A 72,089-nucleotide genomic window follows, 5' to 3' on the forward strand; every position below is an offset into this window, starting at 1 on the left:
CTAGACATTAGCAATACATAAGAATCCTATAATAAAACATGCTATCATCTCTTTTTGAAAATGAGTAATGAGGCATGACAGTTTCTTTCTAAAGCAATAATCAAGAAAGAGAGCCCTGCATTTAATTCATTATGTGAACCCAATAGAAAGAGCAAAGGAAAAATAAATATTTTCACCCAGTGGAGTCAACCTCAAGCCTAAAATTATAGGTTCTTGCTACTTGCACTTAATTGCCATCACAAAGAAATGCACATTTCTGTGATCAGGTATCTCATGGGATACAAAAGCACGAATCTTTGACATTTTGGAAAGTAATAGAATTACGTTTAACTCAACCTGAACTGATTTGTATTCACAGTGAATTTTTTCTTTTTTTAAATATCAGAAATAGAGGCAAACCCAACCTCAGGAAATTTAAATGAAAGTCTTGTTTCTGGAGGGCAGTCTGTAATGAATGATAACAACTTAGGTCATGCCCTTTCCAAGTGTCCGCATTTATCATAAGTAATGAATATTCTTATTAGCATCAGGACTTGATTAATGTGAAGGTGACACATTAATACCCAAAATTTTAAACTTCAGTCTTTCTGGCCTGTTGTGAGTCAGTGTAGTTGGATCATGAGTTGTGGGCCCCCAAACTGGCCCCAGACTGGGCAGGAGAAAGGTCCCCTTACAAGGTCATGAATAGCCCAGGGAATGAAGCAAGGTACAGGGCTGCTGGAGTGGGGAGGGGAGGCTGACTCCTCCCACTGCTACCCAGGTCTGTGCCCCAGGGGAATTGTTTTTGCACCCTGGTGTCCTCTTCTGACTCCATCCTTGTTTTTAATGTCATCATTTCATTCATTTTTTCATCATTTATGAGCTCTATAAAAATTTAAAATGTTTCAAGCATGCAAAAAAGAAAAAATTCAGAAAATAACATACATGTGCCCACCACACAAGTTTCTTAAATATTATATTTTACCATGGCTGCTTCAGGCTTCCCAGGTGGCCCTAGTGGTAAAGAACCTACCTATTAATGCAGGATAGAGACCTGGGTTCAGTCCCTGGGATGCAGTCCATGCGGTTGCAAAGAGTCGGAAATGACTGAAGGGACTTATCGTGCACCATGGCTGGTCAGATTTTTTTCTGTTTAAAAGAAAGAAAATCTCATTATATGCTTGAAGAGGTATCTGGAGGGGAGTAGGGAGGCCCTTCCTCCCCACATTTCCTGAGATTATAGGTAAGCGTGAGAGGGTCGTATCCCCTGCTCAGTGTGTTATTGTTATTATTTCTGGGGCTTAGCCAGCACAAGTTCTTAACCACCCTCTGCCTCCTGATATCATTTGCTGACCGCTTGAGTATTAAAGGGCCTGAGCATCATTTCATGTATTTTTTGGCACTTCAGGCTCCCTCTTCTGGGTTGTGTGAGTGGGTGTGTTTAAATCATTGATTTGTAAGGATTTGTAAGGATAAAGATTTTATAAAGGATAAACATTTTTTTAAGGGTAAAATCTTTATCCTTACCAATCACCATCTATAATAAATAGGCATTGATCATTTGTCAGTGAAATAAGTTGCAATTATCTTTAGCTGTGGCTTACTTTCTAGCTATATTTATAGTCTCTTTTTCATAGAGACTTTTAAAGTTGTAATGTATTGGGTTGGTCAAAAAGTTCATTTTGGTCTTTGAGCTTTGGTCTTTGAACTTCAATCAGGTGAACTTATTAGTCAACTCAGTATTTAACTATATAGTCTTTCCTCTTCTGACTTATTGTCTCTTTTAATTACGTGCTAGTGAGGGAAATGCTGCAGAAGTGCTGGGTCCACGGTCTGGATCTTTCTGGCTGGGAGATGGTCACTGAGGTGCCAGGCTCCTCTGGACAGCACCACAGGCTGTCCCATGCCACCCTCAGAGCTCCAGGACAGGCAGAGATGGCAGGTGCCCAGCCGTCTAACCTCAGCTCAGAGCTCTTGAATGAGGGGCCTGCCCACCTGAGCAGCTTCGGACCACTCACCTCCTCCTCTGCACCCCTCCTCCTGTGTTCCCACTGCCCCCGGTTCCCCAGAAACCTAACAGGAGTTCAAAGCCACTGAATGACCCAAAATTGTAATCCCAGTCTGCTTCAGCACGCAGGGGTGGGCATGGATAAGGGACCAAACTTGTCTTTTGAGGGCTCCTGTAGTCCTCAGCCAGTAAAAGACAAGGTACACTTCACTTTTTGGAAGCAGTAAGGTAGAACCAAGTGTCCCGGGGAGAAAGCCTTTATAAAAAACAAGCCATGAATCTCTACTGATAATATGACTTTGCAAGGCAGTCCTAAGAAATGCATTTATGTAATCAGCAGACAACACCCAGTTGTGGATGTGACTGGTGATGGATGTAAAGTCCGATGCTGTAAAGAGCAATATTGCATAGGAACCTGCAATGTTAGGTCCATGAATCAAGGCAAATTGGAAGTGGTCAAACACACAAGAGTGAACGTTGACATTTTCAGGAATCAGTGAACTAAAATGGACTGGAATGGGTGAATTTAACTCAAATGGCCATTATATCTACTACTGTGGGCAAGAATCCCTTAGAAGAAATGGAGTAGCCCTCACAGTCAACAAAAGAGTCCAAAATGCAGTACTTGGATGCAATCTCAAAAATGACAGAATGATCTCTGTTCATTTCCAAGGCAAACTGTTCAATATCACAGTAATCCAAGTCTATGCCCCAACCAGTAATGCTGAAGAAGCTGAACAGTTGAACAGTCTTGTATGAAGATCTACAAGAACTTTTAGAACTAACACCCCCCAAAAAGATTCCTTTTCATTATAGGGGACTGGAATGCAAAAGTAGGAAGTCAAGAAATACCTGGGGTAACAGGCCAATTTGGACTTGGAGTACAGAATGAAGTAGGGCAAAGGCTATAAAGTTTTGCCAAGAGAACGCACTGGTCATAGCAAACACCCTCTTCCAACAACACAAGAGAAGACTCCACATATGGACATCATCAGATGATCATTACAGAAATTAGATTGATTATATTCTTTGCAGCCAAGGATGGAGAAGCTTTATACAGTCAACAAAAACAAGACTGGGAGCTGACTGTGGCTCAGATCATGAACTCCTTATTGCCAAATTCAGACTTAAATTGAAGAAACTGGGGGAAAAAACCACTGGACCATTCAGGTATGATCTAAATCAAATCCCTTATGATTATACAGTGGAAGTGACAAATAGATTCAAGGATTACATCTGATAGAGTGCCTGAAGAACTATGGATGGAAGTTTGTGACATTGTACAGGAGACAGGGAGCAAGACCATCCCCAAGAAAAAGAAATGCTAAAAGGCAAAATGGTTGTCTGAGGAGGCCTTACAAATAGCTGTGAAAAGAAGAGAAAGGAAAAGCAAAGGAGAAAAGGAAGGATATAAGCATCTGAATGCAGAGTTCCAAAGAATAGCAAGGAGCAATAAGAAAGCCTTCCTAAGTAATCAATACAAAGAAATAAAGGAAAACAACAGAATGGGAAAGAATAGAAAGCCCTTCAAAAAAATTAGAGATACCAAGGGAACATTTCATGCAAAGATGGTCACAATAAAGAACAGAAATGGTATGGACCTACCAGAAGCAGAAGATATTAAGAAGAGGTGGCAAGAATACACAGGACTATAAAACAAGATCTTCATGACCCAGATAACCACGATGGTGTGATCACTCACCTAGAGTCAGACACCTGGAATGCAAAGTCAAGTGGGCCTTAGGAAGCATCACTTCGAACAAAGCTAGTGGAGGTGATAGAATTCCAGTTGAGCTATTTCAAATCCTAAAAGGTGATGCTGTGAAGGTGCTGCACTCAGTATGTCAGCAAATCTGTAAACCTTAGCAGTGGCCACAGGACTGGAAAAGGTCAGTTTTCATTCCAATCCCAAAGAAAGGCAATGCCAAAGAATGCTCAAACTGCGACACAATTGCCCTCATCTCACACACTACTCAGGGAAGGCAATGCCACCCCACTCCAGTGTTCTTGCCTGGAGAATCCCAGGGATGGCGGGGCCTGCTGGGCTGCCATCTATGGGGTCGCAGAGAGTCAGACATGACTGAAGTGACTTAGCAGCAGCAGCAGCAGCACACGCTAGTAGGGTAATGCTCAAAATTCTCCGAGCCAGGCTTCAGCAATACATGAACCTTGAAATTCCAGATGTTCAAGCTGGTTTTAGAAAAGGCAGAGGAACCAAAGATCAAATTGCCAACATCTGCTGGATCATCGAAAAAGCAAGAGAGTTCCAGAAAAACATCTACTTCTGCTTTATTGACTATTCCATAAGCCTTTGACTGTATGGATCACAATAAACTGTGGAAAATTCTGAAAGAGATGGGAATACCAGACCACCTGACCTGCCTCTTGAGAAATTTGTATGCAAGTCAAGAAGCAACAGTTAGAACTGGACATGGAACAACAGACTGGTTCCAAATCAGGAAAGGAGTACTTCAGGGCTGTATATTGTCACCCTGCTTATTTAACTTATATGCAGAGTACATCATGTGAAATACTGGGCTGGATGAAGCACAGCTGGAATCAAGATTGCTGGGAGAAATATCAATAACCTCAGATATGCAGATAACACCACGCTTATGGCAGAAAATGAAGAGAAACTGAAGAGCCTCTGGATAAAAGTGAAAGAGGAGAGTGGAAAAGTTAGCTTAAAGCTCAACATTCAGAAAACTAAGATCATGGCATTTGGTCCCATCGCTTCATGGCAAATAGATGGGGAAACAGTGGAAACAGTGACAGACTATTTTTTGGGGACTCCAAAATCACTGCAGTTGGTAACTGCAGCCATGAAATTAAAAGACACTTACTCCTTGGAAGAAAAGTTATGATTAACCTAGATAGCATATTTAAAAGCAGAGATATTACTTTAGCAACAAAGGTCTGTCTAGTCAAGGCTATGGTTTTTTCTAGTAGTCATGTATGGGTGTGAGAGTTGGAGTATAAAGAAAACTGAGCACTGAAAAATTGATGCTTTTGAACTGTGGTGTTGGAGAAGACTGTTAAAGTCCCTTGGACTGCAAGGAGATCCAACCAGTGCATCCTAAAGTAAATCAATCCTGAATATTCATTGGAAGGACTGATGCTAAAGCTGAAGCTCCAAAACTTTGGCCACCTGATGCAAAGAACTGACTCATTGGAAAAGACCCTGATGCTGGGAAAGATTGAGGGCAGGAGGAGAAGGGGATGACAGAGGATGAAATGGTTGTGTGGCATCACTGACTCGATGGACTTGGGTTTGAGTAGACTCTGGGAGTTGGTGATGGACAGGGAGGCCTGGTGTGCTGCAGTCCATGAGATCACAAAGAATTGGACATGGCTGAGAGACTGAGCTGAGCTGAATCAGCAGATAGCTTTTCCCTTTATCCTGAGTGGCTCTGGGCTCAATTTTGTCTGCCCACTCCACAGAGAAACGATATCCTCAAATCAGTGTTCTGAGCTGGGGGTCCTGGGCCATCTCTCTGTCTTCTTAGGCATTCATGTAACCTTACCTGTAACATTCATGTAAGCCCATCAGAAAGCCCATTAAAAGCACTGATGGGCTTTCTCTCCTACACTTGCCCCATGGTGGATCTGTGCAAAGACAAAGATTTCATTTATCACCTGGCTTGTCCCCACAGGCCCAGTACAGGCCTGGGCTGGAGGTGTTGTAGCCACAGCCCTTCTCCCAGCTGACTTGTTTCTGGTCAGGCTCCCTGTTGGGTTTAAGAGGACAAGCAGCTCATCCCTGCTGGTAAATAAAATGTGGCCTGGTTCTAGTATCTGACTGGCCTTGGGCATGTGGGAGGCTCTTTGCTCTATGTCTGTGAATGACCCTGAATTTTTCCTAAACATGATTATGAGTTAGTCACACCCTGTGACTGACTTGCTTTTGTTTCAACAAGTGAAAGGAACCTAACTTTTGTTTACTTATTCATTTTTCAATTTTTATTATTACTTAGTGTTAGGGAGACTTCTGTAAATCAACTTAAAAAATGGATGCTGGTATCTGTTGCTGTTCAGTTGCTCGGTTGTGTTCATCTCTTTACAACCCTAAGCACGGCAGGCTTCCCTGTCCACCATCTCCTGGAATTTGCTCAAACTCATGTTCATTGAGTCAGTGATGCCATGCATCCATTTCATCCTCTGTCATCCCCTTCTCTTCCTGCCTTCAATCTTTCCAAGCAGCAGAGTCTTTCCCAGTGGGTCAACTCTTCGCATCAGGTAGCCACAGTATTGGAGCTTAGACGGGTTAAATAATGAATTTGGTGAAAGAAACGGAATCATGTGGAAATAAATAAATATAAAGAAAAGATAGAGTGGGAAGACTGATTGAGCTCCCATTAAACCAGAATTTACTCTTGAAACTTTCAGTTATCTTGTGGCTTCTTAAACAAGCTAATATTTACTGAGAGCATTGGGTAGGTCACTTACTTCCTATAAGACATCCCTTTGAGCCTTTCAACAGCCCTGTGAAGGAGGAGGTGTGCTTCCATTTTTAAAATAAACTTTTCACTTCAAAGCAGTTTTAGATTTATAGAAAAATTTCTAAGATAGTACAAAGACTTCCTATGTACCCCTAGACCCAGTTTTTCCTATTGTTAACACCTCACATTAGCGTAGTACATTTGTCACAATGAATGAATCAATATTGATACATTATTACTCAACCATTCTTTATTCAGATTTCTGTAGTTCTTTTTTTTTTCTCTCCCTTTTCTGTTCCAAGAAAGGCTCTAGGACACCACATTATGGTTGACTATCATATCTCCTTAGACTCTTCTTGTCTTTGATAGTTTCTCAGACTTTCCTTGTTTTTGACAACTTTAATAGGTTTGAGGAGTGCTGGTCATGTATTTGTAGAATATCCCTTGTGTGGGAACATGAATTTTTTTGGAAGTCCAATAGTGCAACAAGGCATGTTACAGGAAAAGTAGCTCAGAACCTCCGCCCCAGAAATTAATCCTTTTCCCTGTTGCTCCTGCTCATTCTTCCATCTTCGTACACGCTCTGCCTGGAAGATGCTGTCAGTGCCCCTCTGATGCCTCCAGCTTTGCCACTTTAGCACACACAGCCTGACTCCAACCTGCAGCCCCTGGGTTCCTTTGCCAGGGGAATTTCTCTTGCCCCGAGCTTGCTTTGTTACCCACAGAACAGGTGGAAAGTTCTGGAGAGTTAATGCCCTTGGGAGCAGCCTTGCCAGTGACTGATGGGCTTTTGGGTATCAATACCGCGACTCCGTACCCTTCTGGGTGGGGTAACCTCTGCTGTCTGAGTTTACACCTGCTCCCCATGTTCCCATGGGGGTTCCTGGGGCTCCCTGGTCCTGAGTGGGAGAGATGACATTGCACCTTTATTACCACCTTCTGATGGCCACCTGGCTTCCGGCACTGCATCGCAGTTAGTTGTGTGCAAACCTTGATTTCTTCTGAGGCCAGAAACTTGGGCAGGGACTGTGTTTCCCAACAGCGTCTGGTATGGTGCCGGTCATTTAAGTGCCACCTGAATGCTTGTTGAATGAAGGCTGGGCTGTATTATGAGGGTGAAGTGATTTCCTGGGCTGGTTTGTACCTGCTGGCTGATGATGCTAAACCAGTGTAGGCAAGTCCAAGCTTTTCTCTATAATTGTATTTTACTTAAGCTCCTTTGATTGCAAGCCACAGGAACCCACTTTGAATAACTTAAGAGAAAGGAATATATTGGAAGGCTGCTGTGATAGCTCACGGAACTGAAGGAGGAGCGGGAGCCCATCAGCTCCATGATGGAATGTTGACGACAACTGGGGTGATAGTGGCTGGCATTTACCGAGCATTCCCTATGTGCCAGGCTCTGGGCCAGAGCTGCATCTTAGTTAATTTTCACAGCAACCCCATGAGGTTGGTCTTATTATTATCACCTCCTCTTTGCCAGTGAGCTAGGCAGGCTGATTACAGAGCCTCTGTTCTTAACTCACAAAGATGCCTCAGCAGCAGGAGTTCGGGATCAGCTTCCTAGGTAGATCTTTTGAAACTCTGCTATGATGACTTCTAGTCTCTCTCTCCTAAGTTCAAGTGATTGGGGAAAACCATTAAATTGGTATAACTTTGACCAACTCTGAATAACAGTGGTAGAGTCCAGTGGCAGAAAATATGGCCCTTGGGGGCCCACCCTGCATATTGGGACCTGAGAAGGAAGGACAGAATCTGGAGACTAGCCTACACCCTTAAACATGTGTCTCTCACCTCTGTGTCTAGATTTCTAATGCACAAAGGATGGTTTCCAAAGTATGGTCACTGGGCCAGGTATACCAGCATCGTCTGGGAACTTGAGAGAAATTCATATTTATCTGCCCTATCCCAGACCTATTTCATCTGAAACTCTGGGGGCAGTGGGGATGGTTCTGATCCAGAGGTCTTAGTGCTTAGGATGTATTCGACTTTGCATTTTGTATCCCTGGATATTGAATATAGAGTCTCCCTTGAGTCATACTCAGAGGCTTTGCTTTAATGATGTGCTGTTTGGTTGCATTTGTCTGGCAGGAGGTCAGCTCTGCTGTTTGCTCTGCTCCTTCCCTTTCTCTCCTGGCAGGAGGCTGACAATATTTGCTCAATAAGAACAAAACTTAAACCAGAGCCCAATGGTCTGCTTAAATTCTACTAAGAAAACCACGTAGCCCAGAAAATTTTAAGTTACAAAGAATAGAAGCAAAGTACTTGAAGTTTGTCAAGCCCCGAAGGAATTTTTTCACTCATGTATCTGAAAACTCTTGGAATTATTCTCATTTCAGGTACAGCTGGATCAAGGTGCTCAAACGATGTCACAACTGACTCCCTCTTCCCTCTCCTCTCCCCCCAATCTCTTTTACTCTCTGATTCTGGTTTACTTTTGTGTGGTTTTTGTTTTTCAGACGATTCTCTCCACATGAAGATTCCCCAGCAGCTCCAGGCTTAAATGTACCCCCAGGTTGCAATCTTGAAGAGAGAGAAGTCATTATTCTGCTGTTATTCTCATTGAACTCCTCTCCAGAGATCTCCAGTTGGCCCTGTTTGGATTATAGGACTTTCCCCAAGCCCATCACTGTCTCCAGGAGCTATGCCTGCTGTGAGGAGGACGCGGGGCCTCCTGTCTGATGGCTCAGCACTGGAGGTAAGTGGGAGCCGGTGCCGTGTACCTAAATGTTCAAAACCTTTTCTGGTGAGGGTGATGGGAAGCTGTAATATGTGTCATTTTACTAATTTCTGTGGTGTACTAATTCCCACCTGGCCGATTGCAAGCTCTCAACATGTTGTCCCTGATACTGAACATCAGGCTCTGTATGCTTGGCACCAAACTGAATCTCAGAGACAGAGTTTGGATGAAGTAGAAAAGAACAGCTGTATTGCTTTGCTAGGCAAAGGGGTCCATAGCTGCCTAATGCTCTCAAAACGGTGTCCCAACCTGGAGGGGATTTGTGAGGAGTCTTATGGTCAAGGGGTGGGGTTGCTGATAAGGATCAGGGTGCATGCAGGGCCTGCCTTTCTTCAGTCTAGACAGCACCTGCCATCAGCTGGTCTCATGATGGGCTCCTGTGGTTCCTGAGATTATGGAATTGTGACCTTCTCTCTGGAATGGAGTGCTTCACCACGTAGTTAACATCTTCCATTTGGTGGGAGTTTTAGTTCTGCCCAAGAGCTCGAAGAGCTTGTGGTGTGTGTGCCTTGAGGGGGAACAAGGACTCTGCCTCGAGTCTGCGGTGCTGTTTCTTGACGTGTCCTCCCTTGTCTCCACATCCCCTTCCTTCGCTGATTAGCAGCTGTTTGAATCTGCCCTTCGGAACTCAGGAAAGGTCATGGAGGCTACATGAAGCCTGTTTCCTACAAACAAGAAATAGGGGACATAGAAAAACTGTTGTGTCCAGGAGCTCCACGGGGTCCTGCTCGGTTTCATCCCTAAGGTGGAGGCGGGAAGAAATATACCCCCTTCTAGAGCATTTTCTCTGGGCTGATACAATCCCAAGAGCATAGATGATTGTAAAGGAGAGTAAAATAATTAGAAAGTGATGAGGTTTTGGAAGTCACTGCCTTTTTTCTTTTGTAATTTAATTGTAAATTTATGTAACTTGGTTTTTAAAAAATACATTTATTTATATATTTTTGGCTGTGAAAGTGAAGTCACTCAGTCCTGTCTGACTCTTTGCAACCCCATGGACTGTAGCCTACCAGGTTCCTCTGTCGATGGGATTTTCCAGGCAAGAATACTGGAGTGGGTTGCCATTTCCTTCTCCAGGGGATCTTCCCGACCAAGGGATCAAACCCAGGTCTCCCGCATTGGAGGCAGATGCTTTACCATCTGAACCACCAGGGAAGTCTTTCTGGCGGTACTGGGTCTTTGTTGCTTCTCGGCTTTCTTCTAGCTGCAGAGAGCAGGACTGCTCTCTAGCTGCAATGCACAGGCTTCTCCTTGTGGTGGCTTCTCTTGCTGTGGACCAGGGGATTTGGGGTGCGCAGGCTTTGGTAGCTGCAGCTTGCAGGCTCTAGCGCACAGCCTCAATAACTGTGGTTCACGGGCTTAGCTGCTCTGCAGCCTGTGGGATCTTCCTGGATCAGAAATCGAACCCGTGTCTCCTGCATTGGCAGGCAGATTCTTTACCACTGAGCCACCAGGGAAGCCCCTAACTTGGCTTTTAAATAATGGCTATGTTTAGAATTTAGCTTACAAAATTCCTGAAAATGTTATAGTCCCCTCTCTCATCCAGGATAAGAGTTCTAAGTGTGTGCAGCTGGGGGGGCTTTAGGTGGCAGTAGGAAGCTGCTGCCTCAGTCCAGGCAAGACATGATGGAGGCCTCAACTTGAGCATGGCACTGGGGAGGGCAAGGAATTTGAGCCAGAGCACTGACCCAGTGCTCGAACTTTTAGCTGAAAGAGCAGAGGACAGTGATCTGTATGCTTGCGAAATGTAAATATCATTTGAGTATGAATGTACTCGGCATTCCAATAAATTTAGCATATTTCTTGGGAAAAGCTGCTTAACAATAAGAACTAAAGAAACTATTTTATACCAAAAGTCAGATCCACTCCAACCCCTACTCTGCTGCATAAAAATTTCATTGTACATTTGTGTACTGTAGGATTTGGAGGTGGGAAAAGAATGAAGCATTATTTTGCTGGGGATATTTTCAGTAGATAAAGTTGAGCGAGTTTGTGGCTTAAAGAAATCAATGCACACATAGTAGGTAGTATATCTTGGTAAATACAGGACCGCTGGGAGATGATTTATTGTCTACAAGATACCTGGTAAAGGTCAACATTTAGAAAGTAAATCCATTTCAGAGGCTGTAATCAAAGAAAACCCCCAGGGCAGCTTGCTTAAAAAAGAATATTAATGTAACAAAGCTATGTTGCTTTCCTCTTGAATTGGTTGAAGCCAACAGATCATTTCTTCTATGGAGATTGGGTCACCTTTTCATCTGGAGAACAAAGTGGTCAGACAGGGACTTACCTAAGGTATGAACTCAAAAAGGACACCCCATGTTTCTGCCAGAAGCAACACGGCTCCAGCTAAATAATGTTCTCATGATCTCTATTAAAGAGAAGTTGAAGGACGAAAGAATAATCTTTTGTGTCTTTGAGAAACTGTTGAAAGTCTTTCTAATGTCAGTCAAAAGCACTACAATGGACATCACTATCCACCACCAACAAATACCCTTCTGATGCACTCTAGAACTATCTTTATAAAGTGGAACCTTCCTGGGAATATGGAACTATATCAGCAACGACTAACAGATCAATGACTGAATTTTTAAAAAGCGGCTGGGCCATCTCTCTTTAGATCTTGTTTCTAACAAGTTAATAAATTAGTGTCAATTTTCTATTTTTAGATTTGGCTTTGGGGTCCCAGTAAATTCTGCTTCTAAAGCAACCTAGTCAGATATTAGTGCTAGTTTATGTTCATGATAACAACTTTCATTGGTTGTCACTGGCTGGGTACCAGGCGATGTGTTAGAGCTTTAGAAGTGTGTTGTCTGTGATGTACATGACATATTTCATCTATGAGGTCACTGCATCTCAGAGAAGCTAGGTAACTCCCCAAATAAAGAGGTGATGGCTTTGAACCTCTGTGCTTCACCCTTGAATTTGTCATCTTAATTACTACCTTATATTAATTGCCCTATAAAATATAGAATAATGCTAATCAACACATATGGTGTATTTTGTAGTTTGCAAAGTACTTTACCAAACATTGTCTAATTTGAGCATAATTCCATGAATGTGGTGATATAGAATTATTCTTAATCTCTGCAGGACTCATTTTAATTACTGACCTCCTTTATCCACAGAGAGAAAGTGAAATGATAGAGTTCCAGAGTGAAGGGCGTGTGCACAGCCATCACTCAGGGATGAGAGTGGCTTTGGCAGGTGGAGGGTGAGGTGGGGGCGGCTGTCTCTTTGTGTTTCCTCCTCATCTCTGTCAAGATGCTTGCCTTGTTTGGTATCACACCCAGATGTTAGTCTCCATCATTTGCTGGCTGATTGCTCAATTATTTTAACCAGTGTCCTGGGGTGTCAATTACTCTACCTCTCATCCAATTTTTCTAGGGCAGGGATAGTTTTTTCCCTATTTTATTAGGGTATAATTGCTTTCCAAGGTTGTTTTAGTTTCTGCTGTACAACAAGGTGAATCAGCTTTATGTATACATATATCCCCTCCCTCTTGGACCTTCATCCTCCTATCCCACCCATCTAGGTCATCACAGAGCTCCGAGCTGAGTTCCCTGTGCTATACAGCAGCTTCCCACTAGCTATCTGTTTTACACATGGAGGGCAGAGGCAGTTTTTGAGGCCAGTCTTTGGGGTTTATTTTGAACTCAGTAGGGCTCTTTGTGGAGAAGACAATGGCAACCCACTCCAGTACTCTTGCCTGGAAAATCCCATGGACGGAGGAGCCTCGTGGGCTGCAGGCCATGGGGTCGCTAAGAGTCGGACACGAATGAGCGACTTCACTTTCACTTTTCACTTTCATGCATTGGAGAAGGAAATGGCAGCCCACTCCAGTGTTCTTGCCTGGAGAATCCCAGGGACGGGGGAGCCTGGAGGGCTGCCGTCTATGGGGTCGCACAGAGTCAGACACGACTGAAGCGACTCAGCAGCAGCAGGGCTCTTTGTAACTCTTTTCCTGGTCCTTTCTGATGAGCTAGCTGGCCTGTGGTTTAGTTTGCTACAGTTGAATACAAGAGGCTACTAGTCTCTTCTCATTTTCTTATGATCAAAATCCCCATTGTTTCCAAGAGCACTCTTGGGCTTGAACTTTCCCACACTCCATTTCAAACAGGATCATTTCGTTTGGGGATTGCTTCTTCCCCCAGAAAACTCTGGGCACTGCTTCCACACTGGGGAGTGGGGGGGCAGTAACCACTGGTCTTCTCAGCTTGCCTCTTTCAATGTGTGAATTCAGCCTCTGCCCTCTGAGTGAGGAGGGGGCAGGGGCATTTGGGACCCCAGTATTCTTGGTTTGATGACCCCGGGTTAGAGCATCCATCCAATGAATGGGAGATGCACAGAAGAAAGGAGCCCTGATCTCTTGACTGAACTCACCAGGAATTTAGCCTCTTCCCAGGTGGCGCTAACGGTAAAGAACCCGCCTGCCAAAGCAGGAGACTTAAGAGACGTGGGTTCGATCCCTGGGTCAGGAAGATCTGGAGGAGGAGATAGCACCCCACTCCAGTGCTCTTGCCTGGAGAATCCCACAAACAGAGGAGCCTGGCGGGCTACAGTCCATGGAGACGCAAAGGGTTGGACATGACTGAAGCAACTTAACACACAGTCATTGGATTTGGAAGCATGAGAAACGCTGGCAGCCTGCTCCTCCTAGTGCCCTGTACCCCTTGCTTAGGAACTGAGGGGAGAGGAAGCTCTCTTCTTGGCCGCAGCTGCCCAGAGTGGATGAGGGGTGAGGGGGCTGAGCTGGGTGGGCAGGAGGGCGGGGGTTGCGACTCAGGTGCCACAGATTCTCAATGTCTTAGCAAGCTGTAGTAGATTTTCTCAGAATAAGTGTTTCATTGGCTACGTGCCTTTAGGACAGTTTTCAGAGACTTTAAATAGTTGTTTGTTTTCAAATAGATTTCACAAGTTAGGCTTGTTTCATTGAGAGGTGGGTCTGCAGAGCTCCTCACAGTGCTATCCCAGGAGGGCGCTCCCCTCTACTATTGCCGTGTTCCTTTTACAGATGAGACGTGTGAGGCACAGAGAGGTTAAGTGACTTGCCTGAGGTTGCACAGTAGATGGCAAAGCTGGGCTACAAAACCGTGCGGTCTGACTCCTAAGTCTGCACTGGGCTGAAAGGAAGGAAGTTTCTGCAGGAGATGACACGCCCATGTCTTCAGACAGAAGAGAGGGTCAGGAGAAATTCTTGAGAACTATAATAAAAACATTGATGCCCAGCCTGACACATTTGTGTGCTGAGGCCTGTGCCACTCACGCTGACTTTCTCTGATCAGCCTCAGGGCATCCTCAGGGGAGCGCACGCATGTCCCTTCCTGGCAGGCAGTGAAAATGGATTCTGCCTAAGCCAGTGTTCCTGTGCCTCTGCCTGATGACAGGCACCTCACAGGAATCTCAGGTGCTTCTCTTTAATTGACATCTTTGTCTCTGCAGTCAAGGATCTGGGCTGAACAGAAGGTGGTTTGGTAGAGATCTTTCAGGCAGGCCCTAACTGGCAGTCTCCTCCTGAGATGCCGCCCTCTCCAGCCACCAACCAGGGCCTGCCCTGGGCTTGTTTCATCATCAGAAATGTCCCGACCTGCGCCTTCCTCCCTCCTCCCGGTTCACAGCCTCCTCAGCAGTGAGCTTGCAGATCTGGGGCTGCAGTGTGATGTGCGTGGGCAGCATGTAATATGATGTGCGGTAGTGCCCTCCTGCAAACCCCAAATTCCCCAATGAAAGGCCAGTGCTGAGAATTCAAACCATAGTGCCTGCTGGAAAAGTCTTTTGGGGTGGGGGCAGGACTCTGCGGCCTCTGCCTGCCTCCCAGAGCATATGTTGCCTGCTTTATAGAGGCCTAGATGCCATCTCAGCAACATGTCCAAGGCTGAACTCTTGATCTTCAGCTCCAACCCTGTTCTTCCTACTGTCTCCCCTTCTTACTCTTAACACTGCTCTCTCCTTGCCACTTGCATCCAGTCCATCAACAAGTCCTCAGATCTGCTCCTTCTCTTCAGCTCCACTGCTGCCTTCATCACAGGCCACTACCATCTTGCATCTAGACCAGGGAACTTTTTGGCACCAGGGATTGATTTCATGGAAGACTATTTTCCCATGATCTGGGGTGATGGTTTTGGGATGATTCAAGCATATTACATTTACTGTGCGCTTTATTTCTAACACCGATCTGACAGGAGATACTGTTCTGCTGCCCGGAGGTTGATATAGACCACCCAGTAGCCACCTAAGTGATCCCCCCAAGTGTATTCTTGCCCTTCCCCTATCCATTCTCTACCCAGCCGCTGATCACTAAAACACATGGATCAGTTCATACCCTCCCTGCTTTCATGGCTTTCCAAAGCACATAGAACACAATCTCAACTTCTTATCATGTCTTGAAGGGCCTGTGGCATCCAGGCCCTGGCCACCCCTCCAGCCTGGGCTGGTCCAGCTCTTCCTTGCTTTCCCCATCTTGCTCTCTTCTGCCCACACTGGCCTTGTTTTAGTTTCTCTGCCAGGACCTTTGCGTGTATTGTTCCTTCTCAGCCACTGCTCTGTCCCTTCTCTCTCCCAGCCTCATTAATGCTCTCCTGCCAGGGGATCTTGAGTTTTAACACCAACTGCCTATTTTACTTTCTAATTAAAACTGCTTTGTGGCTGTAGTTAATAAGCTCAGTGTCCTTCTACCATTTATCTCCAGGGTCTGTACCCGAGCTGTCTGAGATGTTGCAAATGTCCAGCTGGTCAAGTCATCCACGGTAGGAGCCATGGAGCACACAGTGCTTTAGGGCCACTCTGATATGAGCTTGAAATGGCCCCTTAAGGAGCTTGAAATTGTTCCTTTACAGGTCCGAATATAGCACCAGCCTTTGACCTGTGCTTCCGGAAAGTCTTAAAGCGTCTAAAGTTTTCATCAACTACATCAGCACCTTTCTTGCAGCTGTGCTTTCAGGGCTGGTCTGAGGCCACCCATCATATTTTCAGGTTTCTATTCTCATACTCTTTAATTTTTCCATGAGGATTTCTAGAGACTTTAATGATCAAATATATTATACTTGTGGGGAAATTGGTTATCTTCTCCATGATGTGAAAAGACAGAGCTGATTGCTTATTGAGCTGTTTGCCACGTGGATCAGCTGTATCAGCAACAGCCCGTATTGGCAGGTGGGGGACAGAGTCTGGGAAGAACTCTGTCTCAAGTATTCCCCCACTGATGCTGGAAAGACTACCATTGAATAATTCCTCTGTGCAATGCACTGTTTGCTCCAGGGCCATTCCTTTTTTTTTTTTTTCTTGTGTAAATATTTCTTTGAGCGATAATCAAGTTTCAGAATTCAGAATTCTGGGCTTCTCAAAGACAGAAATATAGATCAATGGAACAAAATAGAAAGCCCAGAGATAAATCCACACACCTATGGACACCTTATCTTTGACAAAGGAGGCAAGAATATACAATGGATTAAAGACAATCTCTTTAACAAGTCGTGCTGGGAAAACTGGTCAACCACTTGTAAAAGAATGAAACTAGAACACCTTCTAACACCATACACAAAAATAAACTCAAAATGGATTAAGGATCTAAACGTAAGACCAGAAACTATAAAACTCTTAGAGGAGAACATAGGCAAAACACTCTCCAACATAAATCACAGCAGGATCCTCTTTGACCCACCTCCCAGAATACTGGAAATAAAAGCAAAAATAAACCAGTGGGATCTAATTAAAATTAAAAGTTTTTGCACAACAAATGAAACTATAAGCAAGGTGAAAAGACAGCCTTCGGAATGGGAGAAAATAATAGCAAATGAAGCAACTGACAAACAACTAATCTCAAAAATATACAAGCAACTCCTGCAGCTCAATTCCAGAAAAATAAATGACCCAATCAAAAAATGGGCCAAAGAACTAAATAGACATTTCTCCAAAGAAGACATACAGATGGCTAACAAACACATGAAAATATGCTCAACATCACTCATTATTAGAGAAATGCAAATCAAAACCACAATGAAGTACCGTTTCACGCCAGTCAGAATGGCTGCGATCCAAAAGTCTACAAGCAATAAATGCTGGAGAGGGTGTGGAGAAAAGGGAACCCTCTTACACTGTTGGTGGGAACTAGTACAGCCACTATGGAGAACAGTGTGGAGATTCCTTAAAAAACTGGAAATAGAACTGCCTTATGACCCAGCAATCCCACTGCTGGGCATACACACTGAGGAAACCAGAATTGAAAGAGACACATGTACCCCAATGTTCATCACAGCACTGTTTATAATAGCCAGGACATGGAAGCAACCTAGATGTCCATCAGCAGACAAATGGATAAGAAAGCTGTGGTACATATACACAATGGAGTATTACTCAGCCATTAAAAAGAATACATTTGAATCAGTTCTAATGAGGTAGATGAAACTGGAGCCAATTATAGAGTGAAGTAAGCCAGAAAGAAAAAGACCAATACAGTATACTAACACATATATATGGAATTTAGAAAGATGGTAAAGATAACCCTCTATGTGAGACAGCAAAAGAGACACAGATGTACAGAACAGTCTTTTGGACTCTGTGGGAGAGGGAGAGGGTGGGATGATTTGGGAGAATGGCATTGAAACGTGTATAATATCATATGTGAAAAGAATCGCCAGTCCAGGTTCCTTCGATGATATAGGATGCTGAGGGCTGGTGCACTGGGATGACCCAGAGGGATGGTACGGGGAGTGAGGTGGTAGGGGGGTTCAGGATTGGGAACACGTGTACACTCGTGGCAGATTCATGTTGATGTATGGCAAAACCAATACAGTATTATAAAGTAATTAGCCTCCAATTAAAATAAATAAATTTAAATAAAAAAAAAAAGAATTCTGTGCTTCCTTCTGGAGTGAGTTGGGAAGGTGAGGGCAGAGCTGTGAGTGCTGGGGGTCCTTAAGGATGGAGACTATGGTTGGGAGATCACCCTGAGGGGTGGGAGACCCTTCTACAGCTTTTCTAACCCTCACTATTCTACTTTATCTAGGGTCAGCAACAGTGGCCTGGTGGTATTTTCAGGAGATGAGAACCCAGGTAGCTGTTCATGCCAGTCACTCGCCGAGTTCACGGGTGCACTTCTGTCTTGAGATGCCTTTCATGTCTCAGGTGAGCTGAAGGTGGGCAGAGGAATTTCCACCTGTTATTTCCCAGGTCATCGAGCCAGAGATGTGATCTTCCTCTGGGAAGGCAGGCAGAACTTTGACCTTCTCTGTTGGTTTATCCTTTGCTTCCCAGCTTTGGCAAGGATCCTAGATTGCCCTGAGTTGGTAGGGGGTAGGTGAGGTGGCAGTATTAGAATCTCAACTTGAAAACCTTCATTAACCAAACTCAGAACGCTTAAGGTGTTTGCAGACACCACCTAGTTACCTTACATAAGTGCATCCATCCAAACCTTTGAGGCATCAGTTTATCTTCATGGGTAAAAAAGTAGTATTTACTTCATACAGGGATTGTGTAAATGAAATAAGTTAGATAGTAAGGGCTTAGTAAATGGTCAACAAATGTTAACAGTACCACTCACACTGTTACTATAGCTTTTATTATGTAATTTGATATCATGCTTTTCATTTTGTTATGGACATTTCCATGTGCTTACATTTCTGGTAGTTATAATATTTGTTTTAGTTGACTATTCCTAGTTAGATTTCTCATTATTCTAAGTAAAATTTAGAAAATTATCTTAATATAAATCATAAAAGAGATTTAAAAATATTCCAGCATGATGGATTATTAGAGGTAAAAATGGGTGCAGGAGTATAATGCTTTTGCCAACTTGCCCTTCCAAACTTGAGAATATCTATCTGACTATCCTTATTTACACACACCCACACACATCCCCACAAAAATTTTAAAAAAAAGCAGAAATGTTGCAAGATTGGGTCTTTTTCTTGTATTCTTAATGTGTATTTAATTTATAATAGTTGTAAGATATCATTCCAAAGTATATTAGTTTTATTTCTTTCTGTGACTTAGATATTTATTGTTTGTCTTTTTCTTGACTTAGAGAAATGCTTTATATATTATATATTTTATATATTTATGTTTTATAAATTTTAATTCTTTGCAGTTATGTTCTCTATTATTATAATGAGGCTTATAGACTCTTTTGTCAAGTTTTAAATTTCTATGTGAGCAAATAAGCTGGTTTTTTTGTTTATAGTTTCTGGGATTTGTATGTTTCTTTACACTACCAAGTTCATAAAAGCAGTGATCTAGAGTTTTGGCTACTGTTTTTATAATACATCTGAATTTTGTGCTTAGGTAGTGTGGGGTAGATATATTTTAATTTTTTCACAGATGGATATTAGATTTATCCAGTGATAGTTACTGAATTGCCTGTTTCATCCCCATTGATATGAAGAGCCAACTATGTCTGATATGAAATGGATCTACTTCTGATCTTCTATTTAGTTTCCTTACTTGTTGCTGTCATTTAGTTGATAAGTCATATCTGACTTTTTGTGACCCCGTGAACTGCAGTACGCCAGGCTCCTCGGTCCTTCACTACCTCCCGGAGTTTGCTCAAACTCATGTCCATTGAGTCAGTGTTGCTACCCAACCATCTCATCCTCTCTTGCCCCCTTTACCTTTTGTCTTTAACCTTTCCCAGCATTAGGGTCTTTTCCAATGAGTTGGCTCTTCGCATTAGGTGACCAAAGTATTGGAGCTTCAGCATCAGTCCTTCCAGTGAATATTCAGGGTTGATTTCCTTTAGGATTGACTGGTTTGATTCCCTTGTATATTTGTTTATTGCTGTCCTAGAGTTACACAGTTGTATTTCTGAAGAATCTAAGCTACTCCATTTTGTTAACAGAAAAACTTCATTTTGTAAGGTTCTGGGAAAAGAGCCTTTGGAAATCCAAGAACTTTTGGAAATCCCCTGACCTCACTCCACCACCCACGAGCCAATTGGACCCCAGACCAAAATCTCCTGACTTAACGCTCAGGAACTTGTGGTCTACCTAGACAATAGGGACCAATCAAGAATCGACACACAACCCTTCAAAAGAAAGTGACCAGTCAGACGTCCCCCTACCTAGAAATTCTTTTTTTTCATGAACACTCCCTATATAAGCAACGTAACCCAAAATCCGGGGCTCCTCCTATAGCCGCTGCGTCGGTAACGGTGGGAGCCCCAGCTCGAGCTTGGTAATAAAAACTCTCTTGCTTTTGCATCGGATATCGGCTCCCCGGTGGTCAATGGGAGATTTCGCAACTTGGGCATAACATTTCCTATAACTTTATTAGTACATTTGGTAGGGAAATTGCTTTTAAAAGCTATTTTATTAGAAATTTTGGCTATTTAGATGTGAATTTTAGTATGAGCTTGATGTAATTAATTATTGGGGTTTTGATTGGAATTACTTTGAGTGTATAGATGATTGCTTTTAAACTAAAATCTTAACAGTATTAAATCTTCTCATTCAGGATCATTGTAATTCTTTTCTCTAGTAAAAAACATTCTAGTTTAATCACTTTTGTTTTATATATTTCCTGATAAATTTATTCCTAGATATCTGATCATTTGATTTGCTTCTAAGAATGAAATCTTTCTCCAGAATTTCTTTCTCTGTTAAAATAATTTTCTTTCTTTCTTTCTTATCATTCTGGGTGTGCTGGGTCTTTGTTGCTGTGAGGGCTGCTTTCTAGCTGTGGTGCGTGGGCCTGTCAGTGTGGTGGCTGCTCCTGTTGCAGAGCACGGGCTTGAGACTGTAGGCTTCAGTAGTTGTGGTACATGGGCTTAGTTGCTCCGAGGCATGAGGAATCTTCCCAGATAAACTGTTGTCCCCTTCATTGCAAGGCAGACTCTGAACTACTGGACCACCAGGGAAGCCCACCATAATTCTGAATTATCTTTCTATGATTCCATTGGCCTTGGATATGGCCACTTTCTTCGGAAGGGTCCTTTAGTCATAATGCTTGTAATTAATTCTCATGTTAGTTGATTTCATTGGATTTTCTAAGTTGATGAACACATTGTCTTCATTATGACATCTGCTCTTTCTTCCAATACTAATATTGTTTCACCCCTTAATTCTTCTTGTATTGGCAAGGACTTCAAGTATGATACTGACTAGTATGGCCAACGGTGGGTGTCTTTCTCTGATTGCTGATTTAATTAGATTTTCTCCAAGGGTTTTTTTTTTTTTTACAGCTTATGGGGGTCTTAGATTCTTTGGAGTTGGGTCCAGCCATGTTGTTAGTTTGGGTCAATGAGTTGGAAGTGAAACTAATGTCACAATTCTGGGCCAAGAATTTTATTGTTAAGGCAACATATCCAGGACTATTTCTATCTACCTCTGACTTCCTGACCAGCAACATACAAAGCCAGCCTAGGCCCTTGAGTCACTGTAATGAGCATAGCCTCTTGTCAATCAGCAACAGAGCTTGAGCATTAGTGAGAAGATAAACTGTATTTTTCATACTGTTCATACTGTTCATGGGGTTCTCAAGGCAAGAATACTGAAGTGTTTTGCCTTCCCTTCTCCAGTGGGCCACATTCTGTCAGACCTCTCCACCATGAGACTGGTTCCAAATAGGAAAAGGAGTACATCAAGGCTGTATATTGTCACCCTGCTTATTTAACTTATATGCAGAGTACATCATGAGAAACGCTGGGCTGGATGAAGCACAAGCTGGAATCAAGATTGCAGATGATACCACCCTTATGGCAGAAAGTGAAGAAGAACTAAAGAGCCTCTTGATGAAAGTGAAAGAGGAGAATGAAAAAGTTGGCTTAAAGCTCAACATTCAGAAAACTAAGATCATGGCATCTGGTCCCATCACTTCATGACAGATAGATGGGGAAACAGTGGAAACAGTGGCTGACTTTATTTTTCTGGGCTCCAAAATCACTGCAGATGGTGACTGCAGCCATGAAATTAAAAGGCACTTGCTCCTTGGAAGGAAAGTTATGACCAACCTAGACAGCATATTAAAAAGCAGAGACATTACTTTGCCAACAAAGGTCCGTCTAGTCAAGGCTATGGTTTTTCTAGTAGTCATGTATGGATGTGAGAGTTGGACTGTGAAGAAAGCTGAGTGCAGAAGAATTGATGCTTTTGAACTGTGGTGTTGGAGAAGACTCTTGAGAGTCCCTTAGATCAACCAGTCCATCCTAAAGGAGACCAGTCCTGGGTGTCCACTGGAAGGACTGATGTTGAAGCTGAAACTCCAATACTTTGGCTGCCTGATGTGAAGAGCTGACTCATTGGAAAAGACTGATGCTGGGAAAGATTGAGGGCAGAAAGAGAAGGGACAACAGAGGATGAGATGGCTGGATGGCATCACCGACTCGATGGACATGAGTTTGGGTAAACTCCATGAGTTGGTGATGGACAGGGAGGCCTGGTGTGCTGTGATTCATGGGGTTGCAAAGAGTCGGACACGACTGAGCGACTGAACTGAACTGAAACTGTACTTGTTTATTTATTTATTTATTAAAAAATTTGGCTGCACTCTGTGGCATATGGGATCTTAGTTCCTGGACCAGGGATTGAAGCTGTTTCCCTGTAGTGGAAGCACAGAGTCATCAACCACTGGACCACCAGGAAAGCTCCTCTCTACTCTTTCTTATTGGAATTTGGTTTCAGAGTTAACTTTGAAGAAATAATTGAGATTTTGAGATCTTTCTATACTTTGCAGATTTGTAACATTATTTATGAATGTTTAGTAGAACTCAACTAATACATTTCTTTAAAGTATATTTTTGACTGCACTTTCAAATTCCTTCATAGTGTTCAGACTAAGTAAATTTTTCTACTTCTTAACTTTTATAATTTTTTCTAGAAGTGTGTTATCTATTACAGTTGTCACCAGCCATATGTGATTAAGTTTATTCAAGTGAAGTAATATTTAAAAATTTAGTTAGTTGCAGTAATGATGTATCAATTGCTCTAGGGTTGTATCAATGTATGGCCAATGCCAACATATTTGACAGTGAAGATACAAAATATTTCCATCCTTGCAAAAGTTCTATTGGACTGTATTAGAAAATTTTAATTTGAATTGGATATTCCAGTTTTGGGCATATCATCAAATGCAGTCTTTAAGAAAATAGCTCCAGATAAGGAGATTCAAGTTATGTTCTTTTTTGCACTTCTAATGTTTATTTACATCTTCTCTCCCTTTTTTTTTACCAGTTAGAAATTAGACATGCCAAAAGTTCTTCTCTTTTATTAGTCAAAGAATGTTGGTTTTGTCTAAGCCTATCATTTAAAGCATTCTAACTTTTATTACTAACCCTTTTTTACTCTTTGGAGTGTATTATTTTTTGGTTCTTTCCATCGAGTTGCTTGAGTCAGGTGTTTACTTCATTTCCCATTAGTCTTTTCCTGGTTTCTAATAAATACTAGACTTGTGAGCTAAAAGTATTTCTTAGTATATTTGACTACATCCCATGGGTGTTGATATGTATTGTTTTCATTTTCATTTGTCTCTAAATAGTTAATAATTTCAGTTTGACAGCCTTCTTATCCAAGAATTATTTAAAACAGTTTAAAATTTTTAAGAAAGATTTGTCGTTAATATTTAATTGTATTGCTTTCTGGTCAGGCAAAGTAGATTGCATAAATTTCAGATTGGAAAGTTTTTTTTCCTAATAGCTTGGATATTATCTATTGTTTGGTGACAAATTACCCCCAAAACTTAGTAGTTTAGAACAACAAACATTTATTATCTCAGAGTTTCTGAGGGTCAGGAATCTAGAAGCAGCTTACCTGGGTGGTTCTGTCTCAGGATCTGTTCATGAGTTTTTTGTTTTTTTTTTTTTTAAAGTTTTATTTTATTTATTTATTTATTTTTAATTTATTTTTTATTTTACTTTACAATTCTGTATTGGTTTTGCCATACGATTTGTATGGAAATACAAAAAACCATGAATAGCCAAAGCAATCTTGAGAAAGAATGGAACTGGAGGAATCAACTTGCCTGACTTCAGGCTCTACTACAAAGCCACAGTCATCAAGACAGTATGGTATTGGCACAAAGACAGAAATATAGATCAATGGAACAAAATAGAAAGCCAGAGATAAATCTACACACATATGGACACCTTATCTTTGACAAAGGAGGCAAGAATATACAATGGATTAAAGATAATCTCTTTAACAAGTCGTGCTGGGAAAACTGGTCAACCACTTGTAAAAGAATGAAACTAGATCACTTTCTAACACCGCACACAAAGATAAACTCAAAATGGATTAAAGATCTAAATGTAAGACCAGAAACTATAAAACTCCTAGAGGAGAACATAGGCAAAACACTCTCCAACATAAACCACAGCAGGATCCTCTATGATCCACCTCCCAGAATTCTGGAAATAAAAGCAAAAATAAACAAATGGGACCTAATTAAAATTAAAAGCTTCTGCACAACAAAGGAAAACATAAGCAAAGTGAAAAGACAGCCTTCCGAATGGGAGAAAATAATAGCAAATGAAGCAACTGACAAACAACTAATCTCAAAAATATACAAGCAACTCCTGCAGCTCAATTCCAGAAAAATAAACGACCCAATCAAAAAATGGGCCAAAGAACTAAATAGACATTTCTCCAAAGAAGACATACGGATGGCTAACAAACCCATGAAAAGATGCTCAACATCACTCGTTATTAGAGAAATGCAAATCGAAACCACAATGAGGTACCACTTCACACCAGTCAGAATGTCTGCGATCCAAAAATCTGCAAGCAATAAATGCTGGAGAGGGTGTGGAGAGAAGGGAACCCTCCTACACTGTTGGTGGGAATGCAAACTAGTACAGCCACTATGGAGAACAGTGTGGAGGTTCCTTAAAAAGTTGCAAATAGAACTGCCTTATGACTCAGCAATCCCACTGCTGGGCATACACACTGAGGAAACCAGAATTGAAAGAGGCACATGTACCCCAATGTTTATTGCAGCACTGTTTATAATAGCCAGGACATGGAAACAACCTAGATGTCCATCAGCAGATGAATGGATAAGAAAGCTGTGGTACATATACACAATGGAGTATTACTCAGCTGTTAAAAAGAATACATTTGAATCAGTTCTGATGAGATGGATGAAACTGGAGCCGATTATACAGAGTGAAGTAAGCCAGAAAGAAAAACACCAATACAGTATACTAACACATATATATGGAATTTAGAAAGATGGCAATGATGACCCTGTTCATGAGGTTTTGAGAGACTGTTGGTAGGACTCCAGGCATCTGAAGATTTGATGGGGGTTGGGGAGCAACTTTCATGGTTCACGCACATGACTCGTGGCAGAAGGCCTCAGTTCCTCACCAGGTGGATTTCATCATGTAGCAGCTGGCTTCTCCTAGAAGGAGTGTTCAGAGAGAGAGAGAGAGAGTGATAGCAACCCCAGACAGCCTTTTATGACCTTGTCTCTGAGTTATAGCCATCACATCTTAATTCTGTTCATCATAAGCGGATTACTAAGTGCAGTCTGTACTGGACGGGAGCTGACCACATAGGGTGAGATTACTAGGAGGTGAAGACAACTGGGGACCATGTTGGAGGCTGCCTGCTACAGTCAGGTACACACAGTTTTTGGTACTGACTCCTGTGGTTTGAGGGGTTTCCCTTGTGACTCAGCTGGTAAAGAATCTGCCTGCAATTCGGGAGACCTGGCTTCGATCGCTGGCTTGGGAAGATACCCCAGAGAAGGGAAAGACTACCCACTCCAGTATTCTGGCCTGGAGAATTTCATGGACTGTATAGTCCATGGGTTGCAAGGAATCGGATATGACTGAACAACTTTCACTTCACTTCACTTCATGTGGTTTGAAAAGAATGTTTTTATCTCTGTTTGCTGAGATGTGTGCCATGTAAGCAGGAATCTAACTTGTTAATTGTGTAAAGTCTTCAAAATTATTTCTGATTTTTACTTGCTTCATCAGCTGGTTTTGGTCTTGGATAAGGGTCTAACTCAGTGACTATTTTATGTGCAGTTGAAAAGATTGTGTATTCTACAGTTCTCAGGTGGGATGTTCTAGAAATGTCAGCGAGATCGAGTTGTTAGCTGGTGTTATTCAAGTCTTTATATCCTTAGTGATTTTCTGTCCATTTTTTCCATCAGTTACTGAGAGGGGAATGACAAAATCTCCAACGATGATTGTGGATTTATTTCTCCCTTTAGCTCTGTCAATTTTTGCTGCATGTGTTTTGAAGCTCTGTTATTAGGTATGCCATGTTTAGAATTATGTCTTGATGAATTGGCTACCTTATCATTATGAAATGAGTCTCATTTCTCTGTAATATTCCTTGCCTATTTTTGCTGATTCTTATACTCCCTGTTAGCACGGCATATACTTTCCCATCTTGTTATTTTCTACCTGTTTGCATTTTTAAAACTTAAATTCCATTTCTAATAGCATGTAGTTGGGGGTATGCTTTTTTATCCAGACTGATAATTTCTGCATTTTAATTCTAATGTTTAAAATCACTTGATTTTAGAAACAGATGTATTAAAATATATCACTGATTGTTGACTTGCTAGTTGTTTTCCTCTGTCAGATTTTGTTTTACATATTTGAAAGCTAAGTAGTCCTGTACCTTTTGAGTTAGAAACTGTATTTAGCTCCAGGTTATAGACTAAGGATTTAGTTGTATTTTACAGAAAAGCAGTCTGAAAATGGTTATCCAGGCTTGATATCTGTTGTTGTTGTTTTAATTGCTTCAGTCGTGTCTGACTTTGTGACCCCATGGACTGTAGCCTTCCAGGCTCCTCTGTATATGGAATTCTCCAGGCAAGAATGCTGGAGGGGGTTGCCATATCCTTCTCAATGGTATCTTCCTGCCCCAGGGATCAAACCTGGACCTCCTGCATTTCAGGAGACTGATTTTTACCTTCTGAGCCAACTGGGAAACCTGAGCTAGGGGATAATCTATCTCAACTCTAGAGGTAGTGGCTTCTCTCTGTATCTGCTAGTCTTATGCTCTTTAAAGTCCTTTTCACTTCTTATTAGCTGGTCTCTTGTAAATCTAATGCCCTTTTATAGTTAACATGCCCTTTATGTTAACCATTTAACTTCAAATTACTGCATAATTTCTCTTTCCTGACTGTCCTCGGTTTATTGAATCTCTGATGGTTGTGATACAGATCTCTGGCATTGCGGAAAGAACAGAGAAAGTGACAAGTGCTTGGAATGGGAAGAAAACAAAGACATGGCCTCTTTATTTCTCAAAGTCAGTTTCTGAATTTAGGTCGTTTATCACAGAATCCTGTTAGCCACTCTTATTGATTTCAGATCTGCAATGGAAACCAAGACAAAGTGCCAGTCAGAGCTCGGCCCCTGGCTTCCACCTCCACTCTCTGCCCTCTCGTCCCAGGCTGCTGCTATTACTCCCAATTTCGGTCTCCAGCTCCGATTATTCTTCTAGGTCTGTGCCCCACATCACCAGTCTCCTCTTGGAAATTTGAAAGTTCAGTGCAAAACCATGGTCTGGGTTCAGGTCTCAACTCTGTCACTCACTCCCCTCAAGATACTGGCCTCAGTTCTCTGGTTTGTAAAACAGGAATAATATATCTGTCTCATGGAGCTTCCATGACGGTTCCATGAGCTGACCCATGGCAAGCTCTGAATAACTGTGGTTCTTTTAATCCTGGACATTTTTCATTTAAAGTCAGCAGCCATCGTATTTACTCTCCTTGAATTTGTGGTGTTTTTGATTAATGATCCCAGTTATTTGGATGTAAAAATAGTGTGTTTTCTGTCTCTGTCCTCCCTATTCAGTTAGCCTCTGAACCAAAACGTTCTCTTCAACCAGCTCTTACCTTCCTCCTTCCTTACTATTCCCTCCTTCACCAGCCTGGCTTATGCCTGATCTGTTTCAGTAACTTATACTGGTTATCCATGATTTACTCCCCTCCCCCGCCCCAGTCCCCCATTTTGCACGACACAGGGACATTAATCTTTCACACCTTCCCACGCTCAGCCATCTCTGTTATTTTCCGGTTGCCTCAAGGGAACTACCTAGACTCTTCAGCTTGGCATCCAAGGTCCTGATTCATTCCCTGACCTCTACTTGTGTCTCGAACTGTATCTCTACCGAAGTCTTCCACTTTGAGTAACAGTTTGCTTTCTGCTTCTCCATGAAGGCAAGATGCTATCTTTTTCTTTCCTTAAGCTGTCTCCTCTTTCTTCAGCCTAGCTAGAAAGTCCTTTTCCTACCTCCTCTTTCCAGCTCCTGTCCTTTCCTATTCCTGTGCGTTCTGTCCTATTCAGCCACAGTCTACCAACCTCCTGATCACCTGAGAGGAGAAAGAGTGTTGTTCATCCATGGTAGAGTTTTCCGTGGATACCCTTTTACACAGCTGTCTATTTTCCTGACACGTTTCATAGAACATTCACGTTGGCAGCAGAAATAGTGTTTCAACTTTGGGTCATCCACGGCACCTCACTCTTTTTTGGTGTGCTATACAAATTAGATTGAATTAAAATGTTCTCTGCATGACATTGAATTTTAATCATTTGATTGAGACATTGTTTCCCTCAGTATTTGTTTATTACTAATTCAATAATTTGCTATCCTTTAAGCAGTAGCACTTCTGATAGTCTCGAATGAAAATATAAAATTGGGGAAACTGTGCCTGATTTTGTTATCCCTTTTGTGAATTAGGAAAAGTTTATTAACCTTGAAAGCATTTAAGTCAGAATCACAAAATGCCTGGGCTCTAAAAGGCAAAATTTGAAAGTCAATGGTAGAGATATAGATTAAAAGCAAAAAGGGATTGGTAACTGCAGAAAATATATTTAATGGTACGAGGTAAAATGCGTGTGTGTGTGCTAAGTCGCTTCTGTTGTTTCTGACTCTTTGCGACCCCGTGGACTATAGTCCTCCAGGTTCCTCTGTCCATGAGATTCTCCAGGCAAGAATACTAGAGTGGGTTGCTATTTCTTTCTCCAGGGGATCTTCTGGACCCAGGGATCAAATCCAGATCTCTTGTGTCTGTCCTGTGTTGGCAAGTGGGTTCTTTACTATTAGCACCATCTGGGAATCCCCAGGTTAAATGAAATGGTATCAAAGAATTTTGGACTTGTGGCAGCAGAGGCCTTTGAATTGCTACAGAGACATTTGGAAAATTGCATATTTGTTGCTGTTGTTCAAGTCCTGTCTGACTCTTTGTGAGGTGGACAGCATGTGCTGCAAACCCCATGGACTGCTGTGCACCAGGCTCTCCGTCCTCCACTGTCTCCCAGGAGTTTTCTCAGATTCGTGTCCACTGAGTCAGTGATGCTATCTAACCAAGTCACCCTCTGACACCACCTTCTTCTGCCCTCAATCTTTCCCAGCATCAGAGTCTTTTCCAGTGAGTTGGCTCTTCACAGCAGGTGGTCATCTAGAGGACTACATATTTATGTCTAATGATCCATTTACTTAAGGAAGTTTTACATTTAGAATGTTACCATTTGTAAATATGAAAATTACCATTTGCAAATGAGAAGCAATTCCAAGGCTCAGCACCTTTAGCAATATTACTGCAGGCAGGAGGAGAGGGCCCTGGGTTCATGCTGACTGTGAATGCATCCTGATTGAAAGTGCACGTGATCTTTGTCTCAGAAGAGATAAGCCTGGGTAAATCTCATCTCCATCAGGCCTTTGAATCTACTCTTAGTCTTACTTTCCAGGTTGATCTTTACTTTCTGAGATGAATAGGAACGTACCTGTGGTGCTTTTGATTAGTAAAATAACACTAGATAACTTTACAAATTTAATTTTATTAAGAAGCTTATAGATTTTCATAGAGAAGTCTGGATTTGAGTGATTATTTTAGAAATCCAGATCAGACTCCATAATTCTTGTTATAAATGGCTTCTGTGCTCGGTGGGCTTCCCAAGTGGTACAGTGGTTAAGAACCCACCTGTCAATGCAGGAGATGCAGGTTCAATCCCTATGTTGGGAAAATCCCCTGGGCAATCGAATGGCAGCCCCCTGCAGTATTCTTGCCTGGAAATTCCCATAGACAGAGGAGGCTGGCAGCTGTAGTCCATGAGGGTGCAAAGAGTTGTACGTCACTGAGCATGAGCATGAATGAATGAATGGTCTCGGTCTCAACTATGATGCTGATGACTGGCCTTAGAAAAGTCTCTAAATTATATTGAGATTCAGCCAAAGATGGGAATGCTTCAGTCAAAATCTCAGCAGGTTGTATTTGTTTACTGGACTAGGGCAAGTCTCCTTGAGACTGTAGGGCAACTCGGACATCTACTGACGTGATGATCCCTTCACTTCTATCCAAAGAAGAGACCAAAACCAGCAGAAGGGAGAGAATAAACCAGGCACCAGGAAAAATTCTTTCCTGTACAGATTTTTTTGGGTATTATCATTGAATTTATACCCATAGAGATGGGAGTTATGGATATAAATGGCAAGATTTTTAGGAAAGTCTTTCTAAAACCTTAATGAGCCAGAAGAAAGCATCTCTAGGAGCAATTTGAAGTTTGTATGTATGTATCAGCAGTTGAAGTATGTATCAGTAAATATTGAGCATAATTATAAAATTCAAGCATATAAGTTACCAAAGCTGGCTTTTGAATTATGACTGAAGCTCATTCAATAGATCAAACAAGTCAAGTCTACACTGATGAAAGCACATAAAACTCTCATAAAATGCAGTCTGGGTGCCAGAACTTAGTCAATGAATGGCTCCCATGAGGGAGCTGCTTGGGCTCCAGGAATCTCACGCACAGCCCTATCCTGGGACATTTTCATCAGTCATCTGTGTAGGATGATAAGTCATTATTAATACTTCATAACAACTCAGTTTCCTTGCTCATTCATTACTCAGTTGAGCACTGGAGAGATGAACAAAATGTGACTCCTGCCCTCCAGTAATACATGTCTGGTGGGGAAGATGGTATGGAGACAAATCACTACCGCACAGCGCAATAAATACCAAAATGATGTGTTTCAAGAGACCCTGGAGTATAGAGAAGAGGGGTGCATCAGAGCGGGCTTCCTAGTGGAGATGGCACTTACGGAGGTGACATTAAGTCAAAAGCTATGAAGATTTATAGAATCATCACCTCAGAGGTTCTTTATTCATTTTATAAATGGGAAAGTGGCTCAGAGTGACTGATGCAAGGTCACAAGGCTCAGTCTCAAGCCCCTAGTATGGCCCTTCTCTCCATAGCCTGTGCTTTGCTGTTGTTGATGAGGTGCTCCGTTGCATCCCACTCTTCTGGATCCCATGTACTGTAGCCCAGGCTTCTCTATCAATGGAATACTGGAGTGGGTTGCCATTTCCTTCTCCAGGGAACCTTCCCAACCCAGGGATCGAACCCATGTCTCCGGCATTGCAGGCAGATTCTTTATCGTCTGAGCCATCAGGGAAGTCGCAGGCTGTGCTTAGGAATCCAGTAAAATAGGACCTTCTCTTCTCAGCTGCTCTACTTTATTTTTTTTTTTGAAACTAATAATTGATTTAAATTCAGCAAGTTGGCATCATGGACAGAGAAAAAAAGGAAAACAAATACAGTCTTGGGTTGTATGTTAGTTTCTTATCACTGCTGTGACAAATTATGACAGACTTGATGGTGTAAAACAGCAGGAATTTATTTTCCCATGGAGGCCCTGCCAAGTTCTGGGAGGCCAGAGCTCTGAAATTGGTATCACTGGGCTGAAGTCATGGTGTCTGCAGGGCTAGGTTCTCTCCTAAGACTTCAGGCTTGTGCTGCTTCTGGCTTTTTGGTGACTGCCTACATTCTTCGATGAGGGATGGAAACTGAGCTCTAGAAACTTTGGGATGCCAAGGGATTTTCACTTGCTCTGAAAGAATTTTGGGGGATCACAGATTTTTTGGGGGAAAAATGACAGGATTCAGTATGTTTTCCATGAAAGTCTGCATGACCATTTAAATAAATGTTATCACTGAGCAGGAGACCTGGGTTCGATCCCTGGGTTGGGAAGTTTCCCTGGAGAAGGGAATGGCTACCCACTCCAGTATTCTTGCCTGGAGAATTCCATGGACAGAGGAGCCTGGGGGGCTACAGCCCATGAAGTTGCAAAGAGTCAGACACAACTGAGCGACTAACACACACACATGCAGAGTCACTGAGCAAATGACTGATACAAAAGTATTAAGTATATTTGGAAGTACTAAGAATTGCCTGTTATCAGAACAATTTTTTTTTTAGTGTCACAAGAGGACTTTCAAAAAACTGATTTCCTGAGGCCATGAACAATTTCAAATTGAAAATCCATGTATGTAGAAAGAACTATTTAAAACAGTATAGGAATACCTCAGAGATAGTGTGAGTTCAGTTCCAGACCATCATGATAAAGCAAATATCACAATAAAGTGAGTCATATCAATACTTTGGTTTTCCAGGTCATATAGAAGTTATGTTTACACTATATGGTAGTCTGTGCAGTAGCGTTCCATCTAAGAAAACAGTATGCGTACCATAATTTTAAAATATTTTATTGCTAAAGCATGCTAACCATCATCTGACCATGTGCGTGCTCATCAGCTCAGTCATGTCTGACTCTCTGTGACCGCATAGATTGTAGCCCGCCAGGCTCCTCTGTCCATGGGATTCTCCAGGCAAGAATACTGGAGTGGGTTGCCATTTCCTCCTCCAGGAGATCTTCCCAACCCAGGGATTGAATTGGCATCTCCTGTGTCTACTGCCTTTGCAGGAGGATTCTTTTACCACTGAGCCACCTGAGGGGTTGCCACAGACCTTTGATTTAAAAACAGAAAAAGGGTTCGCAAAGCACAGTGAAGGAAAAGTGCAATGAAAGGAAATACGCCTGTATATGTCTAGATATAAAATATATCTAACTCTATATAACTTCATCTATTAAAAGCTATACATATATACATTTGTTGTCAAATCTAGTCTTCTGTATGGGACGCCTCACTGTTGTTTCCATCTTACCCAAATAAAATGACTCATACACCATATGCCTGGTGCTCTGTAGGACACAGTGTCTCTTAAACCGATGATTTGGAATAATCTGTGTGGTCCCTTGGGCCACACATGTGGAGGACAATGGGAAAGTGAGAGGACTTGGGTCTTGGCTAAGAGACAGTTCCTAAGTGTCCCTAGTCATGGTCTAGAGACCAGTATCCTGGCCACAATGTATTCATGCAGTTGTGTTTGGTTAGACTCGGATTCAGCTGTAGAACGGTCAACAGTGAGGACCAGCTGTCGGCAGTGGTTAGACAGCCAGTGCTTAGCATCACGCAGGTCCCTGGTGATGCCCTACCGGCATTACTATATCTGTGCAGAAGTCAGCCACGCTTTGGGAAGGCACAGCTCCTGAGCCCAAGGGATGCAGTCCATTTCTTGTTGAACTTTTTACTAAAGTATCGCATACTTACAGGTAAGAGCACACATTCTAAATGTCCAACTCATTTAAATTTTTTTCTAAGTGTATCACCCTTTCTTGAGCACCCTGCTCAAATAAGACAACATTATCATCACCAAAAGTGACTCTTTCAGTCCCTTCCAGTGACTATCCCCCAATAGGAACCTCTCTCCTGAGTCTTGGCAGTGCAGATTAGAACAGTTTGGCCTGTTTTTGCACAGCATGCAAACATGACTATGCCCTGCGCACTCTTGGTTGTCCGGCTCCTCTTGTCAGTGGTGTGCGTGTGAGATTCACCTGCATTGCGGTGGCTGTGGTTTGTTCGTTCTCACCACGGGCTAGTCATCCACTGGTGAGTACAACACAATTTGTTTTACCATCTTGCTGTTAATGGAGTAGTCAGTCTCTCTCTTTTATTGTTGATGGCTGGGTACTGTCCATTTTACTCTTTGGGTGGTTTCCAGTTTGGGAATATTACAAAAGTGCTGCTGTGCACATTCTTGTGCATGTCTTTTGGTGAACATCTGTACCTGCTTGGGGATATACTTAGGAGTGACCTTGCTGCCGTAGTGGATGTGTCTGTGTGCTTAGTCGCTCAGTTGCGTCCGACTCACGTGACCCCACGGACTGTCACCTGCCAGGTTCCTCTGTCCATGGGATTCTCCAGGCAAGAATACTGGAGTGGGTTACCATTTCTTTCTCCAGGAGATCTTCCCGACCCAGGGATGGAACCCAGGTCTCCTGCATTGCAGGCAGACACTTTACCAACTGAGCTACAAGGGAAGCCCAGCCATTGTGTATGACTAGGGTCAACTTCAGTAGATGCTCGGTCCTGAAGTTCATGGGAGCACAAATGAGACCCCTCAGCAGCATTAAATGCACAGGGAGTGACGATGAGAAGGAAGCGTGGAGAATGAGTTCTTCCCTCCTCGCTTATCGTGCAGAAGTTTCCGTCCCTTTTGCTAATAATTCCTGAGCGCTTACCATGTGCCTGGACTGCACACGCCATTGTCTTGCTCAGTCTTCACAATAACCCTGTGACTCTGGTACTACTTTAAAAAAAAGTATTTATTTATTTGGCTGCGCCGGGTCTTAGTTGTGGCACGAGGGATCTTTGATCTTCGTTGTAGCGTGCAGGGCCCTTTAACTGAGGTGTGTGAACCCTTAGTTGTGGCTTCTAGGACCCAGTTCCCTGACCAGGAATCAAACCCCGGGCCCCACTGCTTTGGGAGTGTGGAACCTTAGCCACTGGACCACCAGGGAAGTCCCTCAGATGCTACCTCAAGTCTCCATTTTCTAGATGAGACAGTAGAAGCTGCTGCTAGTGGTGCCAGATTCAGACTTGGCTGTTAACTCTTATGTATATGATGTTGCCTCTTATTCCTTCTGTGCTACTTAATAAGCCCAGGAGTCTCATTCCTTGGAAGAGTCCAGGGTATATATACACCAGTGAGCCTTCCTCATTATATGTCCTCCCAATATCCTTAAATGTGTCCATGTGAAGATGAAATGGAAGACAGGGTAGGTTTAATTTAGTTGCTCGTTTAGCTTATGTCAATTTTTTAAAATAAAGAATTAAAACTATGATGGGACCCCACGGAACTTTTCTCTCCAGCTTTCAGTCTGTTTTCCATTACAGCCACCGTTCGGTCTTCAGCATGTACACTCTAGGATGATGGACCTTAAATTGTCCTGCCAGTTTTATTACTCAGTAGCACATGGGTGAGAGGAAGCCTTCACCTGCCCTCTGCATCTTTGGGAAAGTTTGCCTTATGGTATTTTGAGCTGGGGAGTGAAAAGATCATTACCTGCCTATTAGAGTTGATAAAAATGAGTGCAAATATTTCAGCGGTGCCTGTTTAATAAACAAGCCACTGAGGAGCTTTCCAGAAGTGGGCAACAGTCACACTTTCCTTGATGCAATTAAAGTGGAATTATGCTTGAGGCTTGTTTATTAAAAAGCTTGCAAGGTCTAACAGGTTGTAGTAGGCTGCAGTACCTCCTACTGCGCAATAGTGTCTAGATGGTTCTTGCAAATGCAACGTATAATTGGTGTTTGAAAGAGGCAATAGTTTCATAGGCGTATCGTAGGATAGACTAGCCTAGTTAAGGATCCTAGGAGTCCTGTAAGAGAGTGGAAAGAGAGCCCAGAAAACGTGTGCTGTTAAGCAGGCCTATGCCATGAGCATCTGGACTTGATTCCACTGGGCAGTTCTGACCCCACGTCATTATCTGCACAGAGCCCTGAGCTGAGTTATTTACCAGCTCCCATTAGTCATTGGTTGAGAGTTTTGAGGGGGCGTCAGCTCCCCAGCACACCTGACCTTCTGTGGGAGGCAGCCAGAGAAAGCCCCAGGAGAGCGCTTCAGGTGCAGACCGGAGGACGCCTTTGGGGTGGCGTGTGCAGGAACCCTCAGCCCCCATAGACCTGGGCAGATGGGCTTGTCTCAGGACACCACCCAGCAGCCACAGTTGACTGGACCAAGGGTGCCCCAACCCAGGAGGAGGCAACACTGGTGGCTGAGAAAAGGGAATTCTTCGGGAATTTGAATAAGTGACAGAGAGACATGGTCAGGTGGTGCTGGACAGGGGTCTCCCAGGGGAGGGGGAGCCAGACTGGGGACCACAGGAAGACAACATACCTGCTTTCAGGTGGAAGTTATAAATGTGAAAATAAAGGGGGTACTCATGTGTTTGCAGTGTCAGGCTTTTGCATGCTTTGAGTTTTGGAGCATGTATCTATTGGCATGTCAGCCCAGTATTCTGGCTTGAGCTCCTCTCAGGGGCTTTCTTGCTTGCTCCTGTCAGGATTCCTCATAGATTCTCTGAAAGGTCCCGGCTTTACAGAGGTCAGCAGGAACAGAGTAGATCCTCTGGGGACATCTGTCCCCGTACTGAGCTGTTCCCTCTATGTAAGTGGAGCTGTGGTGTGGGCTTTTGAGAACAGTCTGAGGGCTTCATGTGTTCTCATAAACCATTATCTGGTACCTAAATGGTCTGAAAAAGAGACTCTGCTTTCTAAAGATCAGGGAATAATTTGTTTTCAGTGGTTGAAGTCCAAAGAGCCCTGAATGAGGACTCCAAAGGTATGACCTTAGCCCCCATTTTATCACTGACCACTTACTGGTGTGGCAAGACCCTCCAGCTTTCTGCGCCCCACTTTTCCGTATGCAAAACAACAGCAGTGAACTAGATTTTTAGTGTCTTTTCTAGCTCTCATGTGTGATGATTCTATAATTCTGATGCTTTCCTTAGCCATAAAATCCTCACCCAGGAGAACTGAGTGCTGAGTAAATACAAGATATGGGCTGTTGGATACACGTGCCATCGAAAAAGAACAAAAGGATATTATGGAAAGACACAACCCTTAGGTTCCTCCAGGAGTTAATGGTGCGGCAAAATTACTGTGTCTGTATCTATTTAGAAATAAATACATTCACTGGCCAAGGAGCTAATGGGTCTGAAACAAATTTACGCACACGAGAAGCATGTTATTTATTCCCGAGGACATGGAAAGGTGCCCATTACTGAACAGTGATGAAGGAATTATTCAGTTCAGTTCAGTCGCTCAGTCGTGTCCGACTCTTTGCGACCCCATGATTCGCACTAGTATGAAATCCATCAGGAGACCATATTTTGATGCAATATGCTTACAGTCTTGTTAAATTGCTCAGATTTCAAAGATGTTATGGAGAAAACAGTTTCTTGGGATGTTTCCTCCTCCCTGTTTTTTGATTATTTCATGGCTCTTGAGTGGGGGAGATCTCTGATAGGGTCATTACACACCTAATTTGGATCTTATCAAGATGGGCATGAAATAGTTAATGGTAAAAGCATAGGTTGCTGCACCCCTGGTCATGATCAAACAGTGTGATCAAACTACGGGCATTATTGAGTCCATGAATTCTTTTGTTGGGGTTATATCTAATTTGGATGGTCACTTGCCGGGGTCCAGCCCCAGTGGATCCAGGGAATTCGAAGGTGGGGACGGCGTTGGCGTCTTTGGAAAAATACATATTTAATTACAGATATATAGAGAGATTAGAAACGGATAGTGTAGTAGGAGATAGTGTAGTGGAGAAAAGGAGGCTGAATCCAGATGGGAATTCAGCCAGAGAAACCGGAGCAAGAAAGATGTGACATGGGGGAATCAGTCTTTCCAGAAACTGATCCAATTTCTTTATTTTTGGGTTTGCTTATATACCTTTTGTTACATATAGGGATGAATATAGAGTCACGCAGGGGTCAGCAGTCCTGACCTTTATCAAAATTAGGTGCTTCACATAAATGTATAAAAAAGGTCTTAGGAATATTACATCATCTTCTGGCCATGAGTGAGACCTGCTGACATTTTATGATCCTTTCTTTCTGATAACCAAAAACCTTATTTCTTCCAAGGGTGTTTTTTCTTAAATCAGGCACCACCCTCCAAATAAAGTTACATTCCTACAGGATGAGGGTGTAGTGAGTTAAAATCAAGAAAGGAATTTATTTAACCCAAGGTTAACATGATTAATCTTAAAGGTTAATACTTATTTCTCCTATATGCTTAAAGGTTAATACTTATTTCTCCTATATGCTAGTAATATTCATTATAAGGGCAGGGAATATGGAGATTTAGCAGCAAACATCAGCCCAACAAATGAAAATCCTTTCACCAATGCTCCCTTTAAGATCTATCTAGTCTTAAGATAGTGATAAAGTTACATTTTTACATGGCAAGGACACAGGGATTTATAATAAAGTACAGTGTTCTATTACAAAAGAGAAAATTCATTAACTCAAAAAGTCTAGTATTGCTAACCTTAAAAACTACTATATTTCCTTTTCTATATTCCAAATACATTGATTAATATATTCCCAGGTGCCTAAGGATATGGAGCCCTGGCGGCAATCATTGACTCAACAATGAGAAAAGCCCTATGCTAATTAAGACTCTCAAAATACTCCAAAACTCTCTGTGCTGTTTATGGTTAAGAGGTAGTAAACAATCATGTGCATAGTGGCAGGAGTATGGATAATCCTGTCACACAAACTAGTCTGTCAGCAGAGAGGTTTGACCTGAGACATCCTTGTCCCACCCAGGGGAGGGAATTAGCAGCAATTATTGACACAACAAATGAAAAACCCTTCACCAATATAATTCCTAACCAACCCACTATACTAATAATTTCTAACTCCCCAAAAGAATTTGCCTTTAGTAAGTCTAAAACATCTCGCGCCTCTCAGATTGGGAGGCTGTAAACAATCACATGTGGCTGGACGAACCTATACAGGTGGGCTAGATAACCTTCAGAGGAGTCGTAAGCTGAAACACTCTTGTCACACCCAGGAATTTTTATTGACTTGGAGCTGCAAGTTAACTCCTCCGAGAGAAATGGTTATGGGGGAGAACATAAAACAGACTCTGGTTTTGGGGTAGATGCTCGGGAACAGGGGGTTTCCTGAGGCTTGATCATGCCTTTGCATATGCCAAGCCTCCTTCCTCATGACCTTTGCCATGGGCAGAGTTCCTCACGCTGGCCCCTGGCAGTCACTCCTGCCAAAGACCAAGGATACAGAGAATAGGTCTTTCATCAGACAGAGAAGCTGGTTTCAATGAGAAACACATGTTTTACAAAGCTCCCATGAACAGATTCAGTAGTTGTAGAGATGCTTCAAGTGGGAATGCTAAAGCTAGAGAAAAATTAGTTCATAATGACTTTGTACTTGAAGTCTGAACTTTGAGCAACTGGAATCAGAGATAAAGTATTTCTGACAGCGGTTGTGAAAAAGCCCAGCTACAAGGAAGAAACTATCAGAACACAGACCAGAATGGTGACATGGATCTTTTTCTCCCTTCCTTCTTTCTTTCCATCTATCCATCCATCCTATTTGATGATTCATTTTCAGACATGTTAGGTTTGAGTTTCCTCTGACGCATTCAAATAGAGATGACAAATAGCTATAAAACAGCTACTACTGCCCTTTGGTGAGGGCCTGTCAGTGTGGTGAGGTCCAAGCTTCTTGAAAGTTTACTCTTGACCAGGCCACATTATCCCCACTTCTTAGAAAAAGGGACAGAAACTTACAGAGGTTAGATAGTTTGCTTCAGTAACACAATCAGGAAGGTGGCAAGCCCAGGTACTTTTTTAAGAAAGATTTTTGTGACAAGCTAAGTTGCTTCTGTTGTGTCCAACTCTTTACGACCCTATGGACCAGTCCCCCAGGCTCCTCTGTCCATAGGATTTTCCAGGCAAGAATCTTGGAGTGGGTTACCCTGCCCTCCTCCAGGGGATCTTCCCAACCCAGGGATTGAACCCACCTCTCTCACTTCTCCTGCATCGGCAAGTGGGTTCTTTACCACTAGTGCCAACTGGGAATTTTATTGCAGAAGGCTTCAAGCATACACAAAATAGAAAAATAATATAATCTGTAGTGTCACCTGCCTTGAACAATTATCAGGTTATCTTGTTTTATCTATGCCTGCCATTACATTATTTTGGTAGCAAATACCACTTCATATGTAAATATTTCAATGTGTCTCTAAAAGATAAGTGTTTATAAACTAACTCCAATCCGTTGTCATATCTCCCCAGATTAACAATAATTCCTTATCAACAAATGTCCAGTGAATGGATTTCCCATTATCTCATACTTAAAAATTTTGTTAAAATCAGGGTCTAATAGGGTCTGCATGTTGCAATAAATTGATATGTCTCTTGTCTGTTTCAATCCATGATTTTTCACCTCTTTTTCTCTTACAAATTGTTGAAGAAACACATAAAAATTAGCTTCTCTAGTTTTCTTCCTTTTTTCTCCTCACAGGGACCTACTTTCAAGTATTTACTCTTTTGCTTCTAAGAACTTTTAATCATATAGAGACATACATACATAAAAAGTATAAACGCTGCTGCTGCTACTGCTAAGTCGCTTCAGTCATGTCCGACTCTGTGCGACCCCACAGACATCAGCCCACCAGGCTCCCCCATCCCTGGGATTCTCCAGGCAAAAAAGTACATATAGCTCATGTGTATTTATGTGTTCATTGTTGCTCTCTATATGTTGGAGAATAAAGATCCACCTAATTGCCATATGGTAATTCCCTGGCAGGGATTGCTATATTACGATGTATCCCAGTGATAAGCATTTAGATTTTATTTGTTCCTCTGACCTTGACTTTGGAGCATAATTGGAAAGGTAGGCTCAGGATCTTTCTGTTCCGTTGTCATGGACACAATAGAAATAACAGCCATTAGTATTTGTCAAATGCTTTATTCTTTACTCAGTATTTTCATCCTTCATTTCTGATAGAATTTTGTGACTTAGGAGTTAAAAAATATTTCTCTTAGTCATTGGAGAGTAGACTTGGTATAGGAATGAAAATTCTGTCTTGGATTTATCATTGATCCAATTTATTTTAAAGCATTTATCTACCCAGTCTGCAATGGTATCAGTAGTTCGTGGGTGGGACCCTCCTGTGGGAAAGATGTACTGCCATCCAAGGGCACAGAGGGTAGGTAAGGATCAGGCAGTGAGACGTACAAGCCAGCAACACAGGGCAAGGCAAAGGCTGGTCATGTGTGGCAAGAGCCAAGGAAGGAGATGGTTTACTTAAAGACACACAGGTCTAATGAGTTCAGGAGCCAAAGCTCGGAAAACAGAGACCCTGCCTCTCCTAAACTCTTACTGTAGGGCTGCATTTTACCCCCACCCCCACAACCAGGGACTCAAAAGCTGTTCCCATGATCCATTGTGGTCCACCAGATGGTACCTGCAGTATGCAAGGAAGAACAAGAGTTAGTCTAAAGTACTAGCAATCCTGACGGGTATCATATCAATATAATGTTGTATTAAAGTGAACCATGTCAAAAAAAACAAAACAAAACAAAACAAAAAATAAAGTGAACCATGTGAGATTGCCAGCATGTCTACTTTTGACCTACAAAAATATCAAGTTTGTGGTTGTTCAGTTACTCAGTCATATCCCACTCTTTGCGACCCCATGGACTGTAGCACCCCAGGCTTCTCTGTCCTGCACCATCTCCTGGAGTTTGCTCAAACTGATATCCATTGAGTCAGTGATGCCATCCAACTATCTCATTCTCCATCGTCCCCTTCTCCTCCTGCCTTCAATCTTTCCCAGCATCAGGATCTTTTCCAACGAGTCTGTTCTTTGCATATATGGATGTATATACACAGCAGGATGTTTGTTATTCAGCCTTAAAAAGAAAGGAAATGCTGACACATACTACCACATGGTTGAACCCTGGGGACATTATGCTGAGTGAAACAAGCCATTCATGAAAAGGCAACTCTTCTATGATTCCACTTATGTGAGATTCTTAGAGTAATCAAAATCACAGAGACCGAAGGTAGAATGGTAGCTGCCATGGACGAGGGGAAGGGGAGTTACTGTTTAAGGGTCCAGTCCTCTTGCCTGGAAAACCCCATGGATGGAGGAGCCTGGTGGGCTGCAGTCCATGGGGTCACTAAGAGTCAGACACGACTGAGCGAGTTCACTTTCACTTTTCACTTTCATGCATTGCAGAAGGAAATGGCAACCCACTCCAGTGTTCTTGCCTGGAGAATCCCAGGGACGGGGGAGCCTGGTGGGCTGCCGTCTATGGGGTCGCACAGAGTTGGACACAACTGAAGCGACTTAGCAGCAGCAGCGGCAGCAGTCTTAATTTTACAAGATGAAGAGTTATGGAGATGGACAGTGGTAATGGTTGCACAACATTTTAAATGTATTTTACACCATTGAACTATATGCTTATATCATTAAGATGGTAACTTTTGTTCCTTGTATTTTACAATAAAAATTGGAAAATGTCCAAGATTTTATATTTAGTATATTTCTAAGTACAAGGAATTAGTTAAACCATGGCCTGGGCCAGTTTTCCCTAGGTATAAATAGACTAGCTATTTTACCTAATAAATAGAGTGAATTTAAGGGATGGAAAAGACTGAGTTGTCACATTTATTCTCTGGAGTTAATAATTCTGAAGTGCTAGAGATGCTTACAAATAGTTGGTACTTGAGTAGTTTATTCTTTCTGTAACTATGAAGGAAACGCTGAAGGAAAACCAGCTTAGCTCTTGTCTATAAAACAGGAATAACAACTAACTACCTTGTGGTATAAGAATATGTGCTGCTGGAGTCAGACAACAGTAACATCATGAATATATCAGTAATGGAAAAATAGTTTAAATCTGAATTGCTCATTAAAGAGACTCTGCCATAAAGGAAATTATTAAATCAAACTCTGTGGACAGGTGATGATAACAGCATTTAAAAAGCCCTTTGACTAGACAAAATCCTTGAAAGATGATAAAAACATGCTAAGTGTATTCTTCATAAACTTCTAGAGACATGATTAAAAGTGTTTCAGTTCAGTTCAGTTCAGTTCAGTCGCTCAGTCGTGTCCGACCCTCCACGACCCCGTGAATCGCAGCATGCCAGGCTTCCCTGTCCATCACCAACTCCCGGAGTTCACTCAGACTCATGTCCATCGAGTCGGTGATGCCATCCAGCCATCTCATCCTCTGTCGTTCCCTTCTCCTCCTGCCCCCAATCCCTCCCAGCATCAAAGTCTTTTCCAATGAGTCAACTCTTCCCATGAGGTGGCCAAGTACTGGAGTTTCAGCTTCAGCATCAGTCCTTCCAATGAACACCTAGGACTGATCTCCTTTAGGATGGACTGGTTGGATCTCCTTGCAGTCCAAGGGACTCTCAAGAGTCTTCTCCAACACCACAGTTCAAAAGCATCAATTCTTCAGTGCTCAGCCTTCTTCACAGTCCAACTCTCACATCTATACATGACCACAGGAAAAACCATAGCCTTGACTAGATGGACCTTAGTCGGCAAAGTAATGTCTCTGCTTTTGAATATACTATCTAGGTTGGTCATAACTTTTCTTCCAAGGAGTAAACGTCTTTTAGTTTCATGGCTACAATCACCATCTGCAGTGATTTTGGAGCCCCCCAAAATAAAGTCTGACACTGTTTCCATTGTTTCCCCATCTATTTCCCATGAAGTGATGGGACCGGATGCCATGATCTTCGTTTTCTGAATGTTGAGCTTTAAGCCAACTTTTTTACTCTCCTCTTTCACTTTCATCAAGAGGCTTTTGAGTTCCTCTTCACTTTCTGCCATAAGGTTGGTGTCATCTGCATATCTGAAGTGATTGATATTTCTCCCGGCAATCTTGATTCCAGCTTGTGCTTCTTCCAGCCCAGCGTTTCTCATGATGTACTCTGCATATAAGCTAAATAAGCAGGGTGGCAATAGACAGCCTTGTCATACTCCTTTCCTGATTTGGAACCAGTCTGTTGTTCCATGTCTGATTCTAACTGTTGCTTCTTGACCTGCATACAAATTTCTCAAGAGGCAGGTCAGGTGGTCTGGTATGCCCATCTCTCTCAGAATTTCTCCACAGTTTATTGTGATCCACACAGTCAAAGGCTTTAGCATAGTCAATAAAGCAGAAATAGATATTTTTCTGGAACTCTCTTGCTCAGGTGATATTAATGTTGCAGACTGAAATTGCACAAAAAGTAAGAGGTCAAAATGGACTGTATTTATGTTGCAGAACACATTTATGTCTTAATGAAGTCTCAGAGGTCATATCAGAAAATCTACCAGCCTGTGGTGCCTTTTTGTTTTCTTTCAGGCTCTGAGTCTCTGGGCTGTTTTTCTCCTCTGATCGACCCATCCAATCTCTGTCTTCTGCATATGGAATAGAGTCATTTCCCTGCTTCTGTCTCTTTCTCTTTCAAACTATTGTCTACACCACAGTCAGAATGACTTTAAATAATATATTTCTGATTATTACTCTTTGATAATGTGGTTCATCAATACCCACACAGCACACCTAAAGCCTTTACCTCTGAATCAGACCTTTTCTCCTTTTGCAGTAGAGAGAGGGGGTGAAAGAGCCTGGTCTGCAGAGCCAGACTGCCTGTGTTACACGTGTGAAGAGCTCATGCCTAGCACGAGGGAAGGATGCGTATGATTTAGCTGTCACAGGGGTCTGGTTCTGGCCTATTTCCAGCCTCATTTCCATACATGACCCCCCTCCACGTAATCCATTGTCATCTTTATACTTCCTAGACATTTATTATTTCACTTAACCTTCTTGACAACCCTTGGGACTAGATCTTAAAAATTAGCTTCTTTTTACAGTGAGTTCTGAGGTTCATAGCACATGGGAACCAGTTGGGACGTTTTACACTTGATCTTAGCCAAAAGGCCAAGAAGCAATGGGAATGCTTTAAAAATTGCTGATGTTTGGACTGGACCCTGAAGCTAGAGATTCCGGTGTAATTGGTTTGGAGGGGGACCCAAGCATTGCTTCTTATTTTCAAGCTTCTGTGTTGAGGCTAACATGTAGGCAGAGGTGCCGACAACTGAGTCTGGAAGTTTGTCTGAACTTCTCACATAGATGTAAGCTGGTGTTGGCTCTAGAAGATTCGTCAAAACTTGTCAGAGATCATAAGCCAATAGTGGCTCCAGGATGGATTCAGGGCCTGCAGTCCTCTCTCCGCTGGGCTGCTGATTGTTCTGCCCTTGTGCTGCCTATGTCAGGTATGGCCCCTTCCACTCCATGGAAATCCCTCACTTTTTTGCCTAATGAGCTATTTTCACATCCCAGCCCATGAGTTTCTGGCCTCTCAGGTTGCAATCATCATCCCTGGTTTTCTGCTCTCCACTCCTGGGCCCGTATCACATTGTCCTGTGATTTGTTTGCTAGTTTGACCCTCCTCTGAGACTGTGAGCTCTTTGCAGACAGGCCTGTCTCATGCTTTTTGGGGTCCAGTGCAGTGACTGGCATAGAGTGGATGTCAAGGTCTTCTCCGGTAGCTCAGATGGTAAAGCGTCTGCCTGCAATGCGGAAGATCTGGGTTTGATCCCTGGGTTGGGAAGATCCCCTGGAGAAGCAAATGGCAACCCACTCCAGTACTCTTGCCTGGAAAATTCCGTGGATGGAGGAGCCTGGTAGACTACAGTCCATGGGATCATAAAGAGCTGGAGCAACTTCACTTTGCTTCAAGGAGCGTTGAGTGACTGAATGAGGGGCTTTAAGTCAGGCTCTTCCCATAGAGGAACTGGATACCTGGGTAACTTTTTCCTCTAAGTGATTAATTTTTCTCTCCTTTTCTTTGTAAATAACTGGCCCTGTTCGCTTCTTCTCACTGTATGGAACTTTTTGGAGGAGGAAAACTAAAGGCTTGCTTTGGATAGCTTCAGATACGTTCTCTCCAATTCAGTATTTTGTAGGTCAAATCCTTTGATGGGTTTTTAGGAAATAAGTCTGAGTCTGTACTTTTTCCTTTGGGTCTGAGGGAGGAGGACTAGAAATGAAGTTTCTTGCCGTGTCATTTAAGAAAAAGTCTCACCATCTTTCTTTCCTGAGAATTCCAGGGTCTCAGGACAATTGAACCTGTAAAAAAAGGCAGTGATTGGGAACAGGGACTGGATTTTTATCCTTGAGAACTGAGGACTGTGTTGGGGCTTTATGTGTATTCCCTGGGGTTCTTACTCTCTGACTTCTGCTAAGCAATGCCCTGGGGGTCTCCCAACTCTGAGAAGGTTGCTGACTTAAGGGCCTCTGATGAAAGGGGATCCTTGCAAAGTTAAGTTGCCAACTCTCTTTAATCCAGTTAAAATACTCCATATATCTGAAATCAAATTTCTCAAAATCAATGGAGCATTTTCCTCTTAATTACAAGATTTATTGTTGTTATTTTTTTCAAGGAAGAGTTGAAACAGGGACATGCAATAATAATGACTGTTGACTTTGTGTATCTCTGGAAGAGAAATTACATTGTGTTCAAGTTTTTATCAAGAAAAGTTGATTCTTTTTTTTTCATGTATGTGAAACCATTAAGGATTATAGTTTTGACATGGTAAAGAATATTTTCTTACTGTGTTAAATATTCACTTTATAAAATTACCATAAGCTAGTGAATAAACATTAATGGGATGTTAGAATGGTTATTCTCTCAAATCCTCAGGGTGTGTTTGTGGAAAGCTGATTATTCTGTCTTAATAAGTTTTAATTCTCCTAATGAAACAAGGTTGTTGAGAAAGAGTGGCTTGAGACTCTTTTAAATAAATGAATTGGTTTTCTATGAAGGTTTTAAAGGATAATTTTGTGGGGGTTCAGATTTTGAAAGCTTGTTAGAGCTCTCCAGTGCCACATGGATTCTTTTTTCTGTAGTAAGACACTTTGGAATTTCATAAAGCACATTGGAGAGATTTGTAGAGTGGAGAGACATACAGCTTGTATTATGTGTCTCTATAGGTGAAATTAAATATCTCTAGTAGTTGAGTGTGTGTGCATGCTAAGATGCTTCAGTCATATCTGACTCTTTGCGACTGTAGCCCACCAGGCTCCTCTGTTCACAGGGATTCTCCAGGCAAGAATACTGGAGTGGGTTGCCATGCCCTCCTCCAGGAGATCTTCCCGACCCAGGGATTGAACCCACATCTCTTATGTCTCTTGCATTGGCAGGCAGATTCTTAGATACTGCCTGGGTGCAGCCCTGCCCTGTTTATCTTTGGTTTCCCTACATTTCACAGTTTCTGAAATCTTTTAGGTGCTTCAAAGGTGGTTGTTGAATACAGCATATCTTATTGCACAGCTGATGTTGTAGGGGAAAAAATTAATGATTTTAAAAAGAGAAAAGTAGAACTGAAATAGAAATTTGGGGATTTTCTTTTGTCTCAGATTCTTCCATCTGAACCACCAGGAAAGCCCCCTAGTAGGTGTAGTAGAGGCCAAATTTTGTGTAACTCACCTCCCGCCATGTACTTTTTATGGGCCCATTTCCAGCTGTGAGATGTAGGCTTGGGTGGACACATTCGGTCTGAAAGTTTCTCCATGACTTATTTTGTATTGGTTTTTATTTTATCTCTTTTAGGGGAGTTGACAGTTGGTGGGTAGCATTTACTCCCAAACATCTGCCTCTTGAATTCCAGTGAGTTAATGTTTTACCACTTGCAGATTGGGGCCAACTTTATTTCAATTTTACTACTAAAGCAGAGTGGTTATACTTGAATCTCCTGAAAGACGTAAGGAAAAAAAAAAAAAAAACTACTCAAGAAAGAGCAAATGTGGCAGATGGATTTTCCACAAGTCATAGTGATCCAAAAAGTATATCTTAAACCAGGACACTGCTCCCTTCTCCCACCCAGTGACTAATGTGCTTGTAAGAAAAGAGAATTTCAGAGTGAGCATCTTGGATTTCTGTCATTCATAAATTGTTGTAGTTCTTTTGGTAATCTTTGTCATACCACACTTCTATATCTTTTTTTTTTCCTTTTAAGGCCAAACACCTAATCAAATCCCCTTTCACACATTCATTACTTCTGATAGTTGCGATAGCATCTAGAATCACTTTCTAGAATTTTCTAATCTTTAATCAGCAGTGTAATAACAATGTTTAGTGATATTTTCAATCGTAGAAAGTTTTGACTCCTGACTGTAAACTTATTGGGTGCAGCCCTGCCCTGTTTATCTTTGATTTCCCTACATTTCACAGTTTCTGAAATCGTTTAGGTGCTTCCCAGGTGGTTGTTGAATATAGCATATCTTATTGCACAGCTGATGTTGTAGGGGAAAAAATTAATGATTTTAAAAAGAGAAAAGTAGAACTGAAATAGAAATGTGAATGTGGGGATTTTCTTTTGTCTGCAGCATGGTAGAATCTGTGATAGAAAATGTGAGGCACTTTATATGAGGTTGCATGCTCCTTCTTCCAATAGCACATAACATAAATTCTCTGATAAAGAAGAGAATTATTGCAGAAAATCAGCCAGAGATTGACCTGTTCATCCCCACTCTGTCTTCCTGTGAAAGGCAGGCATATGACTAATTGTCACTGCTTCAGATTCAGCATGTTTCAAATTATGTTCCGGAAACAGAAGGAGCCCAAGAATGTGGTAGGGGCCCCAGGGGTGTATGTGTTCCCATGTGAGGTACTCACCTCTGTAATCAGGGGATTGTGGGAACTACAGAGGAGGTCGAATCTCTTATTCTTCAGTGGTTTAAAAATAATGCGACTTTTACCAGTCAGAATGGCTATCATCAAAAAATTCACAAACAATAAATGCTATAGAGGATGTGGAGAGAAGGGAGCCTTCTTACATGGTTGATGGGAATGTAAATTGGTGCAGCCACTGTGGAGAACAGTATGGAAGTACCTTCAGTTCAGTTCAGTCGCTCAGTCATGTCCGACTCTTTGCAGAATCGCAGCACGCCAGGCCTCCCTGTCCATCACCAACTCCTGGAGTTCACTCAGATTCACGTCCATCGAGTCAGCGATGCCATCCAGCCATCTCATCCTCTGTCGTCCCCTTCTCCTCCTGCCCCCAATCCCTCCCCGCATCAGAGTCTTTTCCAATGAGTCAACTCTTCGCATCAGGTGGCCAGAGTACTGGAGTTTCAGCTGTAGCATCATTCCTTCCAAAGAAATCCCAGGGTTGATCTCCTTCAGAATGGACTGGTTAGATCTTCTTGCAGTCCAAGGGACTCTTAAGAGTCTTCTCCAACACCACAGTTCAAAAGCATCAATTCTTCAGTGCTCAGCCTTCTTCACAGTCCAACTCTCACATCCATACATGACCACAGAAAAAACCATAGCCTTGACTAGATGGACCTTAGTCGGCAAAGTAATGTCTCTGCTTTTGAATATGCTATCTAGGTTGATCACAGCTTTCCTTCCAAGGAGTAAGCGTCTTTTAATTTCATGGCTGCAATCACCATCTGCAGTGATTTTGGAGGCCCCCAAAATAAAGTCTGACACTGTTTCCACTGTTTCCCCATCTATTTCGCATGAAGTGATGGGACCGGATGCCATGATCTTTGTTTTCTGAATGTTGAGCTTTAAGCCAACTTTTTCACTCTCCTCTTTCACTTTCATCAAGAGGCTTTTGAGTTCCTCTTCACTTTCTGCCATAAGGGTGGTGTCATCTGCATATCTGAGGTGATTGATATTTCTCCTGGCAATCTTGATTCCAGCTTGTGTTTCTTCCAGTCCAGTGTTTCTCATGATGTACTCTGCGTATAAGTTAAATAAGCAGGGTGACAATATACAGCCTTGACGTCCTCCTTTTCCTCTTTGGAACGAGTCTGTTGTTTCATGTCCAGTTCTAACTGTTGCTTCCTGACCTGCATACAGATTTCTCAAGAGGCAGGTCAGGTGGTCTGGTATTCCCATCTCTTTCAGAATTTTCCACAGTTTATTGTGAGCCACACAGTCAAAGGCTTTGGCATAGTCAATAAAGCAGAAATAGATGTTTTTCTGGAACTCTCTTACTTTTTCCATGATCCAGCAGATGTTGGCAATTTGATCTCTGGTTCCTCTGCCTTTTCTAAAACCAGCTTGAACATCAGGAAGTTCACGGTTCACATACTGTTGAAGCCTGGCTTGGAGAATTTTGAGCATTACTTTACTAGTGTGTGAGATGAGTGCAATTGTGCAGTAGTTTGAGCATTCTTTGGCATTGCCTTTCTTTGGGATTGGAATGAAAACTGACCTTTTCCAGTCCTGTGGCCACTGCTGAGTTTTCCAAATTTGCTGGCATATTGAGTGCAACACTTTCACAGCATCATCTTTCAGGATTTGAAATAGCTCAACTGGAATTCTATCACCTCCACTAGCTTTGTTCATAGTGATGCTTTCTAAGGCCCACTTGACTTCACATTCCAGGATGTCTGGCTCTAGATGAGTCATCACACCATCGTGATTATCTGGGTCATGAAGATCTTTTTTGTACAGTTCTTCTGTGTATTCTTGCCACCTCTTCTTAATATCTTCTGCTTCTGTTAGGACCATACCATTTCTGTCCTTTATCGAGCCCATCTTTGCATGAAATGTTCCCTTGGTATCTCTAAATTATCTTGAAGAGATCTCTAGTCTTTCCCATTCTGTTCTTTTCCTCTATTTCTTTGCATTGATCACTGAAGAAGGCTTTCTTATCTCTTCTTGCTATTCTTTGGAACTCTGCATTCAGATGCTTATATCTTTCCTTTTCTCCTTTGCTTTTCGCTTCTCTTCTTTTCACAGCTATTTGTAAGGCCTCCCCAGACAGCCATTTTGCTTTTTTGCATTTCTTTTCCATGGGGATGGTCTTGATCCCTGTCTCCTGTACAATGTCACGAACCTCATTAAGGAGGTATCTTAAAAAACTAAAAATCGAGCTACCATATGACCCTGTAATCCCACTCCTGGGCATATATCTGGAGAAAAAAATGATCTGGAAGGTTACATGACCCCAATTGTTTATTGCAGCTCTATTCACAATAGCCAAGACATGGAGGCAACCTAAGTGTCCATCAACAGAGGAATAAATAAAGAAGATGTGGTACATACACACAGTGTAACATTACTCAGCCATCAAAAAGAATGAAATAATGCCATTTGCAGCAACATGGATGGATCTAGAGATTGTCACACTGAGTGAAGTAAGTCAGGCAGAGAAGGAGAAATATCGTATGACATTCCTTATATGGGGAATCGAAAAAGAAATGATACTAATGAATTTACTTACAAGACAGAAAGAGACTCACAGACTTATTAGAGAATGAACTTATAGTTGCCAGGGGGAAGGATGGGGGGAAAGGATAGTTAGGAAGTTTGGGATGGACATGTACACACTGCTATTTTAAAATGGATAACCAATGAGGATCTACTGTTTAGCACATACAACTCTGCTCAATGTTATCTGGCAGCCTGGATGGGAGGGGAATTTGGCGGAGAATGGATACACGTATATGTATGGCTGAGTCTCTTTGCTGTTCACTTGAAACTGTCACAACATTGTTAGTCAGCTATACCCCAATACAGAATAAAAAATTCAAATAAAATAAGAATAATGTGACTTCATTGTTTTATAAAAATTATAGAAACTCATTGAATTAATAAGTCAGATAATACAGAAAAATGCAAAGAGGAAAGCTAATAAGTCATTAAAAAATCTCACCACCTAGAGATACCAACTTTCATTAATATCTGATGGACATCATAGGTGTCAACCCATGGACAAAATAGCTTGGGAAAATGAGGTCATAGTATATTTGCTTTTTATTTGAGAAACTATGACATTTCAGTTTGCTTAAATTTAACTGAAAAAAGTGAAATAAAATGAAAGGGACTTGTTGGATTTCAGAAAAATGTCTCTGTGCCATCGGTGATAGATTTTGATAGCCGTGTCACACCTTGCAATACCTTGTCCAAAGTGGTAGCATTACAAATATTTATTAAATGAGTATATGAATAAGTTTCTATATTATTTGTTTTTGAGAATTGATTTTTCTCAAACTGAGGTAATATTCAGCCTTGCTTTCATGGCTTTGAACTCAAAGTCAATTTTGTATGTGTTCATGGATTATTAATTCTTTGGCAAACATTTACTGAGATATTATTTCTCAGGCATCACACATACTAAGGACTGGAATACATGTCAGTAGGTCAGCCCTGCCCCCTGTGACCTGCTGTAGGCCTAAAATCTCCTGCTTAGACATACCTCTGCCCCTTTCCTGACTCATCTGTGGTTGCCTAGCTCCTTGCTCTAGGGCCCCAGCCATGCTTGCCTTCTGTTTTTCTCCTTAAATACTCCTCCTTGCCTTGAGGCCTTCAAGTGAAGTCATGGCAGTAAACTTTGTTGTAGAAGGTGAAATTATAATTAAACCTGTGCATAAGGCATTTAGAAATCAAATTTAGATAACTAGCCATAGAGACAACATGGATACCCAGATAAAAGGCAAAAGTAGACATTGAAGGTAATTATTTTTTTCATGCAGAAATCTAAGAAAATATTTCCTTTTTGTGTCAAGTGGATTCTTGCTGGTAATTATTTAGAGGATTATAGCATTATTCTGTGAAAAAACTGGCAAAATGAGCAGTTGGAGTCCACACAGGTAAGTGGAAAGTGAAAGCTGCTTAGTCGTGTCCGACTCTTTGCGACCCCATGGACTATACACAGTCTGTGGAATTCTCCAGGCCAGAATACTGGAGTGGGTAGCCGTTTGTTCCCTTCTCCAGGGGATCTTCCCAACCCAGGGATTGAACTCAGGTCTCTAGGATTGCAAGTGGATTCTTTACCAGCTGAGCCACCAGGGAAGCCCAAGAATACTGGAATGGGTAAGTGGAAAACTTCTGTATAAAGGACCATCACCCAGGAAAGTGATAGCCTGCAGTGCATGCTTATAGTTCATTGGTTGTAATTAGTGGACTGTTAAACCATACTTTACTCTTCTTCTGTAGACTGAGAGAGTTATGTTTCATGGATGTATTAAATTGCTCCCCAGTATTTTCTGCCACTAACATTCTTTTAGGAAATACAGCTTCTTATCCTGGATCCATAAATAACTAGGGTAACTGGACCCAGGGAACATGATAAGTGGATTTCTGGGTCCCACATTCAGAGTTTTGTTTCAGAAGATCTAAAATAGAGCTTAAGAATTTTTAAAAGCTCCTGACTAGGGTGGGGTTTTAACACTTACTAGAGGATAGGAAACAAAGTCTCAGGCCCATGAAAAATAAAGCAGTCAGTAAAATGCTGGGAGCCATGAGAAATTCCATTCACTTGTATGGGGAAGTGGCAAGAAAAGTGGGCCTCTGTTTGGGGTGGTAGAAGGGAAAAGAAGCATCTGTGAGAAAATGGACACTGCCATGGTACTCATGGAAAATGATGTCACCATCGACAGGCTTCCTATTTAAAAAATAAAAATCTCACATCAGAAAGCACCATGAAGGAGAATTATCACACTGGAGAATTCACACCACAAGAACTAGAGATGCTAGCGCAATCAGATATCTAAAAAGGTAAAAGAAGAGCTAGAAACCTCAGAGGCAAAATTAGAACAGTATGATAAATGAATAGAATTTAAAAAGAACCAAGTAGAGGATAGAAAATAACATAAAGCTGTGGCGGGGGAAAAGTTTCTCAAATGATGAATCTAAATGCAGGTTAGACACAGCTGAAAAGAGACTTACTTAGTTGGATAAAGAGCTGAGGAAATTACCCAGGATGTAGCACAGAGAGATAAAGAGAAGTATGAAAGAGAAATCATAAGACATGAAGCAGAAATGGAAGGTACATGTTGAATCTCTAGCAGAAAAAATTTTAAAAATGTACACAATCAGACATCAACATAGTGAAATGGCAGAATGTGAATATCAAAACAGCAGTCATGAAAGCTACTAGAGATAAAATATAGATTATCTACAAGGAATGACAGTAAACTAATAGTAAGGTTCTTGTCAGCAATAAGATGCCAGGAGACAACAGAATGACAGCCATCCATCATTCCTAACGATGAAAACAGAGCCCAACCTAGAATTTTATATTCAAATTACTATTCAAGAGAGGTGATGAAATAAAGATACCCATAGGCATGCAAAGACTGAGAGAGTTTGCTGCTCATAGACTCTTCTGAAGCAAATGCGTGACGTACACATTGCTGAAGCACAGTGCCGATGGAAAGAGAAGGATGTAAGGAGCAGCAGATGGGGAAATTGATAAGGATGTTGGCAAATCTAAATATGAGTTGACTTAGAAAAGACCAATTTGTGGGGATTTTAAAATAAGAGTAATCTAATAGCAGATAATAGCAACAAATAAGAAGAATGGGCTTGGGTGTTTGCAGTTAAAACATCCTACCATTGTATTAAATGTGAACAGGGTTGTTACTTACTAACTCTAAATCTGTTGAATTAAATGTTTATTGAAAAATTTAGAGTACCTACTAAAAAAATAAAAATAGAAAGTATGACTTCTAAACCAGTATATGGGAAGAAGAAGGAATAAAATGCAAAACCGTATTCTTATACAAAAAAACAAACAAACAAACAAACCCAAAACCCATGGTAAATAAAAAACACAAAATAAGAGAGTGGTGTAGATTAATTATGTTAGTATTCACAACAAACGTAAATAGATTAAAATTCTTCATTTAGAGACTCAAAAGGACATAAAGTGAAAAAAAAAAAAAAAGATGTGGCTTAAAAGAAATACATCAAAAATACAACTGTGGCAGTGAAAATGAAATGCATCTTCATGTATCAGTGTGGACAAATCTAAAATGTTGAGTAAAAAATCCCAGGTACAGAATAGGTACAGTAATGTATCATTTGTATATGTTTTAAAACAGAAAACAACACAGTGTGTTGTTTATGGAGAGTGAAAGTGAAAGTGAAGTCGCTCAGTCGTGTCTGACTCTATGTGACCCCATGGACAGTAGCCTACCAGGCTCCTCTGTCCATGGGATTTTCCAGGCAAGACTACTGGAGTGGGCTGCCATTTCCTTCTCCAGGGGATTTTCCCGACCCAGGGATCAAACCCGGGTTTCCTGCATTGCAGACAGACGCTTTACTATCTGAGCCACCAGGGAAGACACACATTATATACTAAGACTCTGAAAATGCTTATGGGAAGGGAACATATTATCTTTCAGAGACTAGTTATCTTTGGATAATGAGACTGGGAGGAGAGCAAAACATAGTTTAAATGTATCTGTAGTGACTTTTTATGTAAGAAGATCCAGATAAAATCTGGAAAAATGATAAAAATGCATAAATGATGTATGCTGGATACTTGTTATTTAGATATATTGCATTTCTCTGTGTTTGAAATTTATAGGAATATTTCCAACCTCTGGAGTGATTCTTTGTGCTACTAGATTTGGGAATGAATACAGCAGATGAACCTCTTCTAGTTCAAATCTTGTTCAAATCCATATTTTATTTGAAAAGTGCCCTGTTGGCACTTCTGTAGACTCAAATCCCTTTGTGTTCCTGGAGCAGTTAATAAGGACTGGGCCTCAAAACTGCTGAAGACTTAAAGGGAGCAGTTTAATCTTGGGCTGTCACGTTGAATTGGCGGCTTCTGTTCAAGCCATCTGTTCCAGTCATGGCTCACTGCATTCCCATCCTGCGTGCTTGGCAGGGTCTTGTTCTCATCATTATCAAAGAACTCTAGATTAGAATTTAAAAAAATTTCAAATCAGATGTGAGAGAAAAACTGTGGAGGGGGCGTGGCAATGAAGGGCTTTAGATGACATGTTTTCACCCCTGGCATTTTTCATGGGGAATAAAGGGGGTGTAAAAGTGTAATTAGATGATAACTTCAAAGTTTCGCCCAATAGAGCTCTGTGGGCAACTCCCCCCGCCTCGAGCTGAATTATCTGCATTTCTTGCCAATATGTTCTTTTCAGCCACTCTTAATATTCTGTCCAGAATTAGAGATGGAGGACATAATTGGGTCAACTCATCTTTGCTTTGCCAGTGCAGGTGTTTTCCAACATGTTTTCCATGGTGGTGGCCAGTTTTTAGTAATGAGGCTGTGCACTGTGCAATTATTTTGATAGTAGAGAGAAGATGATAAGCGGTGCCTGTTTCGTACTATGAGGGCCCTTTCATCACAGCTGTTATGCACAGCGTCTTTGGGGAAACTGATGGATTTCCACATCTGCACTGAAGACTCAAGAAACTCCCCTGCAGATCAGGAGTGAGACAGACCTGGATGTTTCCAGGGAATAAGCAAAGCTTTGGGTTGCCTTGTTTGTGAAGGCTTAGCTCTAGCCAGTTGTGGTGCTGCCATAGGAAGCAGTATAACCAAAGAATTTTCAGGAAAGCCTTGATTAGACAGGGTTTATCTTGTAACTGTCATTGTAAGTATAATTCCTTCTGAAACAGAACCAGACCTCTGCAGTTGTAGGTTATGTGCCTCTTAGCATGTATACTTATTCTTGCTTAGTCGCTCAGTCATGTCTGACTCTTTGAGACTCCGTGGACTGAAGCCTGCCAGGCTCCTCTGTCCATGGGGATTCTCCAGGCAAGAATATTGGAGTAGGTAGCCTATCCTTTCTCCAGAGGATCTTTCCAAGCCAGGAATCGAAACGGGGTCTCCTACATTGCAGGCGGATTCTTTACCAGCTGATCTACCAGGGAAGCCCATACTTATTCTTACTGTGGCATACATAATTTTGTATTGTAATGACCTATAATTACAGGTAATGCCTTTCCCACTGTATTGAGCCTCTTGAGAACAGAGATGGTGTCTTCTTTGCTTTTATTTCCCCAGAATGTTAACGTGGTATTTGGTACATTTTTGAGGGATTCCCTGGTGGCTCAGTGGTAAAGAATCCACTTGCAACGCAGGAGCTGCAGGGGAGCGGGTTCGATCCCTGGGTTAGAAAGATCCCCTGGAGGAGGGCGTGGCAATCCACTCCAGTATCCTTGCCTGGAGAATTCCATGGGTAGAGGAGCCTGGCAGGCTACAGTTCATGGGATCACAAAAGAATTGGGCATGACTTAGCAACTAAACAACGACAGCCCAAGAGAGAGGCTGAGAATATTTCTCTAATCAGTGTTGCTCCACATGGAAATTAAAAGATGCTTACTCCTGGGAAGGAAAGTTGTGACAAACCTAGACAACGTATTCAAAAGAGGCGTCACTTTGCTGACAAAAGTGCATATACTCAAAGCTATAGTTTTTCCACTAATCATGTATGGGTGTGAGAGCTGGACCATAAAGAAGGGTGAGTGCTGAAGAATTGGTGCTTTCAAATTGTGCTGCTGGAGAAGACTCTTGAGAGTCCATTGGACAGCAGGGAGATCAAACCAGTGAATCCTAAATGAAATCAACCCTGAATATTCATTGGAAGAACTTACACTGAAGCTGAAGCTCCAATATTTTGGCTACCTGATATGAAGAGCTGACTCAGTGGAAAAGACCCTGATGGTGGGAAAGATTGAGGACAGGAGGTGAAGGGGGAAACAGAGGAGATGCTTGTATGGCATCATTGACTCCATGGACATGAATTTGAGTAAACTCCAGGAGATGCTGAAGCATAGGGAAGCCTGGTGTGCTGCAGTCCATGGGATCATAAAGGGTTGCATACGGACATGACTTAGTGACTAAACAACAGTGGTAAACCCCAGAAATCTCAGAGACTGCTCTTCACATATTCACTTGAGTGGCTTGAAGAAACTCGGCACCATTTCCATTTGCTTGGGTTATGTGGTATAATTTAAAATTTCAAGTTCTGGATTATCTCCTGGGAAGGTGTAAGGTGGGGATGGAACAGCTGTGTGGGCATTGCCGTGCTAGAGGCTCTGTTCCTACTTACGTGCTGGGTGTCTAGCATGGTCTTGGGGAGGTCTCATTATTTTGCTCAAAGGTTCTATTGGAAATGTCCTGCTCTGTGAGTGGGTAGGTGGGGAGGAAGAGGGCCCATACTCCTTCTTGTCTATAGTGTTGAGGCATTCAGAACATGGGGCAGGACTGTTGTTGGCTTAAATTCTCCAGAGGCAGTTTGGCAAATACTTATGCTTTTAAATATTTTGCATAAAGGAGGGCACTGCTTTGAGCTGTCAAGCTAGTATATTTAAGAATTCCAGACTCCAAAAGAGTTTAAAGAGAATATTTCCATGTTTTCCTCTAGATTAGAATATTATTAAAAATTAAACACTTTCAAGAATGTCTTATTGCAAATATGAAAAAATAATACTCAGAACCTGATGAGGAGATTTTGGGTTTCTGTGAAGTCTTGTCTTGAAATATATGATTTTTTCTACTTATATTATGAAAGTGGAAACCCTAGAGAAATGTGTAAAGGAGAAAGTGGGAGTTCTACATAGTCCCAAACCTCAGAGATAATCTCTTAGATATAGTTTGGTATACAGCTGTTCAACTTTTCTTCCTATTTTCTTTCTGGTTGTTCTTTCATTACAGTTGAATTGCTCAGTCCCATTTCTTTTCCTTGGGTTGTAAGAATTAATAACTTCTCCTTTTTTTCCTCAACCTAGTTTTAATTGTATTTCTTGCCATTTATACTCAAAAGTGTCTTTGAAGTGAAGTGAAGTGAAGAAGTGTCTTTACTAACACATATTTTTATGCAAATAAATGTTATTCATTTGTTTTATTGGATACATTTCATTGATGTACAAACATATATATCTTTTAAATTGTCTATTTATAATCATTTGTATTTTGAAATTTTGAATTTAGATAATGCTGCCGTACCATTCTTGAGCACTTGCACTAGTAGTTGAAAATATCTCTAGAGAAAAAAAATCCTAGTAGAAAAACTGTGAAAAAGTTCAGACATTTTGATTTTAGTAGATTGTATACAATTATTGTGCAAAAAATTGTACCAGTTTATACTATCGCTAATAGTGGCATATAGTGAGTGTGTACTTGCAACTAGATGCTATCAATACTTTAAATCTTTATGAACATAATAGAAACATAGTATTTTGTAATTTTAACTAGCATTTTAAAGTTATTCCTGTGAAGGAGCACCTTTAAGTATACTTATGACATACAGGGAACAAAGATGAGGATGATAGCAGATTTCTTGTTGGAAATTATATAAACCAGAAGGCAGTAAAGCAGCATCTTAAGACTACTGCTAGAAAACCCTTTAGTCTAGAATATACCCAGTGAAACTATTCTTCAGAAATGCAAGTGAAGAGTTTTTGAGATAGATGAAAGAATTTATCAGCAGTAGACATGCACTACAAGAAATGCTGCAGGAAGTCCAGTGGGCAGAAGGAAACTGATACCAGAGGAAAATCTGGATCTACACAAAGTAATGAAGAGTGTGAAAAATAGTAACGACACGGGTGAGTATTCTGAATTGAAGAAAAATGCAAATACAACGTATCAGTGTCTATACGTGGTAAAACCACTTTGAAAAATAGTTTGACAGTTTCTTAAAAGTTAATTGCACACTTGTGACCCAGCCACCTCTCATGTAGGCATTTACCCAAGAGAAATGAAAGCACATGTCTGTACAAACAGTTGTACATAGTATTTATAGCAACTTTATTTGTGACACCCCAAGTTTGGAGTCCCAGTGTATATCAATAGGTAAATGAATGAACATTTGTGTGTGTGCTCAGTTGTGTCTGACTCTTTATGACTCCATAGCCTGCCAAGCTCCTCTGTCCATGGAATTTTCCAGGCAAGAATACTGGCATAGGTTGCCACTTCTTCCTCCAGGGGATCTTCCTGACCCAGGATCGAACCCAACTCTCTAGCATCTCCTGCAATGGCAGGTGTATTCTTTACCACTAGCTCCACCTGGGAAGTTCCCTGTGGTTTGTTTTTGTAATGCTCAGTCAGTTCACTTCAGTCACTCAGTCGTATTGGACTCTTTGCGGCCCCATGGACTGCAGCATGCCAGGCCTCCCTGTCCATCACTAACTCCCAGAGTTCACTCAAACTCATGTCCATCGAGTTGGTGATGCCATCCAGCCATCTCATCCTCTGTCATCCCCTTCTCCTCCTGCCTTCAATCTTTCCCAGCATCGGGGTCTTTTCCAATGAGTCAGTTCTTTACATCAGGTGGCCGAAGTATTGGAGTTTCAGCTTCAGCAGCAGTCCTTCCAATGAATATTCAGGACTGATTTCCTTTGGGATGGACTAGCTGAATCTCCTTGCAGTCCAAGGGACTCTCAAGAGTCCTCTCCAACACCACAGTTCAAAAGCACCAATTCTTCAGTGCTCAGCTTTCTTTATACTCCAACTCTCACATCCATACATGACAACTGGAAAAACAGTAGCTTTGACTAGACAGACTTTTGTTGGCAAAGTAATGTCTCTGCTTTTTAATATGCTGTCTAGGTTGGTCATCACTTTTCTTCCAAGGAGCAAGTGTCTTTTAATTTCATGGCCGCAGTCACCATCTGCAGTGGTTTTGGAGCACCCCCCCCCAATAAAGTCTCTCACTGTTTCCCCATCTATTTGCTAGGAAGTGATGGGACCAGATGCCATGATCTTAGTTTTCTGAATGTTGAGCTTTAAACCAACTTTTGCACTCTCCTCTTTCACTTTCATCAAGAGGCTCTTTAGTTCTTCTTCGCCCTCTGCCATAAGGGTAGTGTCATCTGCCTATCTGAGGTTATTGATATTTCTCCCAGCAATCTTGATTCCAGCTTGTTCTTCATCCAGCCCAGCATTTCTCATGATGTACTCTATGTATAAGTTAAATAAGCAGGGTGACAATATACAGCTTTGATGTACTCCTTTCCCTATTTGGAACCAGTCTGTTGTTCCATGTCCAGTTCTAGCTGTTGCTTCCTGAACTGTATACAGATTTCTCAGGAGGCAGGTCGGGTGGTCTGGTATTCCCATCTCTTAAAGTATTTTCCACAGTTTGTTATGATCCACACAGTCAAAGTCTTTGGCATAGTTAATAAAGCAGAAGTAGATGTTTTTCTGGCACTCTCTTGCTTTTTTGATGATCCAACAGATGTTGGAAATTTGATCTCTGGTACCTCTGCCTTTTATAAATCCAGCTTGAACATCTAGAAGTTCATGGTTCACATACTGTTGAAGCCTGGCTTGGAGAATTTTGAGCATTACTTTGCTAGTGTGTGAGATGAGTGCAATTGTATGGTAGTTTGAGCATTCTTTGGCATTGCCTTTCTTTGGGATTGAAGTGAAAACTGATCTTTTCCCATCTTGTCGCCACTGCTGAGTTTTCCAAATTTGCTGGCATATTGAGTGCAGCACTTTCACAGCATCATCTTTTAGGATTTGAAATAGCTCAGCTGGAATTCCATCACCTCCACTAGCTTTGTTTGTAGTGATGCTTTCTAAGGCCCACTTGACTTCACATTCCAGGATGTCTGGCTCTAGGTGAGTGGTCACACCATCATGATTATCTGGGTCATGAAGATCTTTTTGTACAGTTCTTCTGTGTAGTCTTGCCACCTCTTCTTAATATCTCTGCTTCTGTTAGGTCCATACCATTTCTGTTCTTTTTTGTGACCATCTTTGCATGAAATATTCCCTTGGTATCTTTAATTTTCTTGAAGAGATCTCTAGCCTTTCCTGTTCTATTGTTTTCCTCTATTTCTTTGTACTGATCACTGATGAAGGCTTTCTTATCTCTCCTTGCTCTTCTTTTGAATTCAGCATTCAAATGGGTATATCCTTCCTTTTCTCCTTTGCTTTTCACTTCTCTTCTTTTCACAGCTATTTGTAAGGCCTCCTCAGACAACTATTTTGCCTTTTTGCATTTCTTTTTCTTGAGTATGGTCTTAATCACAACCTCCTGTACAATGTCACAAACCAGTGTTCATAGTTCTTCAGGCACTCTGTCTGTCAGATGTAACCCCTTGAATCTATTTGTCACTTCCACTGTATAATCATAAGGGATTTGATTTAGGTCATACCTGAATGATCTAGTGGTTTTCTCTACTTTCTTCAATTTAAGCCTGAATTTGGTAAAAAGGAGTTCATGATATGAGGCACAGTCAGCTCCTGATCTTGCTTTTGCTGACTGTATAGAGCTTCTCCATCTTTGGCTGCAAAGAATATAATCAATCTGATTTCTGTATTGACCATCTGGTGATGTCCATGTGTAGAGTCTTCTCTTGTGTTGTTGGAAGAGGGTGTTTGCTATGACCAGTGCGGTCTCTTGGCCTAACTCTGTTAGCCTTTGCCCTACTTCATTCTGTACTCCAAGGCCAAATGTGTCTGTTACTCCAGGTATCTCTTGACTTCCTACTTTTGCATTCCAGTCCCCTATAATGAAAAGGACATCTTTTTTGGGTGTTAGTTCTAGAAGGTCTTTTAGGTCTTCATAGAACCGTTCAACCTCACCTTCTTCAGCATTACTGGTCAGGGCAAGACTTGGATTACTGTGATATTGAATGGTTTGCCTTGGAAACAAACAGATCATTCTGTCATTTTTTGGGATTGCATTCAGGTACTGCATTTCAGACTCTTTTGTTGACTATGATGGCTACTCGATTTCTTCTAAGGGATTCTTGCCCACAGTAATATATAATGGTCATCTGAGTTAAATTCACCCATGCCAGTCCATTTTAGTTCGCTGATTCCTAAAATGTTGATGTTCACTCTTGCCATCTCCTGTTTGACCGCTTCAAATTTGCCTTGATTCATGGACCTAACATTCCAGGTTCCTATGCAATATTGCTCTTTTCAGCATTGGACCTTGCTTCTATCACCAGTCACATTCAGAACTGGGTGTTGTTTTTGCTTTGGCTCCCTCTCTTCATTCTTTCTGGAGTTATTTCTCCATTGCTCTCCAGTAGCGTATTGGGCACCTACCAGCCTGTGGAGTTCATCTTTCAGTATCCTATCTTTTTTCTGGCTTTTCATACTTGTCATGGGGTTCTCAAGGCAAGAATACTGAAGTAGTTTGCCATTCCCTTCTCCAGTGGACCACATTTTATCAGAAATCTCCACCATGATTCATCCATCTTGGGTAGCCCTACACGGCATGGCTCATAGTTTCACTGAGTTAGACAAGTCTGTGGTCCATGTGATCAGATTGGTTAGTTTTCTGTGATTGTGGTTTTCAGCCTGTCTGCCCTCTGATGTTGAAGGGTAAGAGGCTTATGGAAGCTTCCTTATGGGAGAGACTGACTGAGGAGGAAACTGGGTCTTGTTCTGATGGGCAGGGCTATGCTCAGTAAATCTTTAATCCAATTTTCTGTTGATGGGTGGGGCTGTGTTCCCTCCCTGTTATTTACCTGCACCATACTATGGTGGAGGTAATAAAGATAATGGCCACCTCCTTCAAAAGGTCCTGTGCATGCACTGCGGCACGCAGAGCCCCCAACCCTGCAGCACGCAGAGCCCCCAACCCTGCAGCGGGCCACTGCCGACCCACGCCTCCGCCAGAGACTCCTGGACACGTACAAGTCTCAGTCAGTTTCTTGTGGGGTCACTGCTCCTTTCTCCTGGGTCCTAGTGCACACAAGGTTCTGTTCGTGCCCTCCAAGAGTCTATTTCCCCAGTCCTGTGTAAGCGCTGGCAGTTCTATGGTGGGGTTAATGGCGACCTCCTCCAAGAGGGCTTATGCCACACCCACGTCTGCTGTGCCCAGCCATACGCAGCTCTGTGTACCCAGAGCCCCTGCCCCTGTGGCAGTCCACTGCTGACCCATACCTCCACAGGAGACACTCAAACACAGTTCTGTCTCAGTCTTTGTGGGGTCTCTGGGTCCTTGTGCGAACAAGGTATGTTTGAGCCCTCTGAGCATCTCTGGTGGGTAAGGGGTTTGATTCTGAATGTGACTTCACCCCTTCTACCATCTTGCTGGGACTTCTCCTTTGCCCTTGGATGTGGGGTATCTCCTCAAAGTCGCTCCAGCACCACGCAGCCATCAGAGTAATTTTGTAACGCAGTAGGAGTCAATAGTAAAACTGATGAATTGTTGATACATGCAATGGTATGGATGGATCTCAAAATAATTAGACTGATAGAAACCAGGCCAAAAAAAAAAAAAAAAAAAAGACTGCAGCCTTCCAGGCTCCTCCATCCATGGGATTTTCCAGGCAAGAGTACTGGAGTGGGGTGCCATGGCCTTCTCCGAGTACAATACAGTATGATTCAATTTATATAAAACTTGAGACGATGCAAACTAATGACATGAATGACTAGAATGATAGCAGTGACAGGTTGTGGGCAATGGGGATGGGGGGAGGTTGAGAGTTAGGGCAGAGTATGAGAGAGGATTATAAAAGAGCACAGGAAACTTTTGCAGTGTATGATGGACACATTCATTATGTTGATCATGGTGTTGTTTTCTTGGGGTATATATGAGTCAAAACTTACATGCGGAATCTGAAAAGCCAAACTTTAAAAACAAAAACAGAGTCGAATGGTGGTTATCAAGGACTTTGGGGGTGGAGGAATAGTAGAGATTTGTTTAAGGGTATAAACTTGTAAGTAGGAGATAAATTTTGGAGATTTAATGCATAGTATAGTGATTATAGACACAATACTGCATTATACAAATCAAATTTGCTAAGAGACTAAGTCTTAATTATTCTTTTCACAAAAGTAATTGTTATGTGATGTGATAAAGACGTTAGCTAATACTGCAATAGCAATCATATTACAACATATAAATGTATCAAATCAACATGTTGACTCCTTAAATTGATACAATGGTGTGTGTCAATTATATTTCAATAAGAATTTGTCTGCATTATAGTAACTACTCAATAATTAGTTCTTTTTATTATTATTAGCAGACATTTGGAAACCAGAGGGATAATTGCTATGAAATATGCTTTTGACTCAGTGGGAGATTGGTGTAGTGAACTGAAATGCAAGGGCCCAGGAGGCTGGTTTCTTTAAGTGAAACCACTTAATAATCGCACCACATTTTGAAATTAAGCCTTCTCGCTTCTGCTCAGAAACAAGACTGCAAATGTGCCTTGAAGCTTTGTTTGCAGAAAATGACAAGTTACCCTTCTTCCAGTAGCCATTCCCTTTGGAATCTCTGCAGTACTGGATTGGTTCCTAAGAGTTCAGTAAACAAATTGTAAACAGGATTCTCTTTTAGTGGTGAATTCTTGTCAGCTGAAAATAAGACCAACTTCTAGAGCCTGGTTTAGACATTGTGCTTCCTCTGCCACTCTAAACCTGCTTTGTTCCAGAAGAAGCATCCTGTGATGATGGGTTTAGGGAGGGTTGGCTGAAGCAGCATTTAACACAGACATCAGAGCAGGAGATGTCAATTAATTTAAGCCTGACCCCAAGGGGTCACATGAAGGCTGTTTGTACTTTTCCTTTTTAGAAATTGCAGTACTTGAGATGATGTCTTGAATAGGATACCACTTGTGCTGAATTTGTAGGAATGATAGTAATATATCACTTAAGATTATTTAACTTGGGTACATTGTGATCAAATTTTGATCCTGGTACCAGAGAAAAATGACTGCTATAGAGGAGAAGGTGAACTATTTAAAAGAAATGGTGGACTTTTTAAAGTTTGTAAGGACTCCATCATATTGTTACTCTTGTGGTTTTCTTCCACTGATGATTGAGCCAACAGCTCACTCCACATAAAGAGAACGGTGACTTGTCGGTTGACCATGTCAGTTACACGGAGACCCCATGCTTCTGGGGATGGCTGAGGACTCTGAGAGTAAGAATCAAGCTGCACCGTTTATAATCACATCTGTGGCGATAAGCCCAGAGCCTGCCTCTTCCTAGGTGTTAAATCAGTCGCTGTTGAGTGGCTGATTGATCTCTGAAGTCTGCTACGGTCTTAACTACTAAAAAACCCCCAAAACTGTGCATTGTTGGTGTATCTATCTGTTACATCCTCTCCTCTGTTGACTGTGCTCAAGTATTCATTCATTCAATTCTCACAACAACCCTATGAAGTGGATACTACGACTATTCACATTTTTCAGATAAGAAAATTGTGACACAGAGAAGGTAGCCCATTTGCCTGAGGTCACACAGCTTACTAATTATAGATCATGCATAACCTTATGGTATTTCCTGTGCCTCAGCCTCATGGATTCATTTTCACAAAGACTTTCTTCTTACAAAGTCAGATCTTTGGATGTGGGAAGAATTGCTGTAGGATAGATTTTCTCTTTTGTATACTTTTCCTGATCTCATGATTCTGATCAAAGATGAAAGCAGAAAAGGTGGAAGGCCCAGAGAAATTCAGCGCTATGTTGTGTGTGCATGAATGCATGTCCTGCTTGGGAGGGCATGATGGAGAGAAGCATGGAGGGCAACCTCGGGATCCCAGTGAGAACCTAGCAATGACTTTTTCTGGAAACTTAAGAATAAGACTTTCCCCAAATTTAAAAAATAGTGTTTGTATGTCTTGGGTGATGGCATTCCCCTTGAAGAAGATTAATAAAATAACATAGTGGAAAATTCTCTTGAAGCTGAGAAAAAGCGTTTAACATTTAATAACAAAATTTGAGCCTTGAGCATTAAAATATGTCAGCAACTTTACATAATCAGTCTGATTTTGCTTTTTTATAGCACAAACCATGGGGATGTATGGATGTTAAGGAAAAAATAATTAGGGTAAAAATGGGAGTGGTGATCCTAACCCATATTCCAGCTTACTAAAACTTCCATTAACAGAGATAAACTTCCCTTAACAGAGATGATTTGGTTCTGCTGGTGGCATAATTTCAATAATAAATAATCCAAAGAAGCATGCAGTGAATGTTAGCTAAAGACAGAAAAGCATCTTTGAATTCCTGTTCTTTTATGGGTTTCAGAAACAGCTATCTATCTATGTAAAGCTTCTCTCTGAGGGAGAAAAAGGCACTGTTCTTAGGCTAATGGGAAATAATGAGGTGATCAGTGAAACTGTTTTCTTGCAACTAAGACAGGGCTTAGCTACCTAAAACTCTTCACCTCACTGCTCTGGTCTTTGGTATTATCAAATGTGTGCGTGCTAAGTAGCTTCAGTCCTGTCCGATTCTTTGCGACCCCAAAGACTGTAGCCTGCCAGTATCTTCTGTCCATGGGATTCTTCAGGCAAGAATACTGGAGTGGGTGGCCATTTCCTCCTCCAGGGGATCTTCCCGACCCAGAGATCAAACCTGCATCTCTTTAGGTCTCCTGCATTAGCAGGCGGGTTCTTTACCTCTAGCACCACCTGGAGGGATGCTCAAATGGCAGGCTTTTTCAGGGGAAGTCAGCAGTCCCCTTGCTCTGGCGTGCAGATCTGGGAGGAAAACCAAAGTGAAAACTGACAAGGCATCATTTCATCTAGCGGACAATGCAAGAGCGGATTCCAGCTTGGTCTGCTGTTTTTCCAGTTTTTCTATGCCCAGAATGAAAATCCTTTTGCCTTCTGGATTCTGAGACTGTTAGGCAGCAGTGCTTGCTGCTGGAGGCAAGCTGATAGGGATTGTGTGTCATCAATCAAGGAGCCCAACTGCCTTTTCTCCATTAATCAGGGGACACAGAGCTGCTCGCATTTCAGCTGCCCCCACTCCAGTTGCTGCAAGCCCTCTTGTAAGCAGTATCTTTGCACTTCGTTGAAAATACACACAGAAGCAGACAGAGGGAGTGTGCATAAGTAAATCAAATGGATGAATGTTTCTCTTTACATGTCCGTGCTTCCACCTTTGTTACCAAGCCCCAGTTCGCTCAATTTCAGGATGTTTTAGAAGCCTTTTAATCTGATGGATTGGCACTGAGTGAGAGGAAATGGCAGGCATGATGAAAACTTGAGGGATTGAGGCAGAAAAAAAAGATTTGCCTCTTCTGTTCTCTGGGCAGTTGTATTCAAATGGGCTGGATGCTCCCTCATCCACAGTGAATGCTTGAAAACGTGCGGTGTTTCTGATTGTCACATGGCTGTGGGGCACTCCCCAAACCCACCAGGAAGGAGCCATGGATGCAGTGTGTCTTGTAATGTGGGGATCATCTTATACAACAAAGGCATGCTGCATTGGTTTCCCATGGCTGCTGTGCTGAATTGCCGCAAACTTACAAGCTTGAAACAACCTGATAAATTCTCACCTTATAATTCTAAGTCTTGTGTGGGTCTCACTGGGGTAAGGTCAAGGTGTCACTGGGGCTGATTCCTGTCTGGAGGTTCTTGGGGAGAATCTCTTCCCTTTCCAAGCTTCTAGGGGCTGCTGGCATTCCTTGGTTCATGGCCCCTTCCACCATCTTCAAAAACAGTTGCGTAACATCTTCAGACCTCTCTCTGAATGCTGTCTTCTATTGTCACATTTGAAAAGACCCTGCTGCTGGGAAAGATAGAGGGCAGGAGGAGAAGGCGATGACAGAGGATGAGATGGTTGGATGGCATTACCGACTCAATGGACATGAGTTTGGGTAGACTCCAGGAGTTGGTGATGGACAGGGAGGCCTGGCGTGCTGCAGTCCATGGGGTCGCAAAGAGTCTGACACAACTGAGCGACTGAACTGAACTGAATTGATTGTCACATACCCTTCTGACTGTCCTGCCTCCCTCCTTTTCCTGATAAGGACCCTGTGGTTAGGTTGGGTCCACCGGGATAATCCAGAATAATCTCCTCATCTTAAAATTCTCAATTTAATCACATCGGCTAAGTCCCTCTGACTATGTAGGTAACATATTCACAGGCTCCTGGAATCAGAACATAGAAATCTTTGGTGGGTGGAGAGGGAGGGGCATTATTCTGCCTACCACTGCCCTCCACACACTCTCCAGGCCAACACACACTCTCCAGGACTAGAGTTGGGCAGTATCAATCATGAGTATCCCTTTACTCCCTCTTTCTCTCTGAAGAATCAGTCAGAAGTCCTGGGTATTTTTGAAGTCTCAACATTATACCTTTGATTAGAGGCTCCATGGAACAGCCAATTGAATTTCTCATTCATTCCGGGAACAACCCCTACACCTTCCCTTCATCCACTACCTCGGCCCTGGCCAATTTCCTTACTGCCTTCATTTCCATCCCTGCTCAGCTACTTCTTCCACATCTACTCACATTTCATTTGCTGCCTCAATTGTTCATGCATCTTGTCTTCTTCCTTAAGCTTTTTTCAAAAATCCAAGTGTTTTCCAATAAGCACTTTAATAATTAGACCCACATGTACCGAATTCCTCAAATAGCCACCAGGTGCATCTTACCTGCCTTCTATGACTTAACTTTTCCTTTCCAGTATGAATTGTGCCTTTTCCTGTTGCCCCCACTGGATCCTATATTCCACCTTTGCTGTAGCACCCATTCATCCGTTCATCTGCAGCTAATTTTTAATTGAGTGCCTGCTATGGGATAGACCCTGTTTATTATCACACTGATAATTTATTAATATATTCTTTACATTTCTGTCTCCCTTTGTAGGTTGTGAATTCCATGGGAGTATAAATGTATGCAGACTGAATCTCTAAAAGCTACAGTGCTGCATAGATATTAAGTTTACTACTAGGCAGGAGAAAATACATTTTCTAGGAGGAAAACAAAATTTACCACTGCTCATAGAGTTGGCATACTGGTTTTCTGTATAATAACATGACTATGTAATTGCTTCATGGTTGGTTATGATGCACAGGACTGAAGATACCCATCCAGATTTTGTTTTCTCTGCCTAGGTGTTTTCATGTCAGAATGAGGTCAAAATGGGCCAGAATGATGTTGAACCCCTGGCTGAAGGACCAACTGATGAGACTGTGATGTAGTTCTGGGGGTGAAAGTCAAGCCTATGTACTGAGTCAAGGATCTGTCCAATCCTGGTTGTACTCCTGCCCTCCCCTGCGAGAGCCCTTCTGCTGGATGGTCAATATATGGATAAGTGGGCCTAGGGGAGTAGAGCCCTCTCGGCCACCCTGGGTCATCTGGGACTTAGGTTTGTTGCGATCTGTCACTAGGACCCACCTCAGTGAGACTGGCCAAGGTCTCAAGACCCCCAGTGATGACAACTGTTGTCTCCCTGGCTTTGCCCTTTCCTAACCCTGTGCTTCACCCCCCTGAGATCTACTGATTGGGTAACTGATCTTTGTGGGCTCTTGTTGGCCAGTGTACCTTGTCTTCTAGTCCCTTCCTCTGTCCCTCTCTTTCCTCATCTCACCTCTCTTCCTTTCCTTCAAACATTCACAGAGAAGCTGTGCATGTGTTGGGCAGGCTATGACTAGGCATTGAGGAGCCCAGTAATTGAGTTTTAAGGCCACTTAAAGCCAAAAGTTTGCTTAAAAACTCAACATTCAGAAAACTAAGATCATGGCATCTGGTCCCATCGCTTCATGGCAAATAGATGGGGAAACAGTGGAAACAGTGAGAGACTTTATTTTGGGGGCTCCAAAATTACTGTAGGTGGTGACTGCAGCCATGAAATTAAAAGATGCTTGCTCCTTGGAAGAAAAGCTATGACCAACCTGGAGAGCATATTAAAAAGCAGAGACATTACTTTACCAACAAAGGTCCATCTAGTCAAAGCTATGGTTTTCCCAGTAGTCATGTATGGATGTGAAAGTTTGACTATAAAGAAAGCTGAGCAGTGAAGAATTGATGCTTTTGAACTGTGGTGTTGGAGAAGACTCTAGAGAGTCCCTTGGACTGCAAGGAGATCCAACCAGTCCATCCTAAAGTCACCCGTGTTGGGCGCGTCTGCGCAGTGCATTCTCTGTGTGTTGCTATCACGGTCCTAATGTCCTGATGAGGCTGGTGCTATTACCTGTCTACACAAGTGGCATGTGGAGGCGCAGCAGAGGCAAGAAGTTATCTGACTGTTGAGCCAGGAGCATCTCATTAGGACTCTGAAGGTAAGTTTAAGTCAGGGGAGTTGACTTTGAGGAAGTGCTCAGGATTTGGAAGAGTGACCCAAGATCAGGAGGCCCCAGCTCCAAATCTGGGGTCAGTTCATCCATATCCAAGAAGGTTCCCACCTTCTAGCTGCTGGGTGTCTGCCCAGGCTAAACTCTGGTCAAATAGAAGTATTCCATGGGGGGCCTCAGCCCATGCTGCCCACAGGAATATGTCCTCCAGGTAGCCTGCTCTTCAGGAACTCCACTACACTCTTCTAGCTTGAGTTCCACCTCCCAGGCTCTGGAGCCCAGGTAAAGGTCACTCTTGCATACAGGGTAATCCACCAAGTCTTTCCAGCTTCTGCATGAAAACCTCCAACCCTTGTCTTACTTAAGGATGCCATTAGTTGGTCCTATTGGCGCCTTTGTGAAAAAGACAGACTCTGAAAAGTTGGTAGATCTTGCCATAAAGGAGCTGATTTACACTTAGAATGCTTACTGCAAAATTAATGGACCTAGTTAAAAGAGATGCCCGTAAAATATAGATGACCTCAGTCCCAAGGGTGGAGTTGGAAAGTGATCACCACTGTGGCTGTATGTAATTTATTGAGGCTCTAAGTTCACAAGACACTTTGCAGAATGTATAAAAAGATGAGGTTCTGGGCCCCAAGGACCACAAGCCTCACTAAGACTGATATCGTTGGGGAGCGAAGTTCAACTACATGACAATCTGCAATTGCTATCAGAAATACTTTAGGCACAAAAGCTAAAGATGGTTGTTTGCTTTTATGAAGTGTTTAAAGGAGATTAAGAATGATGATCTTGGAAGAAAGGCATAGTGTTAACTTAGAGTGAAAAGGAAACAAATGTATGTCTTAGAATGCCTCGGAGACAAGGAGCAATATTAAATGTCAAATTAAAAGACAAGTAATCAATGATAATAAATGCTCGCCTCCATTGAAATGCAGCAGAAGTCTGCTATGGGCTTGGTGAGGTGTGAAGTGAAGTGAAGTGGAAGTCGCTCAGTTACGTCTGACTCTTTGCGACCCCATGGACTATACAGTCCATGGAATTCTCCAGGCCAGAATACTGGAGTGGGTAGCCTTTCCCTGCTCCAGGGGATCTTCCCAACCCAGGAATCGAACTGGGGTCTCCTGCACTGCAGGCGGATTCTTTACCAACTGAGCTATCAGGGAAGCCCACATTTGCAAAGGTTGTGGTTAGACATCTAGGTGAACTTCCTGACATGAGGTAAGACTTTTACACATGGAAACGAGTCCTTAACAAACACCCCGAGCCCTGAAAACACACACACATAGATCCGAGTTGTTGTACTCACAGTGTGACAAATCATAAAATCCCCCCTGCCCCTCTTCACTTCTAGGAGTTTTGCAAAATTAACTGACACTTGATCACGCTCCATCTAATAGATGTGACGCATCTTTAAACTGTATTGCAAAGCCTCAGAATATATTAGTTGTGCTTCCCATTACCTGCTTAAATCCAGGGTTTCACTTTGAAAGCTGCAGTTTTCCAGCAAATCAATATTCCAGAGCACAGAGCAGGGCTGATAGCCCATGACTTCACTCCAGTGGAGATCTTCGG

Source organism: Oryx dammah, unplaced genomic scaffold, assembly GCF_014754425.2.
Source record: "Oryx dammah isolate SB20612 unplaced genomic scaffold, SCBI_Odam_1.1 HiC_scaffold_14, whole genome shotgun sequence".
Classification (NCBI taxonomy): domain Eukaryota; kingdom Metazoa; phylum Chordata; class Mammalia; order Artiodactyla; family Bovidae; genus Oryx; species Oryx dammah.